Source organism: Thamnophis elegans, chromosome 6 (assembly GCF_009769535.1).
Source record: "Thamnophis elegans isolate rThaEle1 chromosome 6, rThaEle1.pri, whole genome shotgun sequence".
Classification (NCBI taxonomy): domain Eukaryota; kingdom Metazoa; phylum Chordata; class Lepidosauria; order Squamata; family Colubridae; genus Thamnophis; species Thamnophis elegans.
The window spans coordinates 46,516,980-46,589,068 of record NC_045546.1 but is presented as its reverse complement, the minus strand read 5'-3'; the positions used below and the strand labels follow the sequence as shown (position 1 = coordinate 46,589,068).

The 72,089-nt window shown below is 36.2% G+C and overlaps 2 protein-coding genes across 5 annotated transcripts; one reads left to right on the top strand and one right to left on the bottom strand.

The window, feature by feature from the left end:
- Positions 1-12,856: 12,856 nt before the first annotated feature.
- On the top strand, positions 12,857-21,481 carry C6H21orf91 (chromosome 6 C21orf91 homolog). Of its 2 annotated transcripts, none has more exons than XM_032220045.1 (5): positions 12,857-13,010; positions 14,976-15,106; positions 17,558-18,088; positions 18,958-19,020; positions 20,824-21,481. In XM_032220045.1, exons 2-5 carry the CDS (start codon positions 14,983-14,985, stop codon positions 20,982-20,984), a joined length of 879 nt encoding a protein of 292 aa, XP_032075936.1. In that variant the 5' UTR covers positions 12,857-13,010; positions 14,976-14,982; the 3' UTR covers positions 20,985-21,481. The 2 variants fall into 2 exon arrangements, with proteins under 2 accessions (XP_032075936.1, XP_032075937.1); XM_032220046.1 differs by lacking the exon at positions 12,857-13,010 and adding an exon at positions 13,026-13,143.
- Positions 21,482-34,422: 12,941 nt separating this feature from the next.
- CXADR (CXADR Ig-like cell adhesion molecule) lies at positions 34,423-58,166 on the bottom strand. 3 transcript variants are annotated; one of them, XM_032219460.1, is made up of 8 exons: positions 57,911-58,166; positions 48,815-48,975; positions 47,685-47,883; positions 46,046-46,201; positions 43,233-43,355; positions 42,971-43,109; positions 41,470-41,782; positions 34,423-34,624 (listed from the first exon to the last, which is right to left on the bottom strand). In XM_032219460.1, the coding sequence occupies exons 1-7, from the start codon at positions 57,957-57,959 to the stop codon at positions 41,515-41,517; spliced, it is 1,095 nt and encodes a 364-aa protein (XP_032075351.1). In that variant the 5' UTR covers positions 57,960-58,166; the 3' UTR covers positions 34,423-34,624; positions 41,470-41,514. The 3 variants fall into 3 exon arrangements, with proteins under 3 accessions (XP_032075351.1, XP_032075352.1, XP_032075350.1); XM_032219461.1 differs by having other exon boundaries at positions 41,596-41,782; XM_032219459.1 differs by lacking the exon at positions 34,423-34,624 and having other exon boundaries at positions 41,416-41,782; positions 57,911-58,165.
- Positions 58,167-72,089: the final 13,923 nt, after the last annotated feature.

The following is a 72,089-nucleotide window of genomic DNA, read 5'->3' as shown; positions in this document are numbered from 1 at the left end:
ACAAGCTTTACACTTGCCATACTTGTGCTAATTGAAACTAATAATAGTGACCTGTTTACTAAGAAACTACTTGTGACCTTTGCTCCAAAAGCACCACAAAACGTTTCACAAAATTAATCCTACCCTCAGTATAACTTGAAAAGGAGAAAGTTAGGATCCTATGGGAATCCATATTATATAAGATTTAATTGTAGAATAAATGTTGAAGATAAAAACAGAGTTTTTCGCTCCCTAGAAATATATGATATATGAAACCCAAGGTCCAAGCTACCATTAATAGCTTTTATTCTCAGTGGAATTTTTCTGAGTCTGGGTGAAATCCAGTTAAGAACATCATAATCCTACAGAGATTTGGGTTGGACATTTGGAAATTATATAACAGTGATGGCGAACCTTTTTTTTTTGCTTGCATGCCAAACGTGGGGGGAGCGCAGGGGACTCATGTGCGGGTGTGCCACACCCATAATGCTATGCGCACGCATGCAACCAGCTCCCCCTTTTGGCGCCTCCACACAACCAGCTCCCCCCTATTTTTGTCCTCCCCAAGTTCCAGAGGCTTTCCAGGAGCCTGGGGAGGGTGAAAACAGCCTCCATGCCCGCGCGGAAGCCCTTCGGAGGCTTCAGAAGCTTCCCTGAAGCCTCTGGAGAGCAAAAAACTGCCTCTAAGGGCAAACCAGAAGTTCAGGAACGGACTTCCGATTTGCTCGTAGGGCCGCTTTTCGCCCTCTGGAGGTTTCAAAGAAAGAAGGCTGAAGTCAGCTGGCCAGCTCGCTGGAGCTGACAGGGCAATGCCTCACGTGCCCTAACAAATGGCTTTATGTGCCACCTGTGGCACGCATGCCATAGGTTCGCCATCACGGTTATATAGCAATCAGGGACTAGTTAGCTAAATGAATATGAATGTGACTTGAGTTATCTCCAATTTAAAAATAAAAAAAGAGGATGACAGGAAGTGATCCAGCTGGACAGATGTGGGAGATATAGGCTCTTAAGAGTCTCACATGAACCCTGTCTGACAAACCATCTCTGAAGATTCTTTTGAATCTGAACCCTCACTGAAGGTGGAGGTGAAGAAGGGCAGCATCTCATCAGACCCTGAGAGAAGCAACTGATCTCTAGTGGATTAGAGATTTGCCTATGAATCGGAGTCGGGGCGGCAGCCTTTATGGCTGACAAGACACTAGAATTTTTGTCAAAATAAGTTTGGAACAGGCGGAGACGAGGAGAGATAACAGACCTGGTAAGAGAATTTATTTAATCCACAACTACAAATTAAAACTGGAAAAGGCAAAGGAATTTGGAGAACATAAATAATACTGATGGTCAGATCGGGACTTTTTTTTCTTAAAAGAAAAGCAAGAAAGGAAGGTGGAGGGTTGTAATACCAGTCCCCCCCCCACCCGAAGTTCTTTCCTCTTTCGAACAGAAGAACACAAAGCAGGGCAGCTGCAAACCCATATAATTATAAATGTTGAATTTGGTTTTGGATCTTAAACAGGAACCAATATTTTTACTTTGTTTGAATTGCTAAAATGATCAAGAAAAAAAGCATGTCTTCTTTTGAACTCACTCAATATAAACTCTAATTTGATCTCGGATATCAAATAGAAACCAAATATTTTGATCTCTTTTTCTCTGGTAATCCAACCTTGACTGTGTGAGAAGTTTCAACTAATCAACTACCATAAATCAGAAGCTGCAAGAGCAGGAGACAAAAGAGACACATACAGGAACCTAGCTCTTTAAAAGTTTGTTCTAATTGATACCTTTTAAGCAGCTGATCGGAGACAGAAGGTAACAGGGGGAAGAATTATTACAGAGATAAGAACTCAATGAAAGCTGGGGGGGGGGGTTCTTCTCTCTTTTTTCTTCCCTCCTTCGTCTTTTTATTTTAATGCAAAGATTAAGATGGCCCAGCTTCACTTCCGGTCCTACAGTAGCTAAAATTTAAGGTGGACCAGAACCTCAAAATAAGACTTTGTATAACTAACTGCAATCTTGGAATTGGATATTAAGGGAGAACAGAAGACCAAGATGGCCCCCACTGTTCTCCCCTACAGCAGTGGATGTGAACAAATTTAAGGTGGACCAGAACTTTGAACTGTATAGCTAATTCTAACTTTGGAACTAGACATCATGGAAAGTTGGAAATGTGAAGAATTGCGTGAAATTATAAAAAATATGCATAAATCACTAAAATCACTAAAATAAAGCCTAAATAGAATTCTGAACCCAGAGAAGTAATATCTAAAGAAAGAAGAAAGAAGAAATATCTAAAGAGGAATTCAAAGAAGAAGCGGGGGGCAAAGTGGGCCAGGGGAGCAATATAATGAAGGAGTAGAAAGGGAGGGAAACAAAAGGCAGACAAAAGAGGTTGAGGCTGTTAATGGTATAAGGAAAATTGAAGGGGGAGGCTTTTCCCCAACAAAGAGAAATAAAAACATCCTTCTGATAGTGGCCTAGGGAAAGTTGGGGAGAGTGGATGTGCCGAAGCAAAGAGAAGGGAGAGAGCAGGAGCAGAGAAGTGGGACAAAAGACTTACTAGGAAAAAATCAGATAACCAGAATTTTTATCTGGGAGAATATAAAACTAAGATAAGGGTTTTATTTCTAAATATGACAACAAAATGGAATTGCTAATTGATTTAATGTAATAATGGAAATATAATTAAGCAAAAGTGGAAATGTGTGGAATATGGATAAATATGATATTGATATTGATGTGGGGAGGTTATGAAAAACATGACACTAAAATGGAGATGCTAACTGGCTGAATATAATAATGGAAAGACAACTAAACAAAGCCCAAAATATATGGAATGTGGATAAATATGAAACTGACATGAGGACGTTGTAAAGCAGAGGTTTGCTATTCACCTTTATACATGATAATGAAACTGAGTGGCAAATTGAGTGGAAACAACAACAGAAGGATAACTAATCATGGGTTAAACTATATGAAACATGGATACACATAGATGATAAGATGATCTATAAAGCGATGATGTTTACCGTTTGCTATAGTATACAATAGATTAAGGGAATTTAAATGAATTTTGAACAGCGAGGTTTGCCATTCACAGACAACTAAAGGTAACCTAATCCAAGACATGGAAAAATTGGAGAGGAAACATGAAATGCACTTCTAATGGGAAACTATTGAGACTTAAAGGCAGAATCACAAACTGGGGGCACCTAAGGATGTATAATTATATAAAGATAATGATGAGAATAGCTGGGAACTGTAACCAGATCTATATCTCAATCAAAATTAGGCTGGCATGGGGGAATTTAAAAGTACAATGAATATATATGTATACTTCTTTGTTCTATTTTTCCTTTATATGTTTCAAATTAAATGTATGTATATTGAAAAGGAACTATAAATACCATCAACATAAAATGGAGCTTGCTCAGAAGCTGAAATACACCAAGCAAACGAGATGAAGAGTGGGAAGAAAAGGAGAGAGGGAACGGAAGGAGAGAGGGAGTGGCGAGCCGAGGTGGCACAGTGGTTAGAGTGCAGTACTGCAGCCACTTCAGCTGACTGCTAACTGCAGTTCGGCGGTTCAAATCTCACTGGCTCAGGGTTGACTCAGCCTTCCATCCTTCCGAGGTGGGTAAAATGAGGACCAAGACTGTGGAGGCAATATGCTGACTCTGTAAATCGCTTAGAAGCCCTATGAAGCGGTATATAAGTCTAACTGCTATTGCTATTGCTATAGAGATAGGACAGAGGGTAGGAGGGGGAAAGAGGAGGAGAGAAATGAGGAGTGGAAAAGATAGATATGAGTAGGAGAGAGGAAGGAGAAGTAGAGAAGCGAAGGAGGACAGAGAGAAGAAAGGAGGTAGGGAGGGGATGAGAGAGGGAGAAGAAAATGAACACATAAATATAGTGTATGGAGAGAAGAGCCAATAACTGTTGTTGTTGTTTTTTTTCCTTTTGGGGAGTTGGTGGTAAATGAATTGATATAAACATTTAATAATACAATATGATGTTGGCTATGTAATAGTATACATATGATTATATGTTATGAAAATGAAAAATAAAAAATTTATGAAAAAAAGTAAAAAAAGAAAGAAACCTTAGTGTTTCTGACTGAAGAAACAAAAACTTAGCTGAAATAAAATTTATCAAGCAAGTTAAAGAAAATCACCATACTCGTCCATTCCAGTTTCTCTTTAGCCATCAAACTGCTGTGTTCACAACAATCTGATCTATTCTACCACCATGTAATGAGACATAAACATACAGGACATGGTGGAATGGATCCTGTTCCCGTAATAGGGTCTCCAAATGTTGTTGTGTCTTTTCAACCTTCTTCTGCTTTTCTACGCTTGGTTTGCCTAATTAGGACTTGAATTTTTAATGAATCAATGATCCTAGTTTTGGGAGAGCTTTTAGGCACATTTTCCCTCCCTCCTCAAGTTACTGATGGAAAGAAAATTACCAGTTGCCTGCTTCTAAGTAAAACAGTACAGAACAATTGGTCTGTCAAAAAGTAAATAGTGGCAGCATTAAGAGACTTTCCAGTAGGTGAAGCAGTTTGTGGATTCAAAAATCGTCTTATGGTAATCAACATCCTACACATCCATTCAGTATGATCAAACACTTAAATCTTCACATTTCACTTGTTAATAATTGGTCAGAATTTCTAGAGTTTTCTATCTTTTTTAAAAAAAGCATTTAAAGTTATATAGAGTCTGGATTTCTGATGTGAAATATAAATGAGCCTCTGAGAATTAAGTTACTTATATCAAGTCAAAACCATCTGACCACTACATTTATTTATATTAATTTCATTCACCTTATTTGCAAGTGCAGAAAGTGAAGGCAGAAAGTGAAGAAGTAGTAAAGAGCCTCTTGATGCGGATGAAAGAGAGTGCAAAAGTTGGCTTTAAACTCAACATTAAGAAAACTAAGGTCATGGCATCCAGCCTTATCAATTCCTGCCAAATAGATGGGGAAAAAATGGAGGTAGTGAGATTTTACTTTCCTGAACTCTGAGATCACCGCAGATAGGAACTGCAGCCAAAAAATTAAAAGACACTTGCTCCTGGGAAGGAAAGCTATGCCTAATCTAGACAGCATACTAAAAAGCAGAGACATTACCTTGCCACCAAAAGTGTGTATAGTCAAGGCTATGGTTTTCCCAGTTGCAATGTATGGCTGTGAAAGTTGGATCATAAGAAAGGCTGAGCGCCAAAGAATTAAGGCCTTTGAACTCTGGTGCTGGAAAAGACTCCTGTGAGTCCCTTGGACTACAAGGCAATCAAACCGGTCAGCCCTAGAGGAGATCAACCCTAACTGCTCTTTAGAAGGCCAGATCCTGAAGATGAAACTCAAAACTTTGGTCACCTAATGAGAAGGACTCACTGGAGAAGAACCTAATGCTGGGAACAATTGAGGGCAAAGGAAGAAGGGGACAACAGAGAATGAGGTGGCTGGATGGAGTAACTGAAGCAATAGGCGTGAGCTTAAATGGACTCCGGGAGATGGTAGAGGACAGGAAGTCTGGAAGAACGTTATCCATGGGATCGCGATGGGTCGGACATGACTTCACAACTAACAACAACAACAATCTTATTTGCCTGGAAGAAAATGGAAATTTTGCCTGGATCTGAAGAAGATTTGATTAATACATAAAAAGATGAATGAAATTACAAAAGGCATACATAGTTTATTAATTTCAAACATGTATTTCTCTTATTTTATTTTAGTGGGTAGTTTATTGGAATAAAATATAGATAGTCCTCGACTTACAACAGTTCATTTGGTGGCCATTCAAAGTTACAATGACACTGAAAAAAGTGCCTTAGTCACACTTAACGATTGTTGCTGCATCCACATGATCAAAATTCAGAAGCTTGGCAACTGGTTCATATTTATGATGGGGTCATGTCCAAGGGTCATGTGATCAGCTTTTGCAACCTTGACAAGCAAAGTCAATGATGAAGCCAGATTCACTTAAGATGCATGTTATTAATTTAACAATTGCAGTGATTCACTTAACAACTGTGGCAGGAAAGGTCACAAAATGGGGCAAAACTCACTTAACAGGTGTTTCACTTAGCAACATAATTTTTGGGCTGAGTTGTCATAACTCAAGGACTACCTGTATAGAATAAAGCAACTAAATAGTAAACAATGCATAAAAGATTTATAAATGTAAATAGAGTGATAAACATTCGTACCAAAATCAAAAACTCATGCAAAATTCTGATGGAAGGAAATATTCTGAAGTTTATTTTGGAATAGATTCAGTGAGTGCATAGGGGAACAGGAAAATCAGCCCACCATTTTGCTGAATGACATAAAATATAATAAAATGTTATGTGTTCTACATTTATAAATCATCAGTTTATATTTTGAAATCCTATACCCATGTTAAAAACAGAAGTGCTGAAGTATAAAGTTTATATAATGGCCCATTACTTTGGTATTATGCCATGAAAGACTTTAGCATTAAGGGAATAAAGCAGCTAAACAACTTCACACAATTTCAGCAGCTCTGAAGGTCAACTCCCTACATACTGTATATCTATGCCATTTCCAGGTCTCTGCCTTTCTGAATTAGGAATACAACATACTTTCAATCTGACAATTCATTGCCAGTAGAGGTCCCCACTAACATGTTCACTTTATAATGGATTATGGGAAAAACAATCACATTAACCAAACTGTGAATACTGTACAATTGGTGAGTATAATTGAAGTTTTTAATAAATGTATAAAAAATAATACAAACTAAAGCAGAAGAAAATAAAATAAAATAAAATTCAGAATGTGCAAAAAAAGATCAAAAAGGCAACAAAGGCAATAATAAATAAGTAGTTTTAATCTTTATCTCATTGAGTATATGAATATAATAACATTTCACCTTTTAAAGCTACACATCAAAAAAAATCCCAACCTTCTTCTCCCCATTTTATCTAAAAGCAATCCAAAAAAGAACAACAAAGATGATTAAGGAACTGGAGGCTAAAATATGAAGAATATCTAGTCGAGTGAAAAAAATGTTTAGACTGGAGGATCTTCGGCATCCCTTCCAAACTCTATTATTCTGTTCTGTTAGTCTGTTATTCTTACTATGATCACATTTATCCATCCCATGAAGCTCAAAGAAAGTCTTGAATGGTATAGGACAGTGATGGCAAACCTTTTCAACACCAAGTGCCGAAAAGGGAGCGCACGTGTGCATGCACTCTTCTGGCCGCGACCTGGATGAGGAGCTGCACAGGAGGCATGTGCACACCGGAAAATGAATTTCTGGTTTCTGGTGCTTGTGTGCACACCAGCCAGCAAGTCTTCTGGTTACTGCTGCGCATGCGTAAGCGCCGATCAGCTTGCTGGCGCACATGCTTACGGCGGAAAATGGAAGACCAGCTCTTTGTTTCCGCACTGCTGCATGCACCAGGCCAGCTGATTGTCGCATGCGCACCAGAAATCCAGAAGAGGAACGGGCGACGCTGTGTGCCACTTCAGGCACACATGCCATAGGTTCGCCATCACGGGTATAAGATCGCCTGCCATGAGCTAGAAGACCTCCAAAGTATCTTCCAATTGTATTTTTCTATGTTCTATGCTCTTAAATTGTTCTCTTTTCATTCCTGGTTAAGCAAAAATCCATTAAAAGTTATTAGACATATCAAGCAAATAGTTTGTCCCTGGTCAAACAGTCCAAATTTATACTCATTGTTTTTACTTTGAACAACCTTGACCTTTAAACCTTCATTCCTGTAGCATAGCAGGATTTGATCTTTTATCAATCTTTCACATTTAAAAGGAGTCTTCAAAGCTTTCATCAGCCTACTATTTAGATCCCATAAAAAGGCATTGTCCAAGATTTCTTGTCACAAGCCATGTCTTGTCCACATCATTTTCTTCATTTTTCTTTTCTTTTGGATTCTCATTTTGGTAATCTCAATTTTTAATATATATTTTCTCATAATCTAAAAAAATGTATCTATTGAAATTATATTCTTTATGAAATATTAGTTATTTTTATCTCAATCCAAAACAACTCTTTAAAATAAGAAAAAGCTAAACAGCTTATCGTTTTTAACTCTTTTCTACTTGGTCCTTTTGTTGTCAAGGGTCTATTTGCAATCTTCCTCAAGTGACAGCTCCTAATAAGGGTTTGATTCTATTTCAGTTATTTCCCACATAATTATTTTACCAATAATTAAATATTGGTTAAAGAAACAATATCCTATAGCTCTCTGGATCCCAATCTGTTTACAATTTTCTTAATTTTTTTGTTTTTGTCAATTTTATATTATTATAAATTCTTAAATCTCTGCTTAAAATTTCTTCAAAGAAGGTAAAAGATGTCAAACTAAGCTCACCTTTTGGAAGGTCCCTAATATCCATAAATTGGCTAAACTAAACATTTCCAAATGTGGTTAGATAAGGCTATCATGGTGAATAATTAGATTCCAAATAAAAAATCCTTTAGTAGGCCATTTTAAAGTTATCTTCAAAAATAAACCAACATTGTATGTGATGATTTGCCAGACAACATGATCAAGCATTCAAACTGAAACAGCATGAGATGCAAAAGAAGGATTAAATCCAAATGTGATTAACAAAGCAGGTTGGCAGTTTCTGAATTCATTTCAGTCACTACCATGGAAATTAGCCCTTTGCTAACAATGAGCTTAATGCTGGCTGTCTGGCAATTTCTAAAGACTAGGGTTTTGCTTGCATATACAGCAAGGTATCTCTTTAACACTATGTAAACAGAACCAAATGCAGCTTTTACTTTCTATTTAACGCATTATAAAGAGGTTCTGCCAGCTAAATGTAGCCTGTACTGTTCCTGTGGGAACTTTTTATAGACAACTCACAGTAATTAGGCTGTGGTTTATCATATGCTTATTAATGTTTCATCAGATATTATACAGTACTGAAAAATATCATTATAGTAACTGCATTTAAAAAAATGAAATGCTACCTAAAAGTTTAAAAGTGCGAAGTAACACAAAGTCTTACCTTCAAAGTGCGAAGTAACTTAATTTTTAAAATGGAGAGCCATTCATTTCTCTTTTTCATGTGTGGACTTACCCGAAGGGCAAGGAGTGTGAAATGAAGTCCAAATATTTTCATACAACTCAATAGAGTTTGGTGTCCAAATAAAAGAAATATACAATCTATGCTACTGGGAACTGGAGCTCTGTAATAGTGAGAAGGCTGCTGGCTTTCTATCTCTAGGTGAAAGAACATAATTTTTCAGGTTGTGGCAGAAACACTGTTGAAAAGACATATGATACCTCTGATTTCTGAAAATTGAATTAATTTTCAGGAGACCTTATACTATTCCTTAAGTGCCTTAAAAACATTTTAATTGGCTAGCTCTGAATCCCAGCACCATTAGAAGTAAAATTAACGTCACTCTATCTCAGCCCAACCATTTTGTTGTGAGGAAAATAAGAGGAAGAAGGTATGTTGTTGGATATGTTCGCCGCCATAAACAAACAAACTTTCCACATTTTCTGTCTCCTGAAGATTTACCAACTATCTGCGATCGCATTCCTAGGTATACGCAGCGCAGCATAAGGGCTTGCATGCAAAACTGCACATTTCTTCGTGGTTGGCCAAAACTAAGCACTCACGTCATAAATTGAAGTTACCCCATCTCAACTCGATTGCCCAATAATCCGCTTTCAGAACACATTTAAAAAAGGAAGCGTGCAAGTCTCTTTCTAACTGTGAGCGACGTCACGGAAAACTACCGACAAACAGGAACTTCCCTCGCCTTAGTCCTAGTTCATCAGGGTAATCTGAAGATCCCGTCTCCAATCGTTCCTAAATAGCAGAGTTACAATAGAAAGAAGTAAATTTATTATATATGCTGTCCAGTAAAATTCCCGTTATTAACCTGAATCACTTGTGGCTGAAATGGAAACTGCCCAATAAAAATCCCTGGAAAAACCCCGGAAGCGGCAAAAACACATAAAAGAGTTTTGTTCAGTTATGCCTTTATTCTGTTTAGGAAATGTGGTCCTTTTTTTAAACATTGATAACCCACAATCCATATTAATATAATATCGTAATAGAACTTGATACAAAATATTGTATTGAGGCAGTCGCCCCGTCGCAGTCAGTTCTACGCGACAAGATTGTGGGGACAAACAGACGCGTGTTCTGCAAATCAGTTTGAGCTTGTGGAAAAAAAGGTACGATACGCAATATAAATGTAAATATATACTGTTAAAACCTCAACACTAACAATAGCTAGTCACTCATCTTTTCCTATGACATTTGAAAGTTATCTTGTCTTGACGAGTTTTTAGTCCTCAAAAGCTAGCTTATTTTTTGTAACCCCAAGTCGATATTCTGTAAGTAGCAAATGGTTGTCTTCTTACCCAATTTGTCTATGGAGATTCTCAGTCATTCAAGTCCCAGAAGTGTTTTTTCAAGTGGCAACTGGACTTTCTGTTTTTTCTTTGACATTTCGCTACTCATCTTGTATGAGAAGTGAAAAGTCTTCAAAGAAAACTCGAGAGAGCCCAGTTGCCTCTTGAAAAAGCACCTTTGGTTTCTTACCCAATTAGTATTAATAATAGTTCATTTTCCCTTGTAATGCATTTATTTTCTATACCTCTAAGATGTTTGCAAATTCAGCAGTATATCATTTTGCAATAATATTAGTTGCCGTGTTATTACTCTTGCAACATGCTAGATTACAGTTTGCTTTTCATTAAATGAATCAAGATCTGAGGACGTATTAAGCCTGACTGATGCCAAGTCACTGAGGTCATAGGCTTGAATAGAGAAATTCAGAGATGCAAACATTGGCAATATTTTTTGCATGTAATCAGAATAAATTATATTATTAATTACAATTAGGTTGTGTTTGTTGATTCTTATAAAACTGAGGCAAAGGAGTACCTTCTTACTTTAGACCTAATTCCTTTGTTTTCCTTGCATGCTCATCCCATGGCACTCCCTATTGCTCACCATTTTACTGGTGAGGCCCTTGTTGTACCCTCACCTGGATTGTATATTCTGATTGTGCTCCAGTGGTGTGGTTGTTGCTCTGTCACCAACCATACCACTGCAAGTCCCAGATTGGTGGTCTGTTAGTGGCAACCCTATCTGCAGGGATGTTGCAGTATAAATATCTTTGACTAATATCCAAGTAGTGCAATGTTTTACTGTATTTTAAAATCAGATCGATTGATTGATTACATTTAATTTGTTTGCCACCCACCTTGCCAACAAGCAGTTTGATCCTCTGGTTGACCAGTCAATCAAAGTATTGAATACATTTATACATGCAAGTATATATATTTGTATCTATGCAAGACTTTCATATTAAAATAATGTGATTATTTAAAATCTTTTAATCATACACATTTACAAGTTCATGCACAATCCAGAATCAGCACTGTGTAGCAAGCCCATGGTTGTTGTGCATAGTCTCAAGCATCTGTTTCAGATATGTTGGGAGAAAGTTAGATGAAGGAAGTATTTCTTGGCCTTAGATGCACCAGCACACTTAAATATTAGATGCAGGATTATCCACAGCAGCCTTGAATGCATGTCACAACTTGGGATACCCTATGTAAATGAGTTACACACTTCATTTCTGCCTTCATGTACTTCAAAGCTGGTCAGGATTTCTGAAAGGCTGAAGGCAAGCAAAAGAGAGTAGCTATAACATCAGGGTCTCTAGTTCATGGCTGAGCTTTCTGCACCATCTGTAGCATTGCTTTTAGTAGAGAGATACATAATGGAGAACAGGATGTTGGTCACAGCACAGATTTGTAGAGGGATGTTTGGGCAAACCTCTTTGAGCTGTGCTGATCTATGCCTGGAGTTCCTGGTCCTCTACAGAATCATCCACCCTGCCACTAGAATCTTGTAGCATTAATCAATTCCACTTCCTGGTTGCTGCACAACCATGGGTGCCACTGCACATGAACTATAGTTCCTATAGTTAGTAGGAACTAACTGTAACAGGGTTAAAGATGCAGGTCTTTTATTTGAAAACATCTACACATTATTACTTTTAAATTAGAATTATAAATTAAAGATATATAACTTTATTACAGTCATTAACCAGCACAAAGAAATTGATATCTAAAATATCCAAAATTAACAATAGTTAAGATGTTTAGGAAAAGTAAATGCATACAAAAATTGTGGTTAAAAATAATTTTAAATAAAAGTTAGCTAAAGGGCTACACATTCAATAAGAAGAGGTTAAAATTAGCAATCTGGAAGATAAAAATCTTGAAATTCCAATATAAAATACAATACAAATAGATATACATACATACACACAGGGACACATATACGTACGCATATATTCATGTGTATGTATTGCAATGAATAAAGCAGTAAATAAAGCAATGAAGTATAAATGAACAAGTAAGTCTCTTTACTAAAATTTATCGTAAGAGTTTTGAGGGGGAAAATACGCTTAACCATAAAAACATGAAAAATCTTGAAGTTCCCAATCATCCTTTATTATCTTCTAGTATCGTACCCCAAATTTCATTCTGAAAACTTGGGGGGGGGGGACGACTTCTCAACAGGAAATGCGTAACTCTATCTGGAGTATATCTATAGCTTGCAGCACTGGTTGCTACTTGTCTGGGACTGAGGGTCGTGTTTTTCTTACACCGTGGGGAGGGGGGGAGAATTATAATTTTACGGTGCTGCCGAATCAGAGTGACAGCAAAGTAAATGTTACTGCACACAAATCCCATTCGCTAGAGGGAAACAAGAAAAGAAAGGAGAAGGTGGAAAGGCTGGTTGGGGAGGAGGGAAAGTTTTCTCACTCTCCTAGATTTTCACCCCTCCCTGACCAAAAATGGTATAGTCCGGAAGCAGGCAAAGTCGGGGTTTCCCCCACGCTGGGAGGCCAGGCTTAAGCTTAGGTTTGCTGCCGCCGCCTCCTCCCACTGTTTTCGCTGTTGCTGTTTCTCCGACAGCCATTTCGCGAGCGCCTGTCGTGAGCACCGAGAACTCGGGAAGGCGGCGGGTCCCGTGTGGCCAGGGTGAGGAGGAGTGCCAAGGGGTGCCATGCTTGCGAGTGGCAGGGCTGGGAGCGCTAAGGGTTTCACTAGGGTCAAGTCAAAGTGAAGCTGGAGCTTGCCTAGAGTGGCGCGATTTACTCTTAAAAGGGGAACGGTAAGGCAGGAGCCCTCGAGCACGTTATTTCCGCCCAAGGAGGAAATATTTGGGTTCTTTTCCAAGCGGCTTTGTGTAAGGCTGGAAGGACTCGTGCTAATTTCAGGGCAGCCATTGGATGGCTTGGGGGCGGATGAATTGCAACTGCGTGGTTTAGCGCTCCTCTCCCCTTCTCAATTTTTACCTTCCCCCCCCCCCCCGACATGCAGCTCATCACCTCTTTCCCATTCTCAACCCAGCCTTCCACTCTCTAGATGAGTTGGGACTCTTCTTCTATCACTTCTAGAAACCCCCTGGTAATCTACCTCCAGTGCTGAAAAGGCTTGCTTCTTTGGAGGTTGGGATATTGGGTCCATCAGCTGAAGGGGTCTAAGGAGAGGCATGGAAGTAAATATTGTCAGGATTAAATGTGCCTAACGAAATGATAAAAACATCTTTTGTACAGATGCCATCCTTGGAACAATGAGATACAAACCAATGGAACACATATATGCAAGAGCCAGAATGTATGAGAGCAAAAATAGCCTCTTTACCTGTACCAAGTACATTTCCCTGGCCCCAAATTAGCTCTGAGTTTTCCAAGACGTGAGAAAGTTTTCCTGTTTTCCAGCTACATTGGGGTTTTTTTTGTAAAAATGGCAACATGCAAAATGCCACTCCTTGGTATAGCTCTTGTTCTCATTAAGGTGAATAAAAATGTTTGGATATAGGTTTTCCCTAGCAATAGAGAAATAATTATACTGGAGATGTAGAAGTGTACACAACTGCTATCTTCTTTACTGAAGCCTTGGCCAAGCCTTTATCTTATCTTAATACCCTTTCAGCAAAGAGAAAATGGCCTAGTTTCAGTTTTGGGGGAAAAGGAAAACCTGAGAAACATTCCCACATGTCCCAATGAGAAATGCTGTTTAGAAAACAATTCTGAAATTAACTTTGTGTGCTCATTTTGTGTTTTTCTAAGCCCAGTCAATGAAATGAAAGGCAATTGATTTGATATATTGACTATTGTTACTTATTCTATTAATGAAGTATATAAACAAGGTTGAATATAAAATATAATTTCGTTGTGCTTATTTAGCAGATATAATGGGATGATTTGTGCTCACAGCATATAGACTAAATTCTACACTCTGCTGGAGTAAAATTCACAAGCTCAAAATGACTAAAAAGATACCTTAGAGCTGCCAAAATTACTCCCTGCATTTATTTATGTGATAAATTGTGTAATATTGTTCTGCCAAAGGCTGTTCTGAGATAGTAAAGTCATTACTGAACTAGCACAAAGATTTAAACACTTATTAAAATGAGAAATTATTGAAGGGACACAGATTTTTTTCTATGTTTCATTAATGATTTACATATTTAAGATATTCTGTAGGCTGATCATCTTATATACCAGGGGTGTCAAACTGGCAGATCACAAGCTGGATGCATCACACACAGGCAACGCTCACTCCAGCTCTGCAAAAGGGAAAAATGTCACAAAACTTTATGTGATGCGACGAGTTGACACGTGCTATATACCATAAATCTGTGTGACTTACAGTGTTTGTGTATGAAACAATTTTTAAAAATCCAAAAACCAGCTCCCAGTAGCTTACAACAATAAACAATGATCACTAGGTTTCAGCCAGATCTTATCTCAATGTAGCAAATGTATTCAATTTTGAATCAATTGGAAAATAAAATTTTCTAAGTTTACTAAACTGTATTTGAATTAAAACAGAGTTTTTCCAGGTTTTTCTGTCAAACCTTGTGTGGGATGTTAAATATATGATTCTTCCATATTGTGAGTAACAGTAACAATATATTATTAAACTTTTTTCTTTTAGGGGCATTATGACTGAAGAGCAATTTGTTAACATTGATTTAAATGATGATAATGTTTGCAGCATATGCAAATTAGGAACAGAAAGAGAGACACTTTCCTTCTGCCACATTTGTTTCGAGCTAAGCATTGAAGGTAAGTGTAATCTAATTTCAGACACCTGGGGAGGGGGGGAATCTAACTTTAACAAACAAAATCTTTCAATTTCCAGATTAGTGATGATAGTAGCTTAATAAATGTATTCCTGTTTTGCTAACATCGTTCTTTTCTTTGGAGGGATCCCCGAGTAGGAAGATGAGTTTGTTTGCATTCAGAACTTTGATTTTTCAGAGTTATAAATCACTTAGTAATCCTCTGTGTAAAAAGGCTCCAATTCATCTATTTATCAATGTTTCTACAAATAAAAATTAAAAAATCACAAAAATGTAACTCATTTATAATAGATTTTCATTAGGATTGTGTGAATTTATAAATATAAACTTACCTTTGAAGCCAGTTTGATTTAATAGTTAAGGCACTGGTCTAGAAGTGAGAAACTTACGTTCTAATCCTGCATTACCTATGGACCTAGTTGGGTAACTTTGGACGAGTCATTCACTCTTAGTTGTAGGAAGAAAGTAATGACGAACCAATCCGAAAACTTTTGCCAAGTAAATTGCAGGACCTATCTGTATATTTACCAGGAATCAGAATGGATTCAAAGACATGGGAGGAGGAACCTAACATTTTCCCATATATAGTTACTTCTGTAATTTTCCCATATTTTCTGTAATTTTCTAATTTGATAACATTGCTTTATCAGTTAGTCAACAATTTCCCCTTAAAATTTAAATATATTTACAATTTTATAAATGCTTACTTTTCTATATCCTAAGTTATGGTTCCTTAGTTTTCTCCATGAAATAATGCTTCTTGTGTTTTTATGAAGAATTTGCAGGTTTGGAAAAACAGCTACCAATTGTCTTGCAGAAGTGAATAAAAGAGACATTATTTTTATTAATCATCTGGGAGATTAAAATAATGAGACTTTATTCAGAAAACCAGTAACAATTTCAAGCATCATAAGAATTTTGTGACAAATTGTGCTTTGAAAGTAATAAGTTCACTAGAAGAATCCCATACTTTTGTTTTGCTAAACAGGTTGCATGTCACTTCCATTTGTTATCTATGAATAGAGATAATTTTAAGTTTCTGCTTTTTCAAGATTCATAAATTAAAGTATCCCAAGTTTACTATATTACTCACATAAAATAAAGATAAGTAACCACGCAGATACTGTGACTAAGTTACTATGCCAACACTAATATCAGTGCTAAGATAGGTTAATCACAGTACTAAGAAGATACTTACAGAATCCTGTAAGACTGAATAATTGGCGCTCTCTCTCTCTTCAATATTTGTAAAGAATTCATTGAGATTCAGTGAGTGACAGTATTAGATGCTCTTCATAATATATGTATGTATATAAAGTCATTACTTTATATCCAAATGTACTTAGAATGGTGTTAGTGAATAAATACGCTACTACTCCCTTACACGCTTATGTAAACATTGTACAAAATTATTATTGGACATTGGTGTTACCAAACTGTAGATTATTTCTTGAGCTGATGTTTGGATTATATTCACATTCAAACTTAGTCAGGGTAACTCATTTGGTAACTCTTGGTCAAACACCCACTTTGTGGGTTTCAATTCAGCCTTCAATTCTCTGGGTTGCTGTAACACTTGTTGGGGGTTTACATTAAGGAAATCCCCATTTAGGTCATTTTTTGCTCTCAAAGAGGTAAGATATAAAACAAATATGAAGTTGAAAAACTATAGTTCTATTATTCGCAAAGCATCCTGGCCACCACAAGATAAAAGATGTAACTCCAATATCCAATGAAAAAAATCTGCATATTCTTTCAAATGAAAAGAATGTTGAAATCTAGTTCTAGTACAGGTAGTCCTCAACTTACCACAGTTCATTTAGTGACCATTTAAAGTTAAAATGGCACTGGAAAAAATTGATTTATGACCATTTTTCATACGACCGTTGTAGCATCCCCATGGTCATGTGATCAAAATTCAGATGTTTAGCAACTGACTCATTCATGACGGTTGCATTTTTTGCCTCCCAAAACCCCACCTCCTTCATCAAAATGGCCGTGCATAGCCTTTAGGAGGCTTTCAGAGTGCTCCTGGGGGGTGGGGACGGCAGAAATGAGCAAAATATGGCCTGTTTTTTGCTCAGTTTTACCCCACCCCACCCCCAGGAGCACTCTATAGGCCTCCTAAAAGCTATGCATGCCCCCCCTTTTTTTTGACAAAAAACAGGCCTGTTTTTGTGAAAACTGGGTCATTTTTTGCTCCCTCCCCCAGCACTTTACAAGCCTCCTAAAATGCATGTCTTTTTTTGGGGGGGGGGGAAATGGGGCCATTTTTGGGAGGTCTACAGAGTGCACAAATGTTTTTTAATTTACATCTTCAAAATCTTGGTGTCTCTTATATTCTGAAAAATATGGTATATATATTATTTTCAGCCTATAATTTAGTATTATTCATGGAATTATACTACTTATTTCTTTTTCCCCCCTTTCTTAGGAATACCAAAGTTTGATCTTCTGCATACAAGATCATTAAGGGGACATAGAGACTGCTTTGAGAAATTCCACTTAATAGCAAACCAGAGTTGCCCACAATCAAAATTGTCCAAAAGTACATATGCAGAAGTGAAAAACATTTTGAGCAAAAAAATTAACTGGATTATACAGTATGCACAGAACAAAGATAGGGATTTGGATTCAGGAGGTTCGAAACCAACACAGCATCGGATTTTTAGTTTTAGACATCAAAGAGAGAGAAAGTTACTTCCACAGTTTGATTCCCAAGTCCCTAAATATTCTGCAAAATGGATCAATGAAAGCTCTGGGAGTATTACAAACTGTTCACAGAGTATTCTAGAATCAAGAGAATCCAGTGATTTTAGATTTGACATGTTGCAACAAAGAAGTGCACAATTTTGTTGTAATAATTCATTATGGTCTAGTCATAATCAGTTATCGGAATTGGGAAAAACCAAAAAAGATCCAGATTCTTCTGTACGAAGATTTCCACAATACAGCAGAGAGCAGTGTAAGTGCAAGAAGTAATTTATAAACCCATTTGTATATATAAACTTTGTAGCACTTGGAAAATAAAAATACTAACTTATTATTATTGAAAGAAGTAAATTTTCGGTTGCATACAATCCAGTGATACAGTGTCAACTAGTCCTAGCCTAAAGAAATATGATTTTTAAATTGTGAACACATACTAAATAATATGTTCTCTTTTAATAAAAAAAAATAGAGTTCATACTAATTTAAGTCTAGTAAATAAATCTATTAAATTTATGGAACTGTATTTTGTGCTTTGTTAATGTGATCTACACTTACCTTCAACAACATAAGCTCCATTAAAGGAGCTCTATTTTGTTTTGATTAAACATGTATATTTGCAATGATTAAATATACTAGTCCATATATCTACTTCAAGAATATAATGTAAGGCTACTTATAGCAATCCTGGATCAGCTAGGAAGGACTTTAAATTGATGGATTCATCTGGAACCTTCATAAGCAGCCCTACAAGTTTGTTAGAATCAGGGCAAATCTGCTACATGATAATAGTTACTATTTCAAAGTATAAAAATTATTTGGATAAAAGTTGGATGCATCGTTTTAAAGAGAATGATTGAAAAATTGCAAAAGCAGCTTTTCTCCACTTATATATTGCATTGTATTTTAAAAGAGATATTAGTGCTTTTAGTTATTTGATTTATAATTGCAAGAAAGAGAAAAGAATCCCAACACTGACTTAATATAAAGAAATGTATTGATCACTATGTATACATCACTAATATACAAGTAAAAACTATTGGTATTTAATATTTCTGTATGAAAGCATTGTTTTCCATTTATACACACTCATTAACAATTTACTTTGTCTTTACTTCATACCAGTGAATATGATGCCTCTGAGAGAAGTTGAGCAGCTGAATGGGAAACTACTCAAACAAGTCCATGGTGAGATACATTTTAATATTTGCTGATTAATACATTTTTATAAGCCTGTATTTTCCCACTTTATGTCCCTAAAAAGATTTATGCTATGTATGCGCGTGTATATGTACATACACATGCATGCATGCATATTAAATTAAATCTGTAAATCTGTATCTGTCATTGAAAGCAAATCAAAAACAGTTTCAACTATTTTTTAATAAATGTACTGTATTTTTCAGAGTATAAGATGCACCTTTTTACTTCAAAAAAGTGGGTAAAAATCTGGGTGCGTCTCATACTCCGAATGTAGCCGCCTGGGTCCTCTGGAAAAGGGGCAGGTGAAGCGGGCGCTGTAGAAATTGTGATAGCTGGGAAGGAGAGACATTTCGCTTTTGGGGCTCCCCCTTGGCTTCCGGGAGGGCTCAGGCAGTGGCAGTAGCGCCTCACATTGCTGGGGAGTGAAGTCATTGTGGCCATTGTCTCCCCTGAGCTGCCCGCCAAATATCTGAGGCACCTTTCACTTGCAGGAGGAGGAGGGCAAGGGCAGAGTATACCAAAGACTTTGAGTAACTGGGAAAGAAAGCCGAGCTTGGAACCTGCTGAAAACTGCCTCCCGAAAAGCACGCCTTTCCCAGTTACTCAGAGGCTTTGATTTAAGGAGATGCTGCTTTAAGCCACCCTCCTCCTGCAAACGAAAGGTACCTCAGAGATGGTAGATTTCTCAGAACGCTAGATTGGGGAGTTAAAAACCTGAAATGAGGTACAATGAAGCTTGATTCAAAGGCTTTGGTCTGGAGAGATTGGGCGGGGAGGGCAGGGGGAGGAAGGGAAGAGGAACAATCTCTCTAGGAAGACTTTTATCAGAACACTAGACTAGGAAGTTAAAAACCTGGAATGGGGTACAATCAAGCTTGATTCAAAGACTTTGGCTCCTGAGATCACTGTGTTGCCACCCAAAACGCTGGTACTGCAATCTCTGTAGCACCCGCTTTACCTGCCCCTTCTCGGGCGGTTCCAGGCAGCAGAGATGGCGGTAATAGCATTTTCGGGTGGCAAACCTTTCCTGAGAAAAGTCTTTGGTTCTTTTCCCTTGCTCCATACCCCACACCACCCCAATCTCTCCAGATCTGTCACGCAGGGCTTATTGCTACTGCTACTATTGAGCCTAGCTACTGTATCTCTTTGCCGACAGATCCCGGTGGATTTGGGGTGTGTGTGTGTGTGACAAGGCAGCCTCGTTTCCTTTATGCTTCCCTTTTGCCGCTCAAGGAACCATTAATCCAAATGGAAGGGATCCCCATCCCTCCTCACCAAGGGCTGTTCCCAGCCAAGCATAGCAGCAGCCATTCAGCCATACCTGCATGTCTTTCTCCCCTAGCTGAAGAGAAGAAGCGAGCCCCCCCCCCCCAACCAGCTGCCAGGAGCATTCTATAAGCCACCTAAAGGCTATCCATGCCCTTTTTTTTTTTTTTTTTACAAAAAAGAGGCCCATTTTTGTGAAAAAAGGGCCGTTTTTGCTCATTTTTGTCCCACCCCCCCAAGAGCACTCTACAAGCTTCCTAAAGGGTATTCATGCCTGTTTTTTAAGAAAAATGGGCCGTTTTTGGGAAGTTTGCAGACTGCAAAAACTTTTTTTTAGTTTGCAGACTACAAAAACTTTTTTATATAGTTATTATCAAAACCTTGCTGCGTCTTACATTCTAGTGCGTCTTACACTCCGAAAAATATGGTATCTATCTCATAAATTAAAGTACATTGTTGCAACTCTTAATTAGTATAACTATTTGATGTTATAGGCTAACATGCCATCATTATTGATTTCAGATGTGTTTGAAGAGTTAACGAAACAAGTACAAGAAAAAGACTCCTTGGCTTCTGAGCTTAATGTCCGTCATATTGCTATTGAACAACTGTTAAAGAACTGTTCAAAACTGCCATGTTTACAGATGGGACGGGCAGCCATGAAATCCAATGTATCCATATAGCCATGGCAAACTTGCATTTTCCACTTTTGCTTCTCTGTGAGTTAGACTTTGGGGAAAAACTTGCACATTTGAGCAGTATTTTGGGGGAAAAATAAGCTTGTGGGTACACAAGGTAGCTATATGTATTTGCATTTTTAAAGACAAAAATAAAGATTGATAGCATTTTCATTTTATATAATCATTTCCAGTATTAGTTGAACTGTGTGAATCCGTTGCTTCATGGTACAATGGGACACCAAGTCTTAAAAACATGGTTGTTTAAGAGCCTCCCACATTGGTTATGTGCATGCATACACATTGTCCAAACATCATGATATGATTACCATCTCTATACTTTGAGTAGTATATTTGAGTGAATACAAAAAATCCCTCTAAATTTTTTTTCCACCCTAATAAATATTTTCCTTTGTCACCGATTACCAATATTTCAGCTTAATTTAACTAATACTTCTAACCATATGTAAATAACCTGGGATAACAGGTGAAATATAGTTTTAAGTATTAAGAAATAATGGAACCACCAGTATTCATCTCAATTTTTTTTATTTATTGCAAGCAATATTTTATTACTGAATTTTATAAAAAAAAGAAAACTATTTTAGGTACTTTTCCACATCTTTTTTATAAGAGTTTTGATTATAAATAGCATTTTACCTGGTGTAATAGGTGTTTACTCTTTTTTCAGGTCAATGTAAATTATTTTTCATGATGGAAGTTGTTTTAAAAAAAGCTTGTTCCCAAAGACATGATCTCAGCAGTTGTATAATATTACCTTTAATTTTAAGAGTGTATAATTATATCAAGCATCACAAATTTAAGCCAAGAATCTACTTTTGGAATGATGGTTCAGGCTTTGTTAATATAAGCAGAGCTCAACTTCAGTTTTATATGTGAATTTCTATTGTTTATAAAAATAAATGGCTTTAAAAACATAATGCCTCAAATTAGTTGTTTATATTATTTTATGTCACTTGTGAACTTTATAGAAACTATGAAACTGTTAAATGCTAAATTAGGTTATGGTTCAAACGCCCTGCAAAAGAAATGCTTCGTCTCTAAAATACAAAAACACTTGCCACCCATGGAACAAAAGTTGAATAGGCTGAAAGTTGCCAGGAGAATCTCATTCTGGTAAATACATTTTTTGTAAATAGGCAACATGATTTGTGTGTATTTGTGTGTGTGTTTTCAGATCTCAACTTTAAACATTTTTTCCAAGAGTTGGGACTACACATAGCCTTGGTTCTCTATTTAATTTAAATAATTAAATAATTAAATTGAGCTTGCATTTCAGAAATGATAGTCTGTCCATTGATCCTACAGGCTGTCCTTGACTGCCATCTGTTTAATAATGTGGTTTCCAAATTATGGCCTCAGAAAAAGTGACTTATGACTTTATACATACATCATGAGAATGAAGAAGACTTTAAAGTGTGTAACAAAGTAGCAACAATAGTGCATTGGAATATCTGCAAGAAATACTACATACTGTATCTCTCAAATTTGTCACCCATTCACCACAAGTGTATTATAATTTATAGTTAACTGCCTGCAAACAAGAACTGATGGGATCACAAAATAGATCAAGTGCTCTGAGTCTTTAACATTCAAAAAGACAATCAACTTTCATATACTACTCCAGACATAACAATTGTTGATAGTGGACATTCCAGTATCTTGAGATAGCAAAATAGAAAAGTAAGCTGGGGGGAAATTAAAATACGAAGACCTGAAAATAAAAGTAGAGCTACTCTGGCAAAATAAAGCAAAGATAGTCTCAATAGTAATAGGCACCTTTGGTGCAATCCCAAAACATCTGGAGCATCACTTCATCAATAACAATCATTAATTGCAAAAGGCAGCTTAGCAGTTTACATATTGTGACTACCATCAAACATCTGCTTATCCAAGGAATTTGGGAAGGACTTGGTATGTAGATAAAAATCAACATTTGGCTAACTGTAACAAAACAATTTGAGAGTCAATTTGAGTAGTGGCTCAAGGCACCAGATTAGAAACTGGAGACTAAAACAACTGGGTGGCTTTGAATCGGTCACTCTTGCCAGCCCTAAGGAGGTAATAACCAGTTCCAAAATCTTGTCAAGTAAACTGCAGACTTCTCCAAGGAGTTGCCAGAAGTCAAGATTGATTTGAAGGCAGCAAAGAGAACCATTTGTTTGAAGTGGTGTAGGATTTCTGCCTACGCAGGAGGTTGGACTAGAAGACCTCTAAGGTCCTTTCCAACTCTGTTATTCTATTCTAAATTAATTAACTACCGGTAACTTGTATGTTGTCTAGCTTTCAATGCCTAAGTAGGGCTCCTTTCCTTTTCTGCCCAGTTACTTTTTGCCTCATCTAATTTTACTTTTCCCTTTCTTCTTTTCCCAAGTCACTTACCCAACCTGCATTCTACTGCTACTAAAAAGAGGGATGAGTATGAGTTTGAGAAAGTGATTTCTATGTAGGAGAGTCATTGGCTGTTATATTCATATAGACATTTTATAAATAGCTGTGGTTTTCATCAAAGTAACAAAACTAATACTGTATTATAGCCATGGCACATGTTTTTCCCCTTTCATACATGTATGTAGATATTAAAGGGGCAGAGCTTACACTCTGAAGTTGGTTTTATCAGTTTGATCTTCCTTTCCCATGAATGGCTGAAATAAGATGTTACCATTACATTTAAAGACTTCATTTACTTGTTATTTAACAGTTACTCCGTTTCTCCTTTAGTCTAGAAAATTAAGAATTTACTCTCTGTGTATATGTACACAGACACATTGGGGTGGGTTCCTGCTGGCATTACTACCTGTTCGGCACGCAAAAAATTCAAAAATTTGAAATTTGATATTTATGTAGGCAATTTATAACTATAAATTAAAAGAAAAGGTTAAAAAATGAATTTATAGTTATTACACGTCTGTAGATAATGCTAGTATTTTCCATTTTATAGGAAAATGCAGAAGTTATTTAAAAAAATCCAAGGAAAATCATACAATACCAAATTTTTATTAAGTATGCTGTATTATGTATGCCCTCTGGTGGTAGAAGTTAATAACTGTTGAAAATGCTTCAGGTAAATTTTCATTTTGTGTAAAAAAACAGCCCTATGGTAATAAAAATAATAATAGACAAGCCATATCCAATTGGGTCATAGTTTAAGAGATAGTTGCTTACCTAAACAGAAAAAAATGATCACATAGATGGGCAAAAAAGCAGTTGAAGCAGGAACAACTTTCAACTCCCTACTGGCTACCCTAGTGGTGGGTTGCCAGTTTTTTTACTACCAGTTCGGGTCTGCTCCTGCATGCGCTTTTGTGAGTGTGCGATGATTCTGCGCATGCACAGAAGCGGGTGGGTGGAGTCTCCCACTGCCGCTACTACTCATTCGAACCGGGAGCAACCCACCTCTGGACTACCCCATTAAGTTTCATTGTGGGAAGTTGGTAGAGAGCATCAAAATTCTTCCCTCCCTGGCATTCTTTCACTATCTTCCTTTCTCCCACCCTCGTCCTCCTTTCCTTTCCTCTTCTCTTCCTCCCTCCTCCTTCCTTCCATTCCTGTCTCTTTCCGTCTCTCTCCTCTCTCCCCCTCACTTTCTTTATTCCCTCCCTTGAATTTCTGCCAGCTTCCCCATTTACTTTGCTTATGGGAAGCAAGCTAGCAGGAAGTTTCAAGTCCAAGGTCAGGTGGAGGAGCACCTGAAGGATTATACAGGGACTGAGGGTCAGGGATGGTTTGTGGGGCTGCATAAAAGGTGTCATCTGGATTGGGAAGATTATGTGGGGTTATCACATAGCAATAGCAGTTAGACTTATATACCGCTTCATAGGGCTTTCAGCCCTCTCTAAGCGGTTTACAGAGTCAGCATATTGCCCCCAACAACAATCTGGGTCCTCATTTTACCCACCTCGGAAGGATGGAAGGCTGAGTCAACCCTGAGCCAGTGAGATTTGAACAGCCGAACTGCAGAACTGCAGTCAGCTGAAGTAGCCTGCAGTGCTGCATTTAACCACTGCGCCACCTCGGCTCTTACATAATATTGAAAATGAAAATCATAAACACAGCAACAGCTAGTAGCATTAAAACAGCCACAGCTTTCCCAAATGTAATTCCCACACCCACCCAGAAGTAACGGGTACTTGCAGAGATATATAAGGTAGGTAAGCAATTTTAGTTATTTTCTCCCTGGACCTACACAAAATGATTAGTATCTTTCTACAATTAACTCTAGTACTTTTTTGTGATATAAGATGAGTTTACTAATTGCTGGAGTACGTTTTTATCAAATTTTTAAAAGACCATTTTTTCTTGCATGTGTAATTCTATATTGGCTGCAGAGCAACTCATTTAATCTGTATATAGCTTTATGGTTCAACTTCTTATGATGTCATAGACAAGGTAGCACTCCTAGTATGTGTTTCTTGCTACGCAATTCTTCTTCAGCCACCTTTGATTTTGCATTCACTCTGTGGAAGAGATTTGTGAAAATTAAAAGTTGTATATTAGTTTATGGAGCCATGGTGGCAGAGTGGTTAGTATGTAGTATTAGGCTGCAGTCTGTTCAGGGTTGAAGCCGCTGTTTTGAAATTCACCTTTCAAATAGGCAGTAAGTTGTGCCTTTCTCTTCTTAATCACCTTCAAAGACAATTATTCTTTTTAAAGTCAAGTTTAAAAAAGGCTCTTTTCAGTCACAGCTTGCTATGCCTTTTTGAAGACTCATGCCATTTTAATGATTTTTTTGTCTTAAATAACGAAGGTGGTTGCTAAGGCAAGCCAAATAAGGAAATATGGTGGGGGGGGGGGGAAAGCTAACTGACACACATAAGACTGGATTTTAGTTTATTATTGTAGTAACTTGTAACTTGATCTTCTTTGCTGTGTGTGACTAAAATTTTCTGATCCTGATTAAAAGTGAAAGCCAAGATGGTAGAACAAAGTATTAGAGATATACTTATTTGAAGGGTACATAAATAAAATCCATTAATTTGTTGACTAGCTGTGCTCCAAGGATGACAAAAAATCCTCTCAAAATACTGAGATGCAAACATGTGGAGAATGTTATCAAACTACAAAGGCAACTTCACAGGTAGCTAAAAATGCAGAGGAGTTCATTGCAGTTTTGGAAGAACCTGATATTAACTTTCACTATTATGGTTTAAATATAAACCTCTTAACACAACTGAAAGAAGAGCATTGAGAAAAAAGACAATTTGGGACTTTTAAAGATATTAACAAGGTTGAGGATTTCATGATAAAAAGAAAGGCCTATAACTCCGATAAAACTTCCAGAGAAGAAAAAGATTTTACTTTATACACACACACACACAAACACACATACACACCACTTAAGTAATTCTTAAAGTAGGTACATGTTATTGAAAATGAATTTCAGAGTACCTCTATTAAGAGAAAGTTAAATAAAATGATGTACCAGTTTAAAGGTAAACTCTCTATAAATTCTTTATAAAAGAATATTTATAAAAACATTCTTTATAAAAGAATGTTTATAAAAGAAAAAATATTTTTAAGGGTAGTTTGGAGGGAGGGATCTAAATGTATTACTGAAGTTTAAAGTTTGTATGTTAAGAAGTCAATAAAAAAGATGCACTAGAAAGTTTTGACAAAAAAAGTTTAGGACTTAAAAAAAAGAATGAAAAAAGGGTTTTTTTTTCAATGATCAAAAAATTTGAAAGAATACAATGAACTTTGTAAATAAAATTGGTGATAGTTCACAAAGATTATTAGATGCACATAGAAGTACATACCATTTCCATAGCATGAAAGATAAAGCAGGAATAGTTAAATTGATTATTTTATTCAAAGAAGAAAATAAATTTTCATTTGGATATCACTTCTGGATTTTATGCTTGTGATGAAAAAAAATTGAAACTTTGACTTTGGTTTTGTTGATCAGAAAGATTTGTTGTTATAGGAATAGCTAGTTATATATTAACATATAAAAGCAAACAGTTGAGGATGGAGTATTTTTATCTTGTACTGTGCTAAGAAGGTTGGAAGTCAATGCCTTTTTCTCCCCCCACCTTTGTATCTCACACCTCCTTTTTCCTTCTCCTTTTCCTTCTCTTAATTTCCTATTTTATTTTAAATAAAATAAATAAAATTTGAAAGAGAATTCAATACTAGACAGCGAGATATATTTTTCCATTGGGGCACAAAGAGAAAATATCTGCTACAAACTTCACATAGGTGTCAGGAAGGGCATATAGTAAACATTCAGCTTCACTGTTATACCCACCTCAATATAAGGGATTACAGGGTCATAAAAAGGGGGAGGGAATCATTTGATCCTTATTATTGAATCATACTTAACTTTTTTAATGAGATAAGCAAACACTAATTTTTTAAATTCATCTAAATATTAATGAGATAAATTGTTGGCATGAAAAAGTATTACAAGCTGCTTACAAAAAGGTTGTGAACATTACAGAACTATAGCACAGGTATGATGCTACATTGAAGATGAAGCTTCACAAATAAAAACTTTCACTCCAGAGTGCCAACTTAGTTAGTTTTCAAACTGTCATCTGCTAGATGCCATAAGTAAAAAGACTCAAGGGTTTTTTTTTTTATCTTAAAAGGGTTATAAGTAGAATCTTATCTAACTGAATTTAATGAGTACTTTAGTCAATAACTTTTTCTGCAAAATAAAATTTAATTCTTTTCATTATTTTTTTTTGCTGAAGCATTTATTTATACATTAAAAGTTATTAACAAATATGTAAATGTCCTAATGTGTACATAAGTTCATTCTAAATCATTAGAAATGGAGAAGAAATGTATAATGAAACAAAATGTTTATAACTAATAGAAGAAAATGATATGATGCTTTACTTTCTGCTTACTGTTATTTCTTCATATTTTGGGCTGGAGCAACAAAACAATGTTTAAATCTCATAGCATTACTTGAACAATCAGAGGTGGAGATATAAGCTGGGTGTCATCTGCATACTCATTGGTATCTCAATCCATGCCATAAGATGAGCTCACCCTACAGTTTAATGTAAATATTAAACACAGGGTGGGGGAAGAAAGCCTTTGGGGTGTCCAGCAAAAGCTCTTCTTTTTCTTCCTTGTATGAAAACATAAAAGTAAAACACTGAGAGCCCAGGAATGTAGGTGGGTAGTATGTTTGTGTGTAGGGAAGAACAGAAAGGGATTTGCAGCTGAGAGTGGAATAAGTCAACTGAATAGACAACTGATAGTAAAAAAGAAACAGGAAGGATTTCACAAAGATAACAACAGACAAGCTGAAAGAGAAACAGAGTCCAGCAGTTTCATCACTCAGTAGTAACAAGGAGCAGCATCTGGAAAAACACCTTCCTTTTCTCACCCCAGCAAAGACTGAGAAATTGCCAAAGCAATTTAAAAGAACAGCAGACAGCACCAGAAAGCAACTTGAAGATGACTAAGCTCTTTGGTGTAAGCTCAAGCAACAAAAGAATAGACTAATAAGATGTAGACACCAGGGATGTGCAGTCAGGGGAGGCAGAGCCTCACCACTGTCATCATGAAAAAAAAAAAAAATGTAAAAGAAAAAAGGCAAGAGCTGAGGGTCAGGCTGAGCTAGTTGCTGCCAGAGTCACCGTGGATGACTCTGCTTAACTGTTTAAAAAAGCCTCTAAAAAGCACCCTCTACAGGAGGCGGCAGGAGAAAGATGTGCCTCATCTAGTCTGACTTTAGGCATTTTATGATCACTCGAGCAGAATTAAGCAACTGTTAAAAGCCGAAAAATTCCTGACGTAGGTGAGGCACGTCATTCTTCTGCCTCCTCCTGTAGAGGGTGCTTTTTTAAAGGCTTTTTAAAACAGTTAAGCAGAGTCATCCACGGTGACTCTGGCAGCAACTAGCTCAGCCTGACCACAGCTCTTGCCTTTTTCCTTTTACATTTTTTTTCTTTTCATGACGACAGGCAAGAGCAGAGTTGAAATTCTCTCTGAAACAGCTGGAAAAGGTACGTGTGGGTCGGAGGGAGGGGGAGGAATTCAAACTTCATCCTCAAGTGTAGATCCCGCCCCAAGTGTAGTTTGATTGCAGGCAGAGCCACGTTGCCTTTTCTCTCTCTCTCTCTCACACACACACAAACACACAGAGCTGGATAAAACTATATAAGCCCAGCTTCACTGATTACAAGTTTGAAAAGACAACATGGCTCTGCCTGCAATCAAAGGCTTGGATCGGCTCCCCTCCGGCTTCTCTGCCTCTTCTCTCACCCCAGCCTGCAAGCAGGTGGTGAGTGGGTGGGCGGGCTTTATTGCGTTTCAGGCATTTCCCACCCAGACAGCAGGCTGCATTTGCAATGGGGGGGTATGGCAGAGGAACTGCTTTCAAGCCATTGGAAAATATATCCAATCCAACTTCTGTGTTTGTTTGTTTGAGTGTGAGTGAGAGAGGGAAGGGGGCACACTTCTCTGTGTGCATGTGTCTGTTTGGAGAGGGGGGAGGGAGGAAGGAGGGGGAGGGAGAAGAAAAAGACTGAAGGAAACTTTTTCATAAAGGAGAAAAAACAAATGCTGTCGCTTTTAATTGGAACTGCCTGGCTGTGGAATTCTGGGAGTAGAAGTCCACAAGTCTAAAAAAATTTGAAACCCACCACTGTGTCATGCCTCATCAGCCATAAACCTCACTGCACGTCACTGGTAGACACAGATGTTGTTATAGGTATACAGGTAATTCTCATTTGTTGACTACGATTTGTATGGACATCAATTATTAAGCAAAGAACTCTCTAAGTGGGAAATGATATGACTGAGACTGTTTTCTCCACTCCCCCACCCTTTGGAATGCTAATCTAGGTACTGGGATAATTAGCAAGAAGGGAAAAATGTAGTTTTATACACTGGACAGGAATTATAAGAGTAAGCAGGCACACAATGGGAAATAACACCAACGGTTTGTGTACTGTGCTCAGGACCACCAATGTCAGCATATTTTGTTGTGTAATCCCCTTTGTCTATGTGTCTGCTCGCTCTCTGGTAATCCCTTTCCAATAAATGTAAGTACAAACATTAATCTTTCTTGTTAATTATCCCAATATCAAAAGTGAATATTCCACCGACTGGATAAGTAAAAGGATCTTAAGAATTGCCCACATGTCACACTTTCTCGTGAGTTGCATTCCAGTGACCATCTCACCATTGAACTCACCTGGCTGTTGAGCAGTAGATCCCTCTGGCCTTTTAACAGTGTTATAGGGCAATTCTTAATAAATTTCCTGTAAAAGGTTTCTCTCGTCTCTCTTGTTCTTTGCTGTTCATCCTGCAAATTCTAAATTAAATGTCTATGCATAAATTAGGGGCAGGAGAGCATTAACAAAATAAGGTTCATTATTTTAGAACAAATACTGATTAGGAATATTATCTTTAGACTTCCTTGAATAGTAATATTGTGAAAATGAATGACATATATTTCAACTGACAGTATTGTTTTCTTCTGTAACTCTCCCTCACCAAACACTACAATTGAACTCATTTATTTTTTCAGCAGTCATGCTGAAGGATGGCAGTGTAAACGAATGAGCCCTCAATACATTGTACTGTACAGTAGTATCAAAATACTACATATCTGCAATACATTCTTTTCAATTGTGGTTCCCCAATCCATGCAGATTACATTCCATGAGACGGCTTTAAAAATTCATCAAAGTAAAGGAAAGCATTTTGTTTAGATGTTCAAATGACTAATTCTGAGTGTTTTCATTTCAATTTTTTTTGCTTTGTCTAGAAAAAATTATAAATAAAGCAATTCATACTTCTCTGTAGAAAACTCAATTTACAGTAGTTTTACATGGATGTAAATTTATTACCCGGAGGAGGGTCTTCTCTGTGGCTGCTCCGGCCCCTTGGAACGATCTCCCTGTGGAGATTCGGACCCTCACCACCCTTCAGGCTTTCCGTAAAGCCGTCAAGACCTGGCTGTTTCAGCAGGCCTGGGGCTGCTGAGTCCCATCCCCTACTTGAATGGGTATGCGTGTTGAGACCTTTTAGACTGTTTTGTACTGTTGTTTGTTTTTGTTGTGGTTTTTCTTTTTGTATTGCCCCCCCCCCCCATCCCTTGGTTTTGTTAGCCGCCCTGAGTCCCTCGGGAATAGGGCAGCATACAAGTCGAATAAAACCATAAAACCATAAACCATTACACTGGCTTTTTAAAACAATTAAATCTAATTTTAAAAATAATTTGCATAAGAAATTTGGTATCAACTGATAAGAACATTTATACACAATATATGCACATTCATTTGAACCATGAATATACTGTGCCTATATACAGAGACTGAATCATATTATACTGGCTTGGTTCACATATCTAATTAAGTCACACTATAGCTTAATATTGTGAAATGAAATATTATGGTTTCTATTAATCCAATTATTGCAATCTTTCCATATTTGAACCCACTGTACAAACCATGATGCAAACCTGATGCACTAACAAGACATGTTTTCATTCCTTATTTTATGACACTTGTCTGAATTGGGTTATAATTGGGTATTTCACCTCTTCTAATTGTACTCAAAAGTGGTTGGTCATGAGTCATTCTCAAATCTTGCATAAGCCCCAGAGGTACCCATGTGACCCCTTGCCACTTCTCCTGCCTTAATCTGGGGTTTCAACGTAGAACTGTATTGCTGGGAACACAACCACCTTCAGAAGGTGACAAATCCTGCTAGGTACCCAGTAAGAGGCCTCTGTGAAGATTTTTCTTCCAGCAATTAAGTCGGTTATCCATCCCTGTGCTTCTTATTGGGGGTAACATTATGTCTTTCTTTCGCTTCCTTGGCTCTGGCCATGGCAAAATATGTGGAGGTCTAAAATTTGCATTTCTATAGCAGAAATCTTTTCTTTCATATGTGCCTAAAATATTGATATTAACTAATTAGCTATTAAATGATAAAAAAACAGTAGGTAGAAACAAATGATGGATCTAGAATCAAAATGGAAATAGAAGGGACTTGGATACAGACACTTGATAGTGAGACTATTTTGGAGGAAAAATTGGAAAGTTTTGGTGAAGCAAAATTGTTAAGGAGTAAAAGCAAGGAAAACAGAAAGGGACAGAGAAGGGTACTTTCAACACAGCTGAACATAACACTATATTGGTGAAGAATACTTTGTTGGAAAATATAAAGCTTTGATGAAGAGAAACAAGTGCGTAATTATTAAGTTTTTTTAGCAGTAGAGTATTAGAAAAGAGAGGAAATAGAATTAAGAAAAATTATTTGATAGTTTGAAGAGATTAGAAAAATAATGTAGATTTAATGAATAGAAATGCAGTAGGAAAACTAAACATCTTCTGCTACAGTATTCATCCTATGTATTTGTATTTCTTTGGGTTTGCTATTATTATGAATGTTTTGATATCTGTTGTTTAACTACTTGCCATTTTAATTGCAATTATTACTGCTGCTGCCCTCCCTGAGGGCAGTTTTTATTGCAGTAATTTGTTTGGGTCTAATTAGGTTCATGCTTGGAAATCTATTAAATCAAATAAACTGCAACTTTATGAGCCATGGTGGTGCAGTGGTTAGAATGCAGTACTGCATGTTACTTCTGCTGGTTGCTGGCTGCAGCAGTTTCACAGTTTGAGTCTCATCGGCTCAAGGTTCACTCAACCTTCCATCTTTTTGTGATCAGTAAAATGAATCAGATTGTTGGGGTCAATATGCTCCTTAAACCGCTTAGAGGGGGCTGTAAAACACAGTGAAGCAGTATATAAGTCTAAATGCTATTGTCATTTATCATACTGCAGTGTCTGTTAGTCATATGGTGTTTAAAATTGTTATGTTGTAATGGTTTCTTGGACTGAGCATATGTGGGCTCATTACTTTACACAAATAAGCCATGCTGGAGAGTGCTTTGGAATGGATTTTCCACTGAAGGTTTGACTAGGTAGTAATAAAAATTAGTTAAATTCAAGAATGATCAAGGAGAAGTGCATAGAACTGCAAAATTCAGGGTGTGGGTTCAGGTAAATTATCTGGGCACAGATTCTCCCAGCAGGTTTCTATGTATGAGAAAAATGATGGGCTAAGATTGGTAAGGAACTGCTACTTTGAGGATAAGCATTCTGAGACTTTACATGTACAAATGCAATATATAAAAACAAAACAATGTTCTGTATGAAGTAAAAATGACAGATATATTAAAAATCAGATTTCAAATAGAATAAAAATGACAGTATCTTGAACAATTGCAAGATTATTAGCTTTATTAACTATTATCAAGATTTTCATTTTGTTATGAATTATCAGTTCCCTTGATTGCCTCTAAATTTCTATTTTTGTGGTGTAAACACATTTCACATTACATTCCTAAAAACATAGTTTTTCAGCTTTTCACAATTCTTGATTCAGACGTTAAATTGTACTCTCAAGAATCATTTCCAAATAACAGATTTAAATACTGTATATTAAATTATAATTTACTTCCCTATTTTAGAAACTTATGCATGAAAAAAACCAAAGCAATTATCTCCATATAAAGTTTATTACATAGTTTTGTCAGGATTTTGCAAATGACATTAAATATTTCATTATAAATAATATAATTTTACTGATTCTGCTGATTCCTCTTGTAAGGAACCCCATTAAGAAGTATATATAGTTGATGTTAAAATAAAGCGACAAAAAACTAATAGGTGATTCAACCATGGCCTCCATTTAAAAGTAAAGAAAGATGAAGGATGCAAAACAAATAGGCCACATGGCACATGTTGATATTAAGTAGGGGCTTTTAAAAAAAATTAATTCACTTAAGGTTTATTTTAAAATTTGGAACATAAACATATGATCCGTAGCTTCTCATCAATTTGCAGAACAGATTTTATTATCAATAAATTACTTATCAATGTACATTAGCTATGGACGATTATAATGAAATGGAACCATTTATTGAATGGTTTGTGTAAAAAAAGTCATGAATATCTACCTATATGTTTTTCTTATTTTATGGTTTTATGATTTTGTATTGTATATTATAGTTTTTTAATTGCATTCAAATAATAAAAAAATAAGACATACCTTTAAAAAAAATCAGATCCATACAATTTTTAAAAGCATAAAAATATAATTTGAAAGGCAGAGTGTTAAATGATACTGATTGCCTCTAAAGTACATTAGAAAATGCATGTTTTACTCAATAAGTACTTGAACCAAAGCTATATTACTTACTATCTCCATTACATGTTAAATCAGCTGACTGTAAGAACAGTTCAATAATGAAACCAATCATACATTTCCATTTATTGGTTGTGTCCCAAGAAAGCAGGCAGCCATATGTCAGGAGTGCTTTAAAAGGGATTAGTGCACTAAGCAGAAGGTTCGATGGCCTAAATTGCTCCATTCAAGTAGGTAACTGCATGATCTTCAATCAATTTCATTTCTCTTTTCACATTTTCCATGTCTGGGACTCTTATAAAATTTTCAAGCAGTATACTTTTAAATATTTGAGAAGCAAATATTACCTATAGTAGATTTACTCTACCATTGTCTGCAGACATTAAAGCAGAATGATAAAACAGAGTACTTCATTTCCTTCATAATGTAAATTCATGATATATGATGTTTCTTCAACTTTATACCACTGTTATGTCACGCATCCCGCATGCATTTTCGAACTACAACAAAGAAAACATTAATGAATAAATGAATTTTAAAATTAAAGTATAAACAATTATTCTAAACTTTTAGCTGTAAATTGTTATTGCTAGATATTTTTAATCAGATTGTTAAATGAACAAACTCCCCATCTAATGAAACTAGCTGAATTTCTTAAAAATATTAATTATATTAATATAGGGTTTCACTGCTTCTATATAGTGTATTTAAACCAATTTGTTATTAAACACAAATGCTCTTTTTTTATCTCAGCTCTCTTATATTGGACATTTAATTTGATTTTAGTCAAATTCATTAATCCAATTCGTATTTTACAGAACAATGCACAATTTCCATGCCTGAAATAAAAATGAAGGTCTGGTGGTAAACATTAAGAAAACTGGCCAAAAAGTGTTCCCAAAACCAAGAAATTAATTAAGCTGGCAATTTATTTTCCTATAGCATTGTTTTTAATATATTTAGTTTATTCAAAAAGAGTTAAAATAAAAAAATGACAAAATATTAAAAATAAAAAAATAAAAAATTTATAAGACATTAAAAATTGTCTTAAAATAAAAGAAAAAAATACTAACACATATACACACCCATCTTTCCTAGTTGAATGCTGATTGATACAATACAACATGCCATGAAGCCTGGTATTCTACCAAAGAAAAAATTAACAAACTTATTGATCCAGCATATGAATAGGTAAAAACCCAGACCACTGGAACAAGCAATCAGCAAAAGAACCAACCAGCTGCTTAGAATTTAAATATAGCTCCAAATGAACCACCAAATGACCAACTGACAGTGGCACACTAGACATTTATAAGCTAAGGAGAATAGGGCAAAACAATCCTGCTGATGATATTACCTAGTCTGGTAACAAAACATTTGCAAACTAAATTGAAACAAGCTTGGAGAAGAAACCACTGCCAAAATCTAAAACCCAAGCTATAAATATTTTCTATTGTTTCAGAATACATCAGTGTTAATTTCCCACCCCTTGCAAAATAGGCGAAAAGTATTTTAAATTGTTAAAACAGTTTTTAAATTGTTAATGTTATCTACATACTATATTAATAAGAAAACAGTTAACAGGAAAAATAATAATAAACATATTATATAAAAGTATAAATGAAGAATTATTAATAGTAATAAAAGACAAAATTGAATTTCGAAACCCTGCTAACTGTTGTTGTAACCAATTTGTACAAAATTTACCATGGCTTGAGTCCCAAATATTCCCCAAAATTTAACCCTATTTGGTCCTGGATCAAAAATCCACTTTTAAAACCACTTATTATTAATTGCTGATTGATTTGAACAGAGTAGGTCCAATGTCCAAAACCAATTTATCCCCTCCCCCGAAAAAACCCAGACCAGATCATTCCCCAATTAAAATTAATAAATCCATTCCCCTCGCTACTTCACAGCCCTTAAAAAAGACCCATTTGCCAATTATCCATCCAGAGAATTCTCTGCTTAAAATTATATAAAAGCTTTCAAAAGGTATATGAAATCAATTTTGTAATTTCTAAGTCCTTGTTTCTCTGAATATTTTCTATAGTCTGTGTTATTTCTGAGTCCATATTTATTCCTTTTGTGGGTTTAAAGTATTTAGAGTAGTTTCTTCAGAACATTTTCTATAGTCTTTATGAGTTCATCAAATATTTCAGAAAAGTCAGCTAATGACTGCATGTTGCTAGGCATTCTCCCCCCCCCCACTCCTTTTCTATGTAATCTGATAGTTTATTGTTCAATGAAGTAGATATGTAGGAAATGAATAAAAAACAGAAAGGATATTTTCTGACTATTTTTACCCAAAGGCTTTTTGCAGGTTAATAAAATGCAGAATCCCTGCAGTGAATAGTCAATAATATATAATTCAAATATAAACACTTTTACCATTCAAAGGCACATGCATAAGGAAAAGCAGAAGTTGGTAAGAACAGCCAAATAAAGAGAGCAGCCAGACTTTCTGGCTACTCCCACAAGAAGCTGCAACTTTCAAGATTCCCGCTCTTGGCTGTGTATACAAGTTGTCTTGAGTTATTCTTAAGTGTACCCATTCAAATCCAGGGAGCAAGACTGTCAAAGAACCATGTATGTCTTACTCTTCTCTTTATATTTGTTTTAAAAAATTATGTTAGAAAATTTTTGCAATGAAAGAGCATGTAACATGCACTATATAACAATTTCTAATAAATTCACACAATTTTTTAAAAAGATGAAAATTGTATATTTCCAGCTCCATGAATATAAATAACAATCAAGCCCAACATCTTTGTTAATTTTGCCAAATTGTTTTTCTTTTGGCTTAATTATGCAAAGAAGAACTTACTTAATATGAACAAATTATCTTTTTAAAAGTATTTACAAAACAAAGAATCAATATTTTAATAAAATCACAATATGATTTACTAATATCTTTATTGCAAACATTATACCAGTAGTAAAACATTATACCAGTAATAAAACAAGTTCTTTCCACAATTTTCAGCGCTTTTAACTTTTAACAAAAATGTAGGGGGAAAAAATCATAAGTGGGTTCATCACAAAACCCAAAAGTTGTGATGGTGCCTCATAAGCGTTCTTCACAATTTGTTCCATTTACTGTGTTCCAGGGATGTGCTTTGATTTCCTCTTTAAATAAGCAACCCTTTTCTCCTACAGTATTCCAAAGCCACATAATTCCAGGAAATGGTGCATTTGGCTCTAAAAGTTGCCCGTTTTACATATGAAAAAATACATACTCTGTTAATGACATTGACATCTCCTGATTCAAAACCACAAAATATTCTGTACAGTACGTATATTTAAAAGATGTACTGTAAACAATTTACAGGGTCATAAAAATGGGTTAATTAACATTAACTAAATATAAAGCTAATGAACTTGTAACATAACATAACTGAACTCTCATGTATGTTATTTGACAGATTTGACACAGGCAATATGAATGTAAAACCTACATGTTCAAAAAGAATCTTAAGTTCATACATTAACATAAGCTAACAATCTATTAATATAAACCAATTAATCTACTTATTCAAAAGCTATTTTTAAAAAGGCAAAATAAATTTTAACATCATAATTAAAGATTGGTAATAGTTGCAGAACCTCTATTATCAATCTTACACTTACTACAAACGTAGCTACTGAAAAGGCTCATAAGGGTAGTGTGTGTAATAATCAACTGATCTCTTTTCCTACCAATAGCTTTTTATTGCTATATGTAAAATAGATTACTTTTTATTGAGCCCTGATACATCACAACTGAAACAGCCTCATGAAAAGCGATCTTTTACAAAATATGAATTAGGTTTTATCAAATGTAAATTACTTTCAATACCTTCTAGAAGTATAGAATAGTCCAACCCAAATCAATTCCTACTATATATACAAATACAACCAGACTATCCTACATTTAAATATGTAGAAATCATATTTTGCTGATAAACCATTGTATCTTTTTACTATTCATTTATTATTTTCATGAGAATGAGCAATGATAAAATTAAATGTTCCAGTATTTTTCAACAGTCAAATAGCTTTTTGCATTTTGTCTGAATTCTACTATTAAGTATAGACACTGAAGCAATCTACAACAGAATGACAGAAGTGTTCAAACTTAATTATTATTTAAACAATGTAGTCAAATTCTTGAGTGTAGTACTTCAGAGTACTCTATACCACACCATATGTTGATAATTCATTTCCAAATCCTTTGATTTTTTTTATGAAAGCATGTGAACACATGCAAAGAACTATTTTGTTATTGCAATAGTCACACCTTTTTAAAAACATCAATGTGCAAACATAATTAAAAAAAAACCTCACGCGTTTGACTAGACTGATTTCAGCAAGCCAGCTTTAAACACAAAAGTTAGGTTTAATCCAATATAAATTTAAGGGGAAGCCGCCTTCTTATTAAACCTTTGATTTTTATTATTATCTTACTATTCTATTTTAAAAAGCAAGAAGACAGGTTATAATAACAATAATTTAGTAGTGTTGTGCAGTGGGAGTTGCATGAGTAAGTTCGAACCCCATGACGGAATTATAAAAACAGTAAAGGAGACATTCTGAAATATAAAATTATGCAATGATTTAACCAGTATTTGGTAGAAAATATTGAACAATAAAGGAAATTGCAGTATTTTATCAAAAAATGCTTTTCAAGGTGCAAACAGAAATTTTATAGGAGAAATCTGACATACAATCAAATATAAAGTTTATTGAGCACATGTTTAAGGCAGACATAAACATTTATATCCAACAGTATCAAGAGACCTAAAAGACCTCGATATGTGAAGACTAATTCTTGTCTCCAGTATCTAAACTTAGTAATAATAGTGTGTGCACTTCAAAAACTGCTTATTATCTAATTCAATATATCATACTATCAGATCAGGTTCACTTAATAACTATCAAAGTTATTTGCACTATGTTGCATTACATTTAGAAATAAAAAACCTGCAAATTAAAACTAGGTAACAAACAATGTACTACAATTAAGAGTAACATATTACAGGTGGTTCTTGGTTTATGACCATTGAAAAAATGAATTTAAGACTGAGTTTAAGCTCACAGCAACACTCTCGCAAATGGATTAAAATTCAGGGGCTCAGCAATCCCCCCCCCATCTGTTTTTCATCAATCTATTACTTTTTGACCATACTGCACAATGGCACGGCTGGGGCTAAAGTAGAGGCCCATGACTTTCTGTAGTCTCAACCAGCTAACACCACTCCAGGCCTCTACCTCAGCCCCAGAACTTTCTTATCTTCCCCAAGTTTCATAAAAATGGATGCACTATTGGGAGAATAGCAAAAGTCCCATTCTTGCGATGCTTCAGACACCTCATTCTCCAAACCATACATGCCATTCCTTCTCCAAGCCACATATCCCATTCTAGTGACTCTTCAACAATTTTCTGGTCTTGCAAGAATGGATGTACTATTTGGAAAAGGAATGGCTGGCCAGTACTGCTTTGCAAGATAGCCAAAAGGCACAGATCAGGAGGAAATGGGCAGATGGGAAGAGATGAACGTCCCTGCAGTTATTAAGCTCTGCTTGTCCTGGTAGGATAGCTGAAGTTTCTCAGAATTCAGCACCATTTTGTCAAGCTACTGCATAGGGGTGGAGAAGCTGAGGATTCCAGCACCTTTGTACCACACTGCAGCTCTCCCCAAATTCCACGCAGCCTGCACCAGGCCTCCTCTTCTCTGTGGTACATGAGACTCTCTCCACTTAACAGCCCATAATTCAGGAGTGCTGAGATTACTAAGTGATGTGATCACATGATATATCGCTTTATGTCTGCATAACTTAGCAACTGAAATTCTGGTCCCAACTGTGATTGCAAGACAAGAAATTTCTATATACTAATTTGGGTTACTGCAAGAGAAGTTTAAATATTAATTCTTGATATCTTAATTTTTTAATTATTCATGTATATGAGAACCACAATTTCCCCCAAAAAAGTTATCAAGTATAAATATTTAAACTTCTCTTGCAGTAAATTTTTGAAATTATTCATGTGTACAAAAAGCATAAGAGTCAATTTGGTGAAATGGTTACAGCTAGAAACTGAGAGACAGTGAGTTCTAGCCCCACCTTAGGCACAAAGTCAACTGATGATCTTAGGCTAGTCACATTTTCTCAGCCCTAGGAAGGAGGCAACAGCTTTCTGAAAAACCTTGTCAAGAAAACTGCAGTCTCCAAGAATAGGACATGAAGAATGGGAAAAAGTCAGACAGAAACAAATTTTATAATTCATTGGGAGCAATTTCCTAATAAGAATTTATAACTTGTCACATATACATATAAACTACCAGCTTAAGCCAATATTCAGTTTTTGGTATTCCATTTTTTTATTGGTAATAAAAGCAGTAGAGGAATATAAATAGGATGAATTAATAAAAAAGTACTAAACGATAACACTGAGCATATTAATATAGTGGGGAAGCCCTCACCAGCTCTTGGGTTACAAAAAACATTACTACGAAAATGTAATTGTGCCAGTATATTTTATAAATTAAACTTAGGTATTCTGGTCTCATATGTAAAATCTATTTGCACAAATCTTTATTAAAAAATGGGAATTTCAAAATAGCAAGTAATCATTAATGATTCAATTCAGGAAATTACACTATCAGCTCATGTTTGTAGTTAATATGCTGACTAAATCCATTCAATATTATATATCTAGAAAGGAGCAGTTTAGAACAAGCAATATGCTGTAAGACTGGAGAGCAAGAGCGAGGAGAGTGTGTCTGAAAGGTCAGTAATTAGTAAATATGGTAAACATGTGCATTACTATAAGTAATAATGCATTTTAAATATTCAAAGTTTTTGAGAAAAGTTCTCCAAAATCAATATTACAAGAATGTAAGTCTCTATTTTCAGATTTGTGAACAGGAAAACTATCATTGTAACAGTTCTCATATAAACAGGTATCTATAACAATGTAAATACAAAATGCTTCATGTCATACAATCTGCTATAACTAATACATCAATAATTCATATTTGAATATTTATTTAGAAATCCCTACAAATGTGGATAACATTTTTTTCAATGCAAGCAGTCAAACTTAATGTTGAGCTAAGCACATACATCTTGATGGTCAAGAGTACAGATGAAACTCAAAAAATTAAGAATATCGTGCAAAAGTTCATTTATTTCAGTAATGCAACTTAAAAGGTGAAACTAATATATGATAGACTCATTACATGCAAAGTAAGATAGTTCAAGCCATGATATGTCATAATTGTGATGATTATGGCTTGCATGATATTCTAATTTTTCGAGTTTCATCTGTATTTTTAAATGTGTAGAACTGGAACAAACTAACCATCAATGTGGTAATGAACTGGTGAAACTTCAAATTAATGTCATGTTATACTATGGAACCATCTTTGCTTTGTGCTGGTATCATCACAGGAATAGCTCCCATTCTACTTAGATTAGGTGCAGCTACCTTTGGTGGATCAAAGTACTGGTTCTGAGAGGGAGCACGTTCAAAGTCTTCACTCGGCACTTTATTGTATTGAGTTTTGGTAAAACCATCCATATTAGATGGAGACATTGAGCCCAAAGATGATCGATTACTCCCTATGTAGCTGCGGGCTGTTGAGGCACGACTCTTTGGAGGAGGGACATCCTCTCTGAAAATAAAGTATATTTAAGAATTTACTTAAGAATCTTTAGAAACACTAAAAACCCATCAATACTTTTTATTTAATGAAGGGTACTAACACTACCGTAATAGCAGAATATTCATTTTCTCTATCACAGTGTTTCTAAAACTTTAAGATGAGTGAACTTTAATTTCCATAATCCTCTCGGAACTGATTTATTCTATCCTTAATTTTTTAGAATATTTTTGTCAAATAAATTATGTAACATAAACTTTTTTTAATCTACTAAAAATATCACTTATTCTAAGCTACATCCTTAAATAAATGTAAACAAATAATGCCCAGCAATGTAAGATGCATTTTATTTACTATTAATTAATTTTTTAAATTTATATGCCGCCCATCAGCCTGAGAATATGGCTCTGGTGGCAGAGTGCATTCTTTAACACAATTAGTATCTCCCAAGTTGCAGTTTTACTATTAAAAGAAAAAAAAATCAAGGTCAGGGAATAAGGGAAATGAAGAAAAAAGAAATATATAATTTCTTGAAGAATGGAAAGAATTGATGCATTAATATATATCCTGTTATGTTATATTTTAATATTTTAAAATGCTAATATTTATATACAAAAATTGTACATTGAGCATTCCCTTTTTTTGCTATATTAAGAATAATAATTTACGACATTTCTTGTTTCAGCTAACAAATTGACTTTGAAGAACTGCTTTTCAATGCTAGGGCAAATATCAGTATCTATAAGATATTCTATTGGCTTATGAAGCCAAAGCATGCTTATTAATTTTTCTGACTGATACCATTTTACCAAAGCAAATAAAATCATCTATTAATTATTGCATCTAAAAGGTGCCAACCTTTTTGGTTGATTAAATGTTCTTTTAGATTTTGTTTAGTTTTAGAATAATTAATATTTCTATTATTATTGCTATTGTTTCTTTATATTGAATTACATGCAATAGATTTTACCTTCTTAATCAAGTTTAATTTTTCAAACATTGTAATATTTATTTTGTCATTTATAAAACAAAATCTCACTAGGCCCATTCCAATATCTTCCCACTTTTCTTTATAAACTTGTGAATTTGTCTATTGTTATTTGGCTGCTATTTTTGTGGCTAAAATCAGGTAAATCAATATTTCTAGAAGTTAACATTTTTTGAAATGAATTTTTGAAATATTTAATCAAAATGCCGCACCTGATATCATGATGTACTTCTTTTTCATATTTTGTGTCTCTTCGTTTCTTATAGCAACAGAAAATGATGAAAGCTATTAAGCTGAGTGCCAGAAGAGTTCCTATAACTGCTCCAGCAATAGTACCAGCTCTATCTATAGCTAAAATAAAATGTAAAAAAAAACCTTATGTCAGATAGCAGAAATTAATTTTGCAGTTATAACAACAACTATTTACCTAATGTCTATTTTTATTACTTTACTTGCCTGTTGACTAATACTTACGGGGTGTAATAGTCAGTATGACAGAACATTCATCTCTGCCGACCTTATTGTAAGCCAAACATGTGTAAGTACCAGAATAGGTCTGAGAGGCATTTTTCACAAATAAGTCACCTGTATTTTCATCTGTAAATATTTAAGGTATTTGTTAGAATGTTTGCATCAATATATAGAATACAAACAATAACTTAATACATTATTTCATATAATGTCACTTTATTACTTAAATCTAGCATATTTATTGATCTAAATCTACAACTAATACAAAGCATTAGAATCATTTTGGAAATGAGAGTAAATAAGCACTTCTACAGATGAACACTTTTTCTGTCATCAGACTAGTCACAAATCATATACATTTTAAGGAAGACATAGATTTTCTGATGAAGAAACTAAATGACTGTTATCACCATACAAAATTATTAGTAATGTGTGAATTCTTCAAATAAGACAATTCATAATACATGAGAAGTTTGTTCAATGCACTATTTTGAGATTGTTAGAGCAACCATGTTTTTTGCAAGGCTACTCCTCCCTGCCGAAATCTGCTTAGCATTCTGAGGCAAGTCTAGATTGAATAAGTACTATCACCTACCGAGAAGACTTCATGAAATATTATAATTACCTCAAGAGTCTTAGAGAATTATCCCCATTTAAGATTAAAAATGTATATAAAGATTCTTACACAAGGTTGTGCAAATTCACTTGATCAAGGAACTGAAGCAAAGCAACTTATTAAAGCTGGCAGTTTCCAAATTGGCGTTTTTGGCTGGCTTCAAAACTAGTCTAAGAATTCCTCAATATTTCTTAGAACTTTTCTGTACTTACTCTCAATAGGGAATAGCCTAATTGGTATAAACACTGTGTGCACTATTATTAGGCAAGTGATTATTTTGACCATATCATTTTTATGGATATTTTCCACCTCCAAGCTGTATAAACTTGAATGCTTAGTATCCTCATAAGCATAGCAGGTGATGTGTATTTGTATAATGAGAGGGCGTAGCCTAAGGAGATCAATACCCTATATCAAGGTGTGCATAATTATTAGGCAGCTTCTTTTCCTCATGCAAAATGGATTAAAAAAGAGTGTTAACTGACTGTTTTGAAGTCAAAACTTGTAAAAAGTCTTTCAGAGGGCAGCACTCTTGAAATTGCTAAGATATTGGAGCGTGATCACAAAACCATCAAAGATAGTCAACAGGGTTGCAAGAAACATGTTGAGAAAAAGAGATGTACCTTAACTGCCAAAAATTTGAGACTCAAACATGAAGCTACCAGGAACCCATTAACCTCCAGTGTTATCATATTTCAGAACTGCAACCTATCTGGAGTGCCCAGAAGTACAAGGTGTTCAGTGCTCAAAGACATGGCCAAGGTAGGGAAGGTTGAAATCCAACCACCACTGAACAAGACACATAAATTGAAACGGCAAGAGTGCGCCAAGAAATACCTGAATACAGATTTTTCAAAGGTTTTATGGACTGATGAGAGTGAATCTTGATGGATCAGGTGGATGAGCCAGTGTCTGGCTCAGTAACAGGCACAAAGCTCCACTTCGACTCAGATGCCAGCAAGGTGGAGGTGGGGTGTGGTATGGGCTGGTATTATGAAACATGAATGCTAATATTTATATACAAAAAGTTGGACCTTTTCAGGTTAAAGAGAGACTCAAAATTAACTCCCAAACCTACTGCCAGTTTTTAGAAGAAACTTTCTTCAAGCAATGGTACAGGAAAAAGTTCGCATCTTTCAAGAATTTTATGCAGGACAATGCTCCATTGCTAGCCAGTAAATGCCTTAAAGGTGAAAGAATAATGACATGGTCCCCATCCTCACCTCACCTAAACCTTATTAAGTACTTGTGGGCCCTTCTTAAATGGGAGATTTATGGTAAAGGAAAACAGTATACCTCTCTGAACAGTGTCTGGGAGGCTGTGGTTACTGCTGCACAAAAAGTTGATCATCAACAGATCAAGAACTGACAGACTCCATGAATGGGAAGGCTTATGGCTGTTATTGAAAAGAAGGGTGGCTATATTGGTCCCAGATTTTTTTTTGAATTGTCAGAAATGTTTATTTGTAAATTTTGAATTGTTTGTTGTTTTTTCTTACTTTAACAGACAAAAATAAATGAGATGGGAAAATTTTCATTTTTCATTTAGTTGCATAATTCTGTGCACTAACAGTTGCCCAATAATTGTGCACACATAGATATTCTCCTAAGAAAGTCATTACCTCACTTTTACTTTCTTAAATATTCAAGTTTGAGGTTTATTAATATTTTGGATTGACCGAGAGCGCTGTAGTTGTTCAATAATACAATTAATCCTCCAAAATACAGCTTGCCTAACAATTGTGCACACAGTGCATATTTTGGATAGTAATACTGTATGTACATTTTGCTCATGCTCCCTTTCTACTACCAAATGTTTTATTCATACAAATTAATTTTAATTAACCATTTGCCATTTAGGAACAAAACAAATATTCCATCCTGAACCTTTCTACATCAATCCTTCCAAAAGAATATGAGCAACAGTAAACAGTAGGGAACAATGCCATAGCTTTGTTTCCTTCAGCTAAATTTTAGTCTATTTTCCCTTTTCAACTAGTTTCAAGAACTTAAAAGTCTGATGATATACCACTGAGAAATATTTTGGACAATTACATGGTAAATAAAATATGTTACAACAACATAAATTAAACAAAATGATTTTCTTATATCTCAAAGTTATATCTAAAATTAATTTAGCATTTGAAGACAATAAAACAGTCCTTTCTATGAAAAATATATTAATAACATAAAAGCATACTTGGTAACGCTGTTGCTGGAAGTTCTTGTGAACCAGTAGTTTTTGTCCAGGAGTACACTATGATGGGAGAGCCTTGTTGGGATTTACATTTCAGAGTAAGATCACTTCCAATCTCCTGTGATCCCTCAATGTGGCATTTAGTCTTTATGGGTTTTTCTAATAAATAAAGAATCTAATGTAAATTTTAATTAGGATTAAATGAATTGGCATTTGCTTGTAATCCAGAAATATTTTGTATATCCAGGAGATTTTAACAGGCTATTAATCAGCAATTTGCCTTAGCAAATCCAAATCCAAAACAATATCACATATATGCATATTAACCCTAAAACCATACTCTTTTCTCAGTTCACAATAATCCTGTAAGTGCCTCATTAGCTCAAGCATGCCTCATTAGCTCAAGCTGTTATGCTAATCTGTGAGTCAAGGAAAAGTTTCAAACTTTAGAAGATAACAACCCACAATCTTGCTGAAATATCTGTTTCACTTCAGATGGTTAACAACTAACCATTCCAAGTTACAACTATTCTACAAGCTTTGATCTGCAATATCACAATAAATGATATGTTATATAATTTCTAATGATATGAATTACCATGACAATAGTATATCAGAACCAGTGGATATTGGCTTAGGTTAAATGAAATCAAGATTTAAACTCCTTTAGCCATGGAAGCCAACTGGCTGACTTTTGACCAGTTATTCTCGGGTCAATGGTTCTCAACTTTTCTTCATCATAGATCCCCTTTAAGTACCTTATAGAAATTTAGCACCCACCTCTCTCCTAGAAGAATGAAATATTTTAGGAAATATTTAAAAAGGCAGAATATTATATCTGCCTGGATGATAAAAGAAGAAATATATTTTAAAGCTCCCTGCCCCCAGCAGATATTTGGTGCCCATTAAAAAAGACTGTGCCAGCCTATCTACAAGACAAAAGACCTCCAGCTCCAGGGTGATGGGATTAAGACATAACCCTCCAGGACATAATAGGATTAACCTATCTAGCAGCAGAGCTCACCACATGGCACAATCACTCAGGACACTGCATCACCCAGCAAGCTTCAACCAATCCTGGGGCTCAAGACAACCTACAAAGTTAGCTATGACCCCCTACAACAGCCAATAGAATATATGTTCTTGCACAGGAACAAGAAGTTCAAGTGCAAAGCCCACAAGAGGGTATAAATACCCCCCTCTCTCAACTCCATGTGTTCATCTGCACTAGGACCATGTGCTTGATGGTTCTGCTTCATTAGAAAACATCTTTCCAGTCAGCATCCATGTTTTCAGTGTCCTTCTCCCCACTTGGAACTGAACCAGATGGATATTTCTTCCATCAACCTATTGTGACCACAGCCCATGGCCACGGAGCATCAAGATTTAACTGAAGATTTAAAGCAGTAGACTGTGCCAAGCCTTTACAGACCCCCCTGTGACATCACAGCCTTCCAGGGGTCTGCGGACCACAGGTTGAGAACCACTGTCTTAGGTTATTCTACCCCAACCAAGGGGTAGAAAAACCTAGGATAAAATTAAGAAGTCTACTTTGCATGTCAATTTGAACTCCTAGAGTAAATGCATGAAATAATAAATGTATTATTACATTTACAAAAAAGGCAAACCATAAATATCTTACCAAGTACTATCAAATGGACTCTATGAGTTTCAATACTAGGAAGCTTCTTCACTTTACATTGGTATATACCAGTATCTTCTGTTTTTAAATTTAAGATATCAATGCTTGCATTTCCAGATGCTGGATTTTGTTTAGCAAATTGTACTCGTCCCATCAAAAGATATTGATCATAAATTTTGCCTTCATTATATATGATAACCTGAATGGAAAAAAAGAAGATTCATTAAGCTACAGTGGTGCTTAAAAGTTTGTGAAGTCTTTTGAATTTCACAAATTTCTGCATAAATATGGCCTAAAACATGATCTGTTCTCCACATAAGTTCTTAAATTAGATGAAGAGTGCCCTGTCAAAAATATACTTGTTAATTAGTTATTGAAGAAAATGGTCCAAAGCATATTTCTGTGTAGCAAAAGTATGTGAATATCTAGGATTATCAATTCATTTAAAGGAGAAATGTCAAGTGTTTTAATCAATAAAAAAATAACCAGCCGTATGGGAGGTCCTGAATAATTTAAAGAACAAAGTAATTCTGGATATTCACTATCAAAGTCTGATCTGCACAACAGGGTGGTGTCTCCACAAGACTTGCATCATGCTTGGTAGCCAACTGAGAGTAAATCCAAGCGATTTTATCTGCTAGATGCCTGGAGAATTCTTCCATATGGTCCTGCAGGTTGATCTTTGGGTCACCCTTTCCAATAAGAGTCCATGTATAAACAAGGCCGCTGTTTAGGACGCATTCAGTGGATGCAATAAGACCAGAAAAATATTGATACTTTGCCACTTTTACTGTCACAAGGTAAACCTTAACTGTGGCCTTAACATGTGCTTAGTCAAGTTCATTCTTTGTTTTCTTCCAATGGTACTCTAGGGTCTTTTGAACGTTTTAAGTTTATTATGTTTTTTACTCATTTGTTTAACTGCGTTTTCTTTACCTACTTTTAGGACTTGTGTGACAAACAGAACACATTCTAAACCACTGTGTGTCTTAGCTATAAATAATCTGTTCAATATACTTCTCCAAAGTGCCCTAGAGAAGGATACAGTATTCTCATTAAGAATTTAATTTACAATGCACACAGCCTAAATTCAAAATGAATATTATATCTACACGATGATTTCTACTTACTGGTTCTTCCCCTTTTGGTGGAAAAATGCTCCATTCAATTTCAACTGGGGTTTCATCTGCTGTAGTGAGAGTAAATGTGCACAACAGTGTAACTTTATCTCCTTGAGCTTTTGTAACCATAGTCTGTTCTGTCGATGTTATTGTTACACCTTCAATTAGATCTAGGAAAAGTATTATGAAATCAAGTATATATGATTCAATATCTTAAAAGTTAAAGACAACATCTTAAAAACACATGTATCATTGAAACATTTTTATAGCAAGTGTTTGATTCTTTAGATAACTAGAGGAATCAATTGATTTTATAATCCTCATTTGCACATTATGCTCAAAAGGACTATGTATTTTATAGAAAAGATTATTACAAGGGGGGGGGAGAGGAAGAGAAGGAGGGAGGAAGGGTTAGAGTGGATCATTTCCAGCACCAGAATGTTCAAACACCCAAAACCACTCAGTCTTCCTTGGGTTAAACCAAAGCCTAGTCTGCAACATCCAGACTCTCACATGACCAGACGTCTGCGTCATCACTGTAGTGGTCAGGCCTAAGATGTAAAACTGAGTATAATCAGCACACTGAAGCAAGTCAATTTCATTATATAATACATTTCAACATATGGTTTAAAGATGGGAGAAATGTTTTAGAGGAATTTGAAGAAAACACTAAAGTTTGTGTTCCTTGATATATATTATGAATAAAAAAGTCCAAAATCATTTAATATTTAAATTTAACCAACAAAAATCTTAATAAATTAAGTACATTTACCTCTATGTACAAGTAGTCCTCAACTTACTATGACATTTATTTAATGACCAAAAGTACAACAGCAATGAAAAATATGATTTTCATTACAGGGGACAATAATGACAGACTTAAATGTTAAAAAATGAAACACTAATACTTATAAGAAATACTTAGGGTAATAACTAATGCAAGAAATAAGAAATCTAATCTTCCTTTCCAACATTATTCTCATTTCTATCCTTTTCCTTACAATTACAATATTTCCCATATACTGAGTGGTTTGCGAATATAAAGACCTTTAAAATAAATAGTAAGTTCTCTTTATATAAGGTCATTTTAAACTTGGATTACTCTTCTTAAGGGGGAAAAATTCTGGAACACTACAGTATTTACTGCTCCTGTTTTCAAGTGTCTCTAGGCATTTACTGATATCTGAATAAAATTAGTTGCTGCCTGTGGATCCTTTTTTACTTGAACTTTTATTGAACTAAACTGACACCTTTGGAAGTACTAAATTATATAAAAAAATATTTTTAGACACTTTCAAGGGCCAGTAACATGTCCTAGACACTGAATAAGAGAAATGTATCTGAGATTATTAAACAGAAGTGCTATTGTTAGTATAATATAAATATTATTAACATTAAAAACTAAGTACCATTTTCCAGAAAATAGGACCTAGCCCAAACATAAGCCCTAGCCTGTTTTTTAAGTGTGCGGCTAATATAAATCCTACTGCAAAAATAAGCCCTAGGGAATGGGTAGGCATGGCCAGCATAAGAGTCGGTGAGAGTGTGTGGGCCAATAGTGTACAGCAGCCACTGCAGCCACACAGGTGATTTTATTATTTGTCCAAGCAGCAGGCAGAGCCAGAGGTGGGAGAGGCACACTATCTAGACGTATCACACGGGCCATGGGAAAACCGAGATTGGTGGGCTGGAGCAGCAGATGGCCACAGGAAGCTTGTCTTTGTTCAGCAGCACTGCCCACAGATGGAGGAAGAGGCATGGGGGATAAGGCAGGCAATCCAGACGTGCCATGTGGACTCTGGGAAAGCCAAGAGGTGGGTTGGAATGGGTGGTCGGCCACAGGCGGATCATCTTCACATCTCTTGGCTTGCCTGTGCCTGCACAGTGTGTTGGAATTGCCTGCCTTCCACCCCACGCCCCTGCCTTCGTTTGCTGCTGGTGCCGCCGTGCAAAGACAAGCCTCTTGCTATGGCCTGACTCTGTTTTCCCGCAGCCTGCACACGCTCTGCCTCCTCCTCCCACGCCTCTGCCTCCATCTGTTGCTTGGACATGGAATCAACTCACCTGTGCGGACTGTGCAGCCCCAGTATCTGGCTGCTGATGCTGCCAGATACCATCAGTCTTTGTGCGCCCATGTGGGCACATCACCGTGAAAGCGTGTTTCCCCGAAATTGGAGCCCCACAAAATATAAGATTGGGTCTTATTTTCCAGAAAACACGGTGTATACCCTAACCCTGTATATATCTCTATATAAAATGCTATTAAATAATATAACTATTTTATCATCAAAATATTGTAACAATAATTTGGATAATTGGGTGTCATTTAAACTGAGTATTTGGGTAAAATTATATACCTACAGATATGTGATATCTCTCTCTCTCTTTTTTTTTTACAAAATGTGTTTTCAGAAACAATGCAATGTTTCAGAGGTTTATATTCACATACTGGTTTTGATGTTTTATTTCCCCTTTTATTATTGTTAACTATCTTAAATATTAATAATTTAATTCTACGATAACATTAAAGCATTATTCTGGTAATTATTAGTATACCTATATGGGAGCTGTAATTTTTTGTGGGCTTCCTTTATCTTCACTGATAAAACAAAACATTAAACCTAACCTCTGCTTTAGTTGTGTTTAAAGAACTGGCAAAATTTAAAGCAAAAACAAAACAATAAAAATTCAAAATACAAACTGAAATTAGTGATGAAATCACCTTAAAAAAACCTAGCAAGAGAACTGTTTCTTTTCAGATTTTTAAAAAGAAATAAAGTGAAGACCAAACAGTTTGTAGAAGAATTGTGACCCATGATTTGGGAGGAAAGGTGAAGTCCCTCTTTCACACATCATCCAAATGAGCTTCTGCTAGTGGGATACATTCAAAAAGTCTTCCACTGCAGATTTGTATAGTATTATAAAGAGAGAATCCTTTAGATATTCAAGTCCAAAGCTGCTTAGTATTTTTGATATGAATGTCCACATGATATACTGTATATGATAAGCAACTAACAATTCAGTAAAGGCATAATGCAATCTCTTTAGTTTCATTATGTGATACCTAACTGCTGTATTTGAACTAATAGCAAACTTTCAAGTATTAACCCATTTAGAACTCACTGCAGCAGTCAAAACAGAACTGAAATACAGCTCTGTCCAATATGACTAGCTAAGGATAAGATGCAGCTGATGAAGGCAGATATATTACACAAACCCATTATAGAAAATAGTACAAACCTGTCCTCCAAATCTTAAACCTCAATCCTTATCACATTTCCTATACAGTATATCAATAGCACTTCAGACCTGTCTGAATTTAATTACCCACTATTCTCATACATGATAAGTCAACAAATAACGTATTTCAGTGGTTACTTTCCTAACCATGCTTTCTGGATGTGGCCCAACAGGAAAGGCAGGGCAGATGAAAGCAGGGCAGAAGAATAGTTTTGGAATGGGAGGAATACTGGCTCGTGTCTCATCACTAATTAGACCAGTACAGTATGCTCTATACTGTATACACTGAAATTCATGTATACACACTCAGTATATCTACTCTAAAATACAAAGATCTTGTTGCTGGCTGATGCTTGTCCTTACAAGTCTATTACCCCAGTGCTCGTGGGGTTACAGTGGATATAGAAGGTTTACATACCTCTATTAAAATGCTAGGTTTTGAGATGTGAAAAAATCAGACAAAAGTAAATCACTTCAGATTTTCTTCTACCTTTAATATAGCATATCAGCTGCACTTATTTAAGTCTAAAATATATGACACCAGAAGATGAGACCCTCAAGTTGGAAGGTGTCCATACGCTACTGAGGAACAGCAGACGACAATTAGAAATAGCTCCAGAAAAAGTGAAATGGCTGAAACTGAAAAGAAGCTCAGCTGTGGATGTGTCTGATGCTGAAAGGAAAGTCCAATGCTGTATAGAGCAATAATGCATAAGAACCTGGAATGTAAGATCAATGAATCAAAATAAGTTAATGTCATCAAACATGAGATGGCAAGATTGAAGATCAACATCTTGGGAATCAGTAAACTAAAGTGGGAATGGACAAATTTAATTCAAATTCCCATTAGATCTATTACTGTAGGCAAGAATCCCATAAAAGAAATGGATAGTCATAGTCAATAAAAGAGTAGGAAAAGCAGTGCTCGAGTAAAATCTCAAAAATAATAGAATGATCTTAGTTCGAAGGCAAGGCAAATGATTCAACATCACAGTAATCCTTGCGTATGCCCCAACCACTAATACCAAAGAAGCTTAAGTTGACTGGTTCTATGAAGAATGACAATACCTTCTAGAACAGGGGTGTCAAACTGGCGGCCTGCAGGTCAAATACATCACATGCAGACCACAGCTACCAAGCTCCGCAAAGGAGAAAAACATCACAAAATGTCATGTAACGGCAATGTGACACTGCAAATTTGACGCCAATGTTCTAGAACGAACAACAAAAAGATGTCCTTTTCATCACAGGGGATTGGAATATTAAATTAGGATGTCAAAAAATAACCAAAACAGGCAAGTTTGTTGTTGGACTACAAAATGAAACAGGTCAAGACTTATAGTTTTGTCAGGCTACTCACAGCAAACATTTTTTTCCAACAGCCCAAGTGACTCTAGAGATGAACAACATTAGCTGCAAGTACACAAGGACTTCCAAACTGCACACCACTCATGAATGAAGAAGTGCTCACTTTATCCAAGATCAAGCATTAAAATATTTCAAAATTTACTCTGCTAGTCTAACAATTCTAACAATTCCGTTTTTCCCATGAGTAAACCAGTATCACATAAAAGATACAAAACAATATTCTGTTGCTCCTCAGCAACAAATAGTCTCTTCAAATAGGAGTGGCTAAATACCTAAATACATTATTATTTATTAAATGTATGTTCCACCTCTCTCATTGATAAGGTGACTATTAGAATATTAGTAGCTAGTGATGTATTTTTATCCAAATATGTGATCATCTCTTGAAGCAATATACTCTATAAATTGTGTGCTAGCAAATGATGTACCAATACTGTATTACTTTCTTGAAGCTCCTGCAATTAATTTCATTGGATTATCAATTTTTAGTATTAAGAGGATATAAAACTTCATAATTTTTTTCAGACATTGGTGATTTTATAAATCCTTACTACAGGAATAGATAAATTTCTGCCAAGGTTGCACACCTTTTGAAGTAATAACTCCAATAGCATAATATAGTATAGAAAATCAAAGCCAAAAATTCTCATTTCTTCTCCCTGCTTTAACCAGTACAGGTAGTCCTTGACCACAACAGGTCAATTAATGACTGTTTACAGTTATAATGGCAATGAAAAAAGTGACATAACCATTTTTCACACTTACAACCATTGTAGCATCCCCATAGTCATGGGATCAAAATTTAGACACTTGACAACCGACTCATATTTATGATGGTTGCAGTGCCCTGTGATCACCTACCACATCCTTCTGACAAGCAAAGTGAATGGGTGTCAAATTCACTTAACAACTGTATTAATGAACAACTGCAGTGACCCACTTAAAAACTGTGGCAGGAAAAGTTGTAAAATGGGGCAAAATTCACTTAACAACTGTCTCACTTAGCAACAGAAATTTTGGGCTCAATTGTGGTCATCAGCCAAAACTACCTGTAGCTGCAATAGGGAGAAAAGGCTATTCTTAAAGGAGATTAAACTGTTGTTGGTAGGAGCTTCATAAATTTGAATGGGTGCAGATTCTGACAAATGCCATAATATGTAGTTCTGATGCTAGTACCCCTTCACATACTACAGTATCTCCCTTCTAATCACTTTTTTCCTACTTTCTGAATAGCTCTGTGACAAGAAAGATCGTCGTTCATTTTAAATCTCTCTGTACCTGCCAAAGAACAAGAAAGGAAGTTATCCTCTTCTGTGGCATTTTTATTTTGACATACGTGATGTCACTAGTGATCAGATTAGCGATTAAATCAGTACAGTAGGAGAAAAAGAATCTGTTTACCATTATCCCATACTTAAGGTAAGTATTTGCAGTATTAAACTTCAAAATATAGAAAATGTACTGGTGCTTCCGCATTGTGGTTATTTCATCTGTCCTTCCTTCCTGCACATAATTCCTTCTCTTATTTATGTCATTATATGTCTGATACGTTTTTCACTTGACCCTAGCTATGATTTTGCTTGCTTTTACATTTTTTTCTTTTACTTCATTTATTTTTAATTATACCATTTTCTGTAACCGGAATTTAAATATTATGCACCAGCCAAAGGTCAATTCAACCAGGTGGAGCTTAACTTACAACTGTTCATTTAACATTAGTTCAAAGTTATGATGGCTTTGATAAAAGTGATCTACAATCACCTACTGTCAATCCACTCTGGCAGTCATAATTACTAGTGATCACAATTTGAGCAATTGGCAAGTAACTCACATTTACAACCTGTTGCACATCCTGAAGTCATGTGATCATAATTTAGCAAAAAAGACACCCATTCAGAAAGCTGAACCACTTAACAACTGTCATGATTCACTTTATGACAATTGTAAAAAATGATTTAAAATCAAATGTGACTCAGCTTATGATCGCAATGACTTATGATGGAAATTCCAGTCCCAACTCTGGTAGTTAGTTGAGGACTATCCTTATTTTTGAATATTTTTGAATATTTTTGAAACCCTTAGATTGAGTTTAAAAAGTGGTACCTTTTAACTAGTCTGAAGTTATTAAAACAAAACTTTTGAACATGCATAATTACAAGTTTTAAAAGTGTACATTTACAGATGTTTCAGCTTTAGAATTTTGTGACTGGGTGGCAAGCAAAAGGAAGATTGACAGGATCATTTCTACAGGACACATCTCCTGTACATATATGTGGTTCTGCCAAGTTTACACGGCTAAAGTTGCCTGCTCAGATTCTATAAGATGTTCAGAATTATTTTATAGTTATTGTTACAAGGCAAAATTTGTATTTTTAAATTGTTAATGTTTTGGGATACTTTTTGTGAATCATAATTAGTTCTTTAACATCTGAGGAAATAGCTGTTTGAATTTCCTATTTCAGTAGTTTGTATTTAAAAGTGAACATGATATACAGACATGGATATGTACACAAAATATTGCTTGATGACCCAAAAGAATTTTTATCCTATGAGTAATGTTGCAAAACTATGACATCAACAGTGGCATAAAATATCTGGACAGGAAACAAAGACCTGGAAAGTGCTGAAAAGCTTTTAGTTTCCCTAGCTTTTAACCTCACAGGTGTTGGTATAAATTGAATTCTAACTGTGTGCAGTTTGATACTTGTATCTTGAACACAGGAAATAATTATAGCAAGACAGCAGTTTGGTGACGTTAAATGATTTAAATCCTATTATAATTCAACTTTATGAAGAGAATCCTTCATAAAGATCTGTGTATTTTTTTAAAAAAAAATTGTAAACCCAAAGTCTGTTTCTGGAAGTTGGATGGCATACAAATTTAATTTAAAAATGTTGTGTTGGAGAACACCTGAAAATATGTTCTAAATAACCAACACATTTGTATATCCTAAGCTTAATACTTGCTACATAAAACTTTCAGGATCTAGCATAATATTTAAGCAAATGTCTTCTTGTTTTACCTGTACTTCTAGTTGTTATTGTACAAGAATACATATTTGAATAAGGTTACTTACTAATTTTAATTTAGGTTATCACCTTAATTTTATTTTTCTCAATGTGGGTCTAAAATGGCAGGTAAGGATAAATTTGTCCAATCATAAACATCTGAGTATAGTCTGCAGCATGATTTCTAAACTAATTATACCTGAGATGGGTATAATTAAAAACTATACCCATTTCAAACACATATTAAGGACAAATACTTCCAGAGTTTAAAAAGTACTTTATGTAGTTATTTGGATTCTTTCTAACATTTTTTTCTGGAAGGCATTTTACAAAAATATATGTAAAAACATGCCCTATAAAAGCTCCTAGCGGCTGTATCTTTAGTGACTAGTGTTAAAGATATAAAAGACTTAAGGTTTAAAGAATACACTTTGCAATTCTACAGCCCTGAACTTGTCAATTAGAAGCCCTAAGTTCAATACAGGCTGGTCTGAAATGGGTGAGGTGTATCTATTTCTAATAACTCTCCTCTGTTCTACATTTAGTAAAGCTACAAAACTTAAGTTTCAAAAAAGCAAATGAGTCTAAATTGGGCGACAACGGATATCCTTAAATGTTCTTTTCGCACTTTTGCAAAGGTAGTGAGAAGCCTTGCTTTGAAGCAAAACAAGGCCACGTTCTGATCAAAAAGAGACTGTTAGAAAAGCTTTTGTTTCATTTAGAATTACATCAGGGCAGCTTATTTGGAAATAATTTGGCAGTACCTGCCTCATATCACACGGATTTATGGAGTAAAGATCATGAGGGTGGTTAAAACTTGTGAAAGGTTTTTTTTTTAAACAAGTGTAATTGTAAGCGCTTCTCTTAAAAACATGCTTTGCTCTTACATCTTTCAATTCAATTCTTCGCCTGGCTCACTACTTGAGAGGGCGAAGGACTTTGTTACTGGGCGTAGGGAAGGGTAGTAGTTACGCGAGTCCAGAGCTCACAACAATGCCTCCGGTGAATCACCAGAGAGTGAAATCCTGATACCTCCTGCTCGCCCCACCCCCCCAGAGGGTAAGATTTCACCAAAAGAAAGAGGCCGACATACTAGTGGTTTTTTAAAAAACTAACCTAGGGAAGAGAACCGCTAAGAGTTTTTTTTTTTTAAGGACTCAGTAGTAGGCAAAAAAAAAAAGAAAGGCGCGTTTCTTTTCTCTCCCTCTCACGCCTCTTCGGAGCCTTTTCTCAACCGATCCCTCCCGCGAAACCCCAACAATACAGGAGCCACAGAGTCATTTCGCAACGCGATCCATCCAAGCTCCAGTCCCTTTAACTCGTAGCCTTTGTTTTCCCATCTCCCGGGGAGAGTTTGGCGAAAGAAACGCTGGGCAACCGAGGGTGGCGGGAGAAGAGGGGGATGGGGCAAAGGCGGTTGGGGTGGGCAAACGGAGGGCGGGGGTGGGTGGGGGATTTCTGCTCTTCCTCGCTGATTTCTAGCCTTACCTGCGCAAAGAAACGTTATAGCCCAGAAGAGCGGCAGCAGCGATGCCATGGCGGGGAGAGCGAGAGAGAGAGCGAGAGAGAACAGTCGCCGGCGGCCAGAGGAAAAGGAGCGACTCTCGAGCGAATTCCCAACGGACAGTCGCCGGCTCGCGCCGCCCTCCTCTGTCCCCTCGCAGCCCAGCAGGTGAAACGACCGTCACTTCCGCCCGGCCACAGCCCTGCTTGGTGCTCCGCTGGAGTTGCCCGACGCTAAGGGCAGCCGAAATCCGAGAGAAAGGCGCTGACCTCTCCTCTTCGCTTACTTAGTTGATCACTCACGCTAAGCAGAAACTCCCAGCAATACAGGCTCCGGGAAATTGCAACAGGCAAAAAAGCGCCCTGACTTGCCTTATACTTCCTATAAGGTGGATTCTCTCTCCAGTACACGCACAATTCCATAAATAATAGATACCAGTGCAGAAAACTTAGGAAGGTCTGTGTGGATTTGGCCACTTCTTCCTGGACCCCTTTTTAACTCCCCACAGAAAGGGAGACATTTGTGCAATTGTATAAGAGTCCGTAGTTTAAGGTGACCAGATTTTCAGATTGGAAAAGAGGGACACCCTTGACGGGGGGGGGGGGGGGGGGGGGGGCGGCTTGATTAAAAAAAAATTTTTTTGTCAAAAGGTCACCCCAGGACACTGAAACCAGCATAAATACGAATGTTGCCAAACAAAATTTTGATCACGTGACCATGAGGATGCTGCAACGGTCGCTAAGTGTGAAAAATGGTTGCAACGGTCGCTAAGTGTGAAAAATGGTCGCAACGGTCGCTAAGTGTGAAAAATGGTCGCAACGGTCGCTAAGTGTGAAAAATGGTCATCAGTCACTTTTTTCAATGCCATTGTAACTTTGGTCACTAAATGTTTTCCCCCTCCTCGAGACTCCTCACTTCTTCCTTCATTCCTCTTGCTTATCTACCTTCACCTTATCTGTCTTCTGCTCTTTCCCTTTCTTCCTTCCTTCCTCCCTCCTTCCATCCTCTTCTTTCCTCACTCACTCCCTTCCTCCTTTTTTCTCTTCCTTCCTCCTTCCATTATTTATACGATATAAAATTCAATGAGGGTGAAACACACCAAATCTGGCAAAGCTGCCTTGCACCAACCTGGCCTGCCCATAGAATAGCAGCCACTTTGAGACACATAAACCTGGTCTGAACATATTGCATCACAAAGATTTGCAAAGATCACATTTGCAAAAAGGAACATTTCTTGTAGTAAATACATTTTATAAACAATTTAAAAGTAAAAATCCCCCCAAAATAATAAAAAAGGTATTCTATAAATAAAAGAAATCCTTAAAAACCATTGTTAAGTATTACACCAGCAATAATTTATACTGTCACCATTTCAAACTATCATCAGAAATACGAATCCGTTGCCAAACATCAACATTTTGATCGCGTAACCATGAGGATGCCACAACGGTCGCTAAGTGTGAAAATGGTCGCTAAGTGTGAAAAATGGTCATCAGTCACTTTTTTCAATGCCATTGTATCTTCCTGATTATTAAAAGTGCAAATTCACTCAGTGTCAATCATGACTCCTGAGTCCATTTCAAAGTATTGTGCATAGAAATTTTAAAAATGGCTTGTTTCAATTTATTTTGGATAGAATCTTTTTTTAAATAGTCTAAGACAATTTTAAAAAAGAATCAACACAGAATACCACTATTTTAAAAAATCATATGCACAATAAATAAAATATTATTTTAAAATACATTGAGCCTATACTCCTTACAGTAAATGACTCATCTGGAAACAAGCCAATAGCATTTTTTGTGCTTTCAAATTTACAGATGTTCCAAAATCAGCTTAAAGTCCAAATATTTAAAGACCACCCCCCTCAAAGCTATCTTACCAGAGCTTTAAATATCTTCTGGGGAGGCCCTGTAATTCCATTCATGACAAAGGTAGGGCTTTCTCAGGAGGAAGGTTTCAGCTGGTGCCCATCCTTTGGAAACCTCCCCCAAGAGCAGGGAGCCCTAACCTGCTGTCCATTCAGGAAGGCTGTACAAATTATTCTGTCTTCTAGAGCCATTGGGATTTAATATGGTTTTATCACTGGATTTTCTTTTTATTGTTTTTGTGGAATTGTTACAATGATTTTATATTAATATAATTTTATTTGGCATTTGTTGCTGTAAACTGCTGAAAGCCCCTGATAGAATACAAATTATTTAATAATAAATTTAAAAAGCTGGGTGCAAGATATGAAAACACTGCAAACTATTGTTCAAGATAATTTGAGAAAAGGGAATCATTCACCAAGAGTGCTAATAACTACTGCTAAATTATATAGCAAATCAGATACTAAGGCCTAATGCCACAGAGGGGAGAGAAATTCATAAGTTTTCAAGATTTCCTGCACTGCTTCAAACATGAATCCACAGCTATTATTTGATACAAGAAGATGGGTATGGAGAACGGAAAGAAATTTAAATTAATAAAAAAGATGCCACTGAAATCATCTGTTTTAAATTATAATCCCTCTTCCTGACAGTGGATCAATAAAAAAAGATTATGCCCAATTCAAACTGGAAAAATACATTTAGCTCAAAAAAATAAGATCGTCATGGTGATGAAAGAACATGGCAAGTATCCCTAGGAATTATTTGTCTCTCCAGGCAAATAAGGAAATACCTGTTGCTCTGGTCTTTAATGCAATTCTTGCTTAAGGCAGAGCCCTCCCCCGAAAAAATGCTTCTGCCGGGCTGCGAGAGCCACGTGGAAGTTGTCTGCACAGCTGAAAAAAGGACTGTTTGCTGGGCTGGGAGGAGGAGACAGCCCCCTGCCTTCTCCCCCTTTGGCTTTGCGGAGTTCACAGCCAGCACGGGCGGCAAGTCTGGATGGAACCACGTGGAAGTTCTCTGCGCGACCGGCAGCCGCTTTTTACTCCCGAGTAAAATTTTTACTCGGGAGTAAATTTTACTCCCGAGTAAAATTTTTACTCGGGAGTAAGTAAAATTTACTCCCGAGTAAAATTTTTTACAAAACATGATTAATTTTACTCACCACCAGTAAGCGCAGCTGCAACCCCAACAAGAAAGACAAAATAAAATGGAGACTCCTCTGCGTACTCAGCTAAGGAGTCCAGCCAATCAGTGAGCTGGTTGGCCAGCTCACTGATTGGCTGGAGTCCAGCCAATCAAATCAGTGAGCGGCAGGCTGGGCTGGCTTAAATTTGTAGGTAGCATAGAACAGAACGTTGAGCCAGCCCAGCAGCTGATGGGCGGGAGCTGCCAGCGCCAAAAAAAGCGTGCCTTTTAAAAAAGCGGGTGGGACGCGGGAAAATGCATCAAAAAGCGGGGGTGTCCCGCCAAAAGCGTTATGTCTGGTCACCTTACCGTAGTTACCCTTTTACAGAAATAAAAACAAATTATTTCATGCCATAAACATCTTTTTCATATAGCCCTTAGCTAATACTAGTCGCGTTACACCCTTTTCTCCCCCAACAGAAGGTTAAATCTGAAATTAAGTACTCTGGATCTACACTAACCTGTGCATAAATTACATGCACTTATCACATATATAGCTGGAAAGACAAAGTCTTATCACAAAATATAACAGGCCATTGGGATAAAAGAGCTCTAATGGGAAATAATGTACAGGGTACCTAGAATATATCAGCAAGAATAAAACAGCAAAATTGTATGAAATTGAAACTATATAGAATTTGTAATGAGAACTTCCAGAACTATGATGAATTGCATGCATCAGATTTTGGAAGAACTATAGTCAAAGGGACTTTTTATCTATTTCCTGTCTGTCTTTTCAAAATTCTGTGAGTAGATTTGCTAGATGATTTGGCCAAAACAGTTATTAAATGTAAGTGATATACATGTTTATCTAGCTTCAAGTTCAGAGATATTTATTTAGAGAGAAAAAAGACCATTTATTTGCAAAGCTATAGACTAATCTAATTTCCTCTTCAATTGGCATATCTTTTCCTGTATTTAGAAACCACAGTATTCAGGAGAGAAACTGAACTTGACTTTTTAAATAATATTAATACAGTTGAATATACAGATAACTGGATAAATATATTAGTGAGAGGAGCATTTGTAGAAAAATTCCCATTGTTACTCTTGTGTTCCTTAACTACTTCCCAGGGGTTGAAATCATTTCTCCTAAGTCCTGTCCCTGTATTGCAAAGCCAAGTTTTTTCCCCTGACTTCTGTAGGGATCAGTGTCACCTAAGATGATGATGTGCCTTCTCCCTAAATGATTGTCAGTAATCTCGTACTGTGTATGATGATGGCAACTAAGATGTCTCTTATTCTGCTGAAATGAATATGTTAATGTACTGTACAATCTTATGAAATCATTGGTTTCTGTAAATAACCTACATTTTTTCCCTTGTAATCTGAGTAACTGTTTTCAGGATAAAATTACAGGGGAAGCAGTAGATGCATGTCATTTTTTCCCTCCTGAAAATACAATTGAAAGTTGTGTTTATCATTAACAAAAGAATTTACTGTGTTTAACAGTTTGTTTAGCTTGAGTCCTAAAACAGATGCTTAAGGCTTTATTTATATATTTAGCACTGATTTCAGAGATCTGTTCTTCAAAATCAAAGCTTCGTAAATTACAGAAAGTATTTTAAGATTTGCCAAATTAGATATATGATTACTCCTGGATACTAAGCAATTCATAATTCAGATTTATGTATTTAATTAGCTAAGCAGTTGGCTAATTCAGAACACATTAATAGCTTTCATAACTAGCAAATGCATAGTGGTATAAGTTTTAACTAGGTGGAAATATTCATTTAAAAACCAAGAGACTGTAAGTTCTATTCTCACCTTAAGCATGACAGCCAGTTAGGTAACTTTGGGACAATTATTATCTCTCAGTCCAATTCACCTCACAGGGTGAGGTGTTGTGGGGAAAATAGGACAAAGAAAGAATAGAAGTAATCCACAATTTATGACCCTTTATTTAATGATGATTCAAAGTTACTGTGATGTCAGAAACTTATTCAACTGTTGCACAGTCAACAGCAATTATTTGCTTAACAACTATAGTAAAAATAGTTGGAAATCAGGTCCAGTCGTGATGACTTGCTAATAGCAACAACACTTAGCAACTAAAATTCTGGCCCCAATTGTGATCCTAAGTTTTATTATGTATGTTCACTGCCTTGAATTACTTATAAAGTAATAAGATCCAGGTAAAAATGTAATAAATAATGTCTTATCTCTCCTTCATAGTTTAACTCAGCAGGCATCACAATGCTTCAATTTGCTCCACAACTAGATTGAACTGAATTAAAGCAATTCTGTGAGTTTCCATGATTATCAATGGACAACTTTTATTTCTGTGATCGTAATATGTTAAACACTATATGATCCTCACTTTCTAATACATCTGCTAATCTTTATATTGTTGTTGTTTTTATTTTTATTATTATTTACTTTATTCATTAAACATGAAACTCAATCAACTGAACACTCAAAAATGCATCACAAATACCATTGACTGGTGCTACTGGTTGATACAGGTTGCTGCCAGTGTCCCAGGTATCAACCAAGTACCTTCTTAAGATGTACGATGTTCTGAGTAACAAAGTTTTTTGAGGCTCCGCTGGTGTTATTGCACGAAGCTGCAATTCCTTGGTGCATTTTATAAAATTCTTGGACATGGTACAAGTACCATGGTACCGATGACAAGGGGTACCACTGTTACATGTTTCATCCATAATCGCGGTTTCGATGGCCAGGTCACAATATTTTGTGATTTTTTTTTTCCAGTTCTTTTTCTTTGAACCTGGTGTCCCCTGGTACCAAGATATTAATAAATTGTATGTTTCGGGTTCAACAACTGTGATATTTGGTGTGTTGTGTTCCAAATGACCATCCGTCTGTATTTGAAAAAGCCACAAGATGTTCACCTTCTCATTTTTAATAACTTTTTTCACTTTATGTTCCCATGACTTTTTGGATACAGGTAAGTTGTATTTTTTGCATAATGACCAATGGATTAATTTAGCAACTCGGTCGTGTTTAGCTTTGTAATCAGTTTTTGCAATGTTGCTGCATTCACATATTAAATGTGAAACAGTTTCGACTTTGTCATTGCAAAGTTGGCAGTTTGAATTGTTAGTGGATTTTTGTATCTGCGCTTTCATGGCATTAGTTTGTAGTGCTTGTTCTTGAGCAGCAAGTATTAAACTGTTTCTTTCTTGATGGCTCCCATCTAAAGCCATGCTTAATTGAACATTCAAAAATGCATCACAGATATAATTGTTTGGTGCTAATGGTTGATACAGTTTGCTGTCAGAGTCCTAGGTATTATTATTATGTGTTAATCTTTGGTGAGATTCACAGCCTTTGGGGCTGGTTGGTAGCTCAACAGCTCGAGTCCTAACCAAGGACCTAGGAACTGTTAAGGTAACATCGGAGGATATAAGCTGTTCCAAGTAGGGTGGTTTTTTGTAGAATCAGTGTGTTCAAGTCTGATAAATTTAAAATTTCCAAATAGCGAGGTAGCCCTTTAGGTATTGCTCCAAGGGCTCCAATTACAATTGGGACAACACACAATTTCTTTTTCCACAGTCGCTCAACTTCAATTTGCAAGTCCCGGTACTTTGTGATTTTTTCTTGCTGTTTATCTTCAATTCGTGCATCTCCAGGTATTGTAATGTCAATGAACCATGCTTTTTACTTTTCAACTATTGTTATATCAGGAGTGTTGTGGGCCAAGTGCTGTCAGTCTGAATTCTGAAGTCCCACAAGATCTTGACTTTCTCATTCTCTAAAACCTTCTGAACCTGATGTTCCCAGTGGTTTTTGCTGTACTCAAATCCAAACTTTTGGCACAATTTCCAGTGAATGATCTTAGCAATGTGGTCATGGCATTGTAGGTAGTCAGTTGGTGAAATTTTGCTGTACCCACTGATCAGACTGTCTCGTCTTTCTCATTACAGAGGCGACATTTGCTGTTGGTGGTAACATGTTGAATTTTTGCCTTCATGCAGTTTGTGGCTAAGGCTTGTTCTTGAACTGCCAAAATAAAGTCTTCTGTTTCTTTTTTCAGTGCTCCTGATTTTAACCAGTCCCAAGTTAGCTTTTGGTCAGCTTTGCCTTCAATACTTTTCAAGTATTGGCTATGCATAGCTTTGCTTTTCCAATTTTCAGCTCACTTCTCAAATACTTCTTTCTTATATTCAGCTTTTGACTTAGTTGTCTTTAAAAGGTCTCCTTTATTTACTTTCTTAATCATTGGTTCTTCACTTTTCTGGGTGTAATCATTCAAGCTGTGTTTTTCTTCTTCCACAGTCTGTTTTAGTTGTAGGAGTCCTCGATCACCCTCTGCTCTTACTAGATACAGTCGGTCAACATCACTTTTAGGGTGCAAAGCATGATTCATTGTCATAAGCTTCCTTGTTTTTCTGTCCAAATTGTCCAATTCCATCTAGGTCCAGTCAATTATTCCTGCAGAGTATCGAATCACAGGTATAGCCCAGGTATTTATGGCTTTTATGATGTTTCCTCCACTCAATTTGGACTTTAATATCTTGCGAATTTGTCGAATGTACTTGGCTGAAGTTAATTCCTTGACTTTATTATGCATTAAGTCAGAGGCCTCTAAAATTCCCAAGTACTTGTAGCCTTCTTCTGGTTTTACTGCCTTTATCATTTCTTCATTCTCAAGTTCATGACCTTGCCTGCTTTGGTTGCCATTGTTGCACATTTGTCAAATCCAAACTGAATACCAATGTCTTGGCTAAATTCTTTTGTGCTTTCAATTAATAAATTCAGTTCAGCTTTTGTTTTACCAAACAGCTTCAAATCATCCATGTACACCAAGTGCGAAATTTTCAGTCCTTTCTTTGCAAGTTCGTATCCATAGATCATCTTCTTCGAAATGATTGTCAGTGGTAACATTGAGAGTATAAAAAGTAGGGGTGAAAGGAAATCGCCCTGGAAAATGCCTCATTTAATTTCAACTTCACCCAGTACTTCTTCATTAGCCATAAGCTTCGTTTTCCAGAGGTTCATTGAAGTTTCCATGAATTTTTGTATGTTGCTGCTGATGCCAATGATTTTCAGGCATTTCTTGATCTAACTATGGGGAACTGAATCAAATGTTTTCTTATAGTCTATCCAAACCATGAACAGGTTGGTTCGTCTTTTCTTTGAATTCTTTAGGATTAGCTTGTCAATCAGCAGTTGGTCCTTTGTTCCTCTTGAATTTTTGCAGCATCCTTTCTGATCTACAGGAAGCAAGTTATTTCTTTCCAAGTATCCAAATTTGGTTTGCAATAATACCAGTAAGGAGATTGTATGTTGTTGGCAAACAGATGATTGGCCTATAGTTTCCAGTATCTTTTCCTTTTTCTTTATCTTTTTGGATCAAAAATGTCCTTCCAGTTGTCATCCATTCATCATTTTCAGGTGTTTTTAAGATCTGGTTCATTTGGGCTGCCAATCTTTTGTGCATACTTGTAAGTGCCTTTAACCAGAAGCCATGTAACTCATCTGGTCCAGGTGCACTCCAGGTCTTCACTTTTCTTGACTGTCTTTGCACCATTTCTTTTGTTATTTTCACATCTTTCATTTTATGCACTTTAATAGAATCCTCAATCTGTTTGATCCATTTCGCATCTCTGTTGTGCTTCTTGTTGTTTTCCCACAAATTCTTCCAGAATTTCAGAGCTTTCTCTTTATCAGGCTTTTCATTTGTTGTTGCTCCATCTCCACTTTCTAAGCTCTTATAAAACTGGTGCTGATTTGCTTTGAACTGTGAGTTTTCCTTGAATTGAGTTACTTGGTTTTCATATATTATAATCTTTTCAGCAACAGCAACAACCCTCTGCTTCAGCTCTTCAATTACTATCGCAATCTCTTTATTCTCCAAATCGTATCTTGCTTCCAGGCTGCTTTTGACCTGCTTGTTCTTTAGCTGACCTTGCCTTAGGTTCTTCAAGTTGCTCAAGTCTCCATTTTTTGATCTTCAATTCCAACTGAATTTTCCATTTAGGCTTCCTCTTCTTGCCTCTTTGGTTCTTTTGTATTTTCAAACCCAATTCTTTGGTGGTTTTGAAGGTTGCTGCATACATCAGCTGGTTTGTTTTAGCTAATGTAGCGGTTAGAATGGTTTGCACAGCCTCATTCACCTTTTTTAGTATCTTTCTCAATTCTTTCCGGTTCACTTGGTTCAGCTTTGGCAAATGTGTTCTTTCAGCATCTTCCATTTGATGCTTTATTTTCTCAGCTAATTGAGTGATATCTGTTGGTGTTTGTTCTTCAGTGCTTCCTTGTTCTTTATCTTCATCCATTTCAACATCCTCTTCCTCCCTTTCTTCCTCAGTTTGCTTTTGAGTCTGCAAATCATTCTTGATGTCACTCTTCTTTGTTGGTATACTCAGACCATTAGTTGCTTTCTCTTCGATTCCTATTAATTCTGCTATAGTGAAAAATTTGTGACTTAGAATTACATGTCATTGGTCCATTAGTCTTTGTTCACTGATATCACAGTCCGTGTGGTTCACCTTCCAAATCTGATACATTCATTTTTGAAATCCACGTTTTGCTGGCTCAGACTGATAGTAAGCTTTCATAATAGAGATGTTTTCTTCCCAAGTCCAGATTTTTCGCTTTTTCATTTTTTCTTCCTGTAGCTTGACAGCTGCATGCCCTGGATACCTAGCAGAGGGAGCTGAGCCCTGTAGCTCATGTTGCGCAAAGCCATAGCGTCCAACCGAACCCATGTTAATCCGAGTGATGGTTCAGCCGGCATAAATTTCATTTTTTCGTATTCATCATATTTGTATGGGTTGTGGAGCAAATTTTGTCTGGCCCTTCAATTAAGACCTGTCTGATATGGTTGTACCTCTTCAGCATATGCCTTAGGATCATTAGAGCACGCAAGCCCGTCCACCACGACAAGGTAAAGCTCCTCGAAGGGGAGATTATTATTATTATTATACAATTGTATCACAGCAGCCAGTTGTTTCGCCGGATTTGGCATTGGTTACTAGTCGGGCCTCACCCAGGGGCCTAGGATGTCGTAATGTATTTTCATAATATGCGTGCAGATCCAAGCAGTGCGGCTTTTTGCATTTGACGGATGGTGATTTTGTCAATTTTTAACTGTTTCAAATGTAATTCCAGTGCTTTTGGAATAGCACCCAGTGTGCCAATTACCACTGGAATTACCACTGCTGGTTTGTGCCATAGTCGTTGAATTTCAATTTTTAAGTCCTGGTATTTTGTGATTTTTTCATGTTCCTTCTCAGCGACCCTGCTATCACCTGGTATTGCGATGTCTATGATTGTGACCTTATTTTTCTCAACCAGTGTGATGTCTGGTGTATTATGCGCCAGTATTTTGTCCTTTTGTATGCAAAAATCCCACAAGATCTTGACCATCTGATTTTCGGTGACTTTTTAAGGCTGATGTTCCCACCAGTTTGTTGCTGTTTTAATATTATAATTTTTGCACAAATTCCAATGGATCATTCATGCTACTGAATTGTGACGCAATTTATAATCAGTCTGCATGATTTTTTTACAGCAGCTGAGTATGTGATCAACAGTTTCATCAGCTTCTTTGCAAAGTTTGCATTTGGCATCATCAGAGGATTTTTCGATTTTAGCCTTAATGGCATTTGTGCGGATAGCTTGTTCTTGCGCAGCCAGGATTAGTGACTCTGTTTCTTTCTTTAATGTACCTGTTGTTAACCATAACCAAGTTTGTTCACTGTCCACTTTATCCTTTATTTTTTCCAGAAATTGGCCATTCAGTGCTTTGTTCTGCCAACTCTCCATTCTTGATTTTATCACATCTTTTCTGTATTCTTGTTTCGTCTGTTGGGCCTTCAGTAGTTTTTTGTTCTTTACTTCGATTAATAGATGTTCTTGACTTTCTTTTAAATAATCAGCCAGTGCATGTTTTTCTTCTTCAACTGCTTGCTTCACTTGTAATAATCCTCTGCCACCTGATTTTCGGGGCAGGTAGAGTCTATCAGTGTCACCACGTGGATGTAAACTGTAGTGCATTGTCATTAGTTTCCTGATTTTTCGGTCCAAAATGTCCAAATCAGCTTGTGTCCAGTTAACTATACCAGCTGTGTATCTTATAACTGGTATTGCCCAGGTATTTATGGCCTTGATTGTATTTCCACCATTCAATTTAGATTTCAAAATTTTCCTAACTCTGTTGGTGTACTCTCACCTGACAATAGTTTTTACTTCTCCATGCTTGATGTTATCCAACTGCAGAATGCCTAAGTATTTTTAGGCTTCATTTTCATTGCATTTAATTAGTTGGCCATTGGGCATTTCAATTCCCCCACATGCAGTGATTTTGCCTCTTTTTATGGATACAGTGGCGCATTTTTCCATGCCAAACTGCATTGAAATATCAGTGCTGAATACTCGAACTGTATTTGTCAATGATTGGATTTCGATTTCTGACTTTCCATAGAGTTTCAAATCATCCATATATAGCAAATGCAAAAAATTTTCAGCTTCTTTGGCTGTTTGGTAGCCTAATTTCATTTATTTTAAGATTACTGATAGTGGGATCATTGCGATGATGAAGAGAAGAGGTGAAAGTGAATCACCCTGGAAAATTCCTCGCTTGATATTAACCATTCCGTACTCGATTTTTGACCATCTCAGTTGTTATTTCTAATACTTGCATTTGTTTGTTGCCAATGCTTTTCTCAAAGTCATGTATCCACTTTGCTTCCTTATTGTAGTCCTTTGCATTTTCCCACAATTCTTTCCAGAATTCAACTGTGGCCTGCTTTTCTGGTTTTTCACTTTTGGTGTCACCATTCACATTAAGACTTTGATAAAAACGCCGTTGGTCTGATCGAAATTGCTGATTTTGTTTATATTGGATGATTCGTGCCTCATATCTTTCAATTTTTCTAGCTGTTGCTGTTATCTGCTGTTTTACAATCTCTACAGCTTCATTGATGTTTCTTGTATCCAATTTATATCTTCTGGTTAGCCAATCTATGACTTTGTTGTTTTTAAGCCGTTGCTCATGCATGTTCTTTAAGTTACAAGCATCTGCTCTTAATTTTTTTTACTTTTTGTTCTAATCGGATTTTCCACTTTGGCTTTGATGCTTTTTCTGTTGTGTGACTAGGTACTTTGATTTTAATGCCTAGTTCATTAGTGACTATTACAGCTGCGCTGTACATTAACTGGTTTGTTTCCAAGATGGATCCCGATTCAATTGTTGAAAACACTGCATTAACCATTTTCATGATAGGGGCCAAAATTTTCTTAGGCACAGCTTTTAGTGATGGTAAATGTTGCCTTTCCTCATTAAGCAGAAAATGCTCCATGATCTTATCCTTCAATTCTTTTTGTTTTTGAGTTAGTTCATCAGTTGGTTCAGTGATAACTGGTTCTAGTGGTGGTGGTGTTATTTCCTCCCCGAGAGCTTCTTCTGGGAGTTCTACTATAATGTCTTTAGTTGTGTCTTGAATATCAGTTATTTCTGCTTGTGATATTGTTTTTATGGTTTTGCAATTTGCCTGAATTTCCTCAAGTTCAACTTCACTAAACACTTTATTCCGTATAATAAATCGCCTTTGGACTTCCTGGGAGGAGCCTACTGGTGAAGGCAGCAAAAAATCAGCTGCCTCCGAATTCCTGGCTACGTACCTGTTTAGAGGATCTTCCATCTGACGTCTTATCAGGTTTTCTTATCCTTCAGGCAAGAGGGAAAGAAGAAACTGTTTTGCTGGCAAATGCTCTTCGATTTTTGCAGCTTTTGTGCTTGCAAGGAAAGGGGGGCTAGCCCAAGGCAGAACGGCTGTCCGTGCTGGGAACTTCAAACTGCCTTGTGCAGGACAAAGTAGGTCTCTCCCACTCTGCTCTAAGTTTTGTTTGATTTAATCTTATCACGAGCTGAATCCGTTTACTGCGAGGACAATAATTGCTTATCAACATTTTAGCTTCTTCTCTTTTTCTCCTCCGAAAAATTATTTACTCAGAGGCTTTTAAAATGGCGCCGAGCAGGCTGGTTTCTCCGGTAATAACGAACACTTTTTGCTAATTCTCACAAGACTTCAAAAGAATTCAAAACAAAAGAGATAGCTTATCATATGTTTTGGTTTCACAATAGAAGAATTTTACTCCTTCATTAACTTTGCTTATTTGGAAGTTAAATGGTGACGAATCTGTTGAACGGTCTTGTTACAATGTTTACTCACTGAAATTTTTGCCAAGCCTTAAACTTCAAAATAAAAGCCTCTTTACTTAAAGCTGCATATTTAGGCAATAGAGTTTTATTAACTGCAGGCAGACAAATTTTGAAATGGCCTCAAAACCAAATATTAACTTGAAGTCGTCACCCTCCACTTCCAGGGGCACATCCTCAGTGCCTGGCACAAAGCTGCAGCCTCCGCTTCCTACGCCCCCTGCTGGGGATGTGTTAACGAAAGAATTTTTTCTGAGTAATCTAAGCGAGGCTCTTAATGCACAGACAATTAAAATGGAAGATAAATTTAGAGATAATAGAGAGGAGGGAAAAGAGGAAATAAAAGAAATGAAAGAAGAAATTAAAAGTGAAATTAAAAGTGAAATAAAAGGACTTAAACAGGAGTTGTATGAGAAATTTGAGGCTAAGGTTGATAAAATTAGAGATGACATGCTGAGTCTTGTAACTGTATTAACAGAACATATTTCTGGAGTGGAAGATACTCTAGAGGTTCTTAATGATGCCAATGCTAACTTGACATTGAAAACAGAGGTGGTGGAACAAAAAGTGGAAAATGCTGAAAAAGAAATTATTATGATACAGTACCGACAAATGGAGTTCGCATTAAGAGTAAGGGGGCTGCGTGAGGAGAAACAGGAGAACCTGAAACAGATCCTATCGGAAGCTTTTGACCGCCTGATGGGAAGACCAGGGACCAACCAAGGCTGGCAAATTGACAAAGCTTACCGCGTTAACTCCTGGCTGGCAAAGCAGAAGCAGCTTCCTCGAGACATCGTTATATATTTTACTACAAGAGAGTTCAGAAATATGGTACTGCAAGCGTCTTATAACACTAAGCTTCAAATTGGCGGTGAAGACCTGGCTGTTTTGAAAGAGATACCACCTCAAATGTTAAGAGCCAGAAGAGACTACGCTTTTTTGGTCGAAGAACTCAGAAATCGTCAGATACAG

Coding starts and splice junctions, on each gene's coding strand:
- CXADR (XM_032219460.1), bottom strand. CDS start 57,959: ATGGCATCGCTGCTGCCGCTCTTCTGGGCTATAACGTTTCTTTGCGCA. Junction 43,356..46,045: donor TCCAGCAACAGCGTTACCAA/GTATGCTTTTAT, acceptor AAATATTTACAG/ATGAAAATACAGGTGACTTA. Junction 43,110..43,232: donor CATACTGACTATTACACCCC/GTAAGTATTAGT, acceptor ATTTTATTTTAG/CTATAGATAGAGCTGGTACT.
- C6H21orf91 (XM_032220045.1), top strand. CDS start 14,983: ATGACTGAAGAGCAATTTGTTAACATTGATTTAAATGATGATAATGTT. Junction 18,089..18,957: donor ACAATACAGCAGAGAGCAGT/GTAAGTGCAAGA, acceptor ACTTCATACCAG/TGAATATGATGCCTCTGAGA. Junction 19,021..20,823: donor ACTACTCAAACAAGTCCATG/GTGAGATACATT, acceptor TATTGATTTCAG/ATGTGTTTGAAGAGTTAACG.